Below are 51,742 nucleotides of genomic sequence, written 5' to 3' on the forward strand. Positions count from 1 at the left end.
TTGGAAAAAAATCTCGGCTGTGCTCTTGCCTCTGTGCAGTTTGGGCTGTTAACATACATTAAATGACATGGCTTGACAAAACTTGTTCCTTAGATATTTTTTATAATCCTGGTTGGTTTTCTCTCAAAAAATTAATACATGGTGTAAACCATTGTCCATTGCCATTCCAATTTACCTTTCTGGAGGGTAACACGAATATCTACAGAAGTGAGGAAGTGCGATGTTTACAATACCAATCTTAAATGTTATTATACTTTTCCAAAAATTAAATATTAATCCAAAACTTTAGATTAATTTAAAACTAATAGTATATCTTCTGATCCGAACTCTAACATTTAGGCTAGTAACTAAATTCCAAGCAAAACTTACTAAATTCTAATCAGTCAAATAAAAATATTTGTATATTTTTACTTTACTTCATCACTGCCGCACTTTACCAGTTTACTTCCTCACTTTTCAATCTGTAGATTAGTGAAGTTTAATACTTTAGTAGATTAGTGTTTGCCTTTTTTGATATTAATTTTTTTCCAAAATACATGCCCTTCATACAGATCTTCGCTTGACAGCAATCATTAATCATAATGGTGGAATTGTTTGTGTGATCAGATGCCAGTTCTAACATTCTCTTAGAACATTTATGATATTAGATGTAACGTTAAATAGTCTGTTGTTGTGAATAAAGATTCTGCCAACTGTCTTACTAAATATGTTAGTGTGAGCTTGTTATTAATATTTAAAGAATGATATATCCATTCTTATATTTCTGTGTCGGTTTAGGTCTGCTAATTTGAGCTTATATATTTAATTAACTTTTATTTTTCCACCATGTTTTTGTAATATTTGTATCTATGTATATTTTTATTAAAATATTGCTTTAAAAATGGGATTTCTAGACCTATTGCCATTGGAGTTCAAATCGGTCTGCTAAGTATTTGGTACATGTAGAATAAACGAAAATATATTCATGGCGCAAATATTTTGCATGCACTTTACAAATGTAACAGTCTGGCCTGAGTTTAAGAATGAGTTGTTAGGCAGCAGTTACTTCACCAGCAAAGATTTATTTTCAAAGAGCTTTTCTTGTGTAATTCTTAACCTCACCTGAATGTTGTTACAATTTCAGTCAACTCAAGCTTTAATCCAATCAATATTAACAATGTTTAACTTATGGCTCGCCTTCTCTCATAGCCCAACTACTCATGTACACAATCTGCTGCTGAACTGAACTGCACAAACTGAAACCATGCATAGATAATGCTTGCAGTTTTAAGCTGACTTTTTGTTAAAGTCTGCGTAGGTTGGCAGTAAGATATATTTTCTTATTCTAGTTACTGTATTGTAATCATTTCATCATTTCTACCACATTGCAGTTTAAACAGTTTCTTACAGTTAAGTAACTTATTGATTGTTTTTTAAACTCTGTAATAAAACAATTTATGAACAGTTAAATTTGTTTTTCCACAGCAAAGGAGTACTTTTCCAAAATATAGTAATATTAAATTTTCAGTAGGAAAAACTAAAATACAATTGTACCATCTGTACATGGTGAGTTAAGCGATCTTGGTCTCACTACAATGAATATATCCATTGTCATTCTCTCAATACTCTCATTGGTACGACATTGTTTTTATGTAGAAAATGTTCACAAGCCATTTTAAGTTTATAAAGTTTATATATGTAACCGTTTGATTGGCACGTAATTGAAAATGTGAGATATGTAGTGCAATGACAGTCTGTGTTTTATGTTTGATTAATGTTCTTCGCATAGCTTTTTTGTTTCTAAATAACTATTTTTATTTATTTAATTTAATTATGTTATATAATATTTGTTTCTTTAAGCATTTATTTTCATTTTTATTATTTTTTTGCTAAATCATCGTCTTGATGTTTTGTAGAACATCCTTTTTGCCCACTGTTTCGTTGATGTGAACAATAAAGGTATCACTATATTATATATATTTTTTTTGCCTAATTGTAATAATTTGTGCTTAAATGTTCCTCTACAAAGAGTTTTGCGTATTTTATATATATATTTTTCATTATATCTATTCATTGCATATTTTCATTAAACTGGTTTATTTTAGCTATAGTATAACTTCCTGAATTACTATATAACTTCCACATATACAATAGCAGCTGGTTTAATAGCACTTTCGTTATTTTTGATTGTATACTATTATAACGGACTTGTTAAATATTTATAAATGTTACTTGCCACGCGTGCATGTTATGGTTATTTGTATTTCAGGATTAATAAGCAGAATTCGTGTTAAAAGAGAATGGACCTATCCACCTATAAACATTGTGGAAACAAGCCCTCAGGCTGTTGCATACTTTAAGCAAAAGATAATTGGAACGGTGAATATTTTTTTGTTTCAATAATATTTACGCACATTTTGTGACCATAAAATATTGTTTGTCTTTTTTGCTTACACCACTATTTTTTAATTAATCTGTATTAAAAATACTATATACGTTATGAATAACTCATTTTAATCAGCAAGAACTACAAACGATTTAGGTTAAATCAAGCACAAATCCCCCCACATATGAACTAATGCCTACCGTAGCTGTCAAAGATGGAATATTTGATCTGGTAACTAACCCTGGATCAGCTTCAGCTGATATTTGGCAGCTGAAACCAGTAGATAGAGAGCAAACTCCACGTTTTACCTTGACAATTTTGGCATTGGATGCTAATGGAAATAAAGTAAGGAGAATTATTTAGGGATATAAGTTTTTCTTACATAATTACTTTTATCCCAGAAATACCTCTTTTAGGTGGAAGATCCTGTTGAAGTTACAGTCAATGTTTTAGATGTGAATGACAATGCTCCAGTATTTGTCCAATCTAGCTTACACGGAAATGTCTCAGAAGCAGCAACAATAGGTATTGCATTTTTTATTACACACTTTCATTGTGACTTGAAGCCAGAGAAATGCAATGAACAGTGTGCTGTTTTTGATGTATTTATATAGGCACAATCTTAAACATGAAAGTGGAAGCAACAGATGCAGACTTGAAGGGAGAAAATTATGGAGTTGTATCATTTTATTATGTCAGTCCAACTGATGATAAAAAATTTAATATTTCCGAAAATGGACAACAAATTCTTCTAAATGGCGAGGTTGATTTCGAAACCACACCCCAATTAACTTTTGTAGTTGTGGCTAAGGATGGTTACCCTGGAGCATCACGTAAGAAACTTTACTGATTTCTTTTTATCATATATTTTAGAAACTTTATTGATATTATTTTTGTCATGGTAAAGGTTCCGAAACAACAGCGACGGTTACAATAACTGTCCTTGACGCAAATGATCATGCACCAGTATATACAAATGATAAGTTTGATACCTCAGTGGGTGAACTTTTGCCAGTGCAGTCAACGGTTATGAAGCTCAGTGCTTCTGACATTGATCAAGGAATTAACAAAGCGGTATGACTTTACTTAACATTTTGCAACAATTTCCATGTATTTTGTTTATGTATGTCAACATTTTTGTGTCAATGTTTGAAATTAAATATGTAAACTAATAAACTGCTCTCCTTCTTATTAAGGTTTCCTTTAAAATTGATTCTGGTAATACTGATGAACAATTTAGTGTTCGTTCCAACCCCAGTGCTGATGGGGATAGTACAGGAGAAATAGTTCTCAATAAGCCACTTGATTTTGAAAGTGGACTCACAGATTTTTCATTACGTGTAACTGCTTACAACAAAGACGCTAAAAATCCTGATCTATACTCGGTAAGTAAAACCTTTAGTGAAAGAAATTCACTGGTTTTTCAATTAGCGTGCATATTGTGGCAAAATACAATGGCAGGTGTTAAATGCAGATTACTGCTTATGTTGAGTTGGCTATAATCCATAAATAAAACCACCGTTACTAACGCAGAAACAAAATCTAATGTATATAATATTTAAGAAGAGTATGAGTCAGATCTAAGGTAGATATAACATGCAATTGTTCTGCAAGGCTTGCATTACCTTTGGTCCAAGCAGCGAGCATCTCCCCTATTGTTACATATATATCATACAACTGCAATTAATTTTGATCAGTAATTAGTGTTATTACCTTACCCTGCATTTTATAGACAACTAAAACCTTTGAGATTAAAGTAACTGATGAAAATGAAGCACCGCAGTTCACACAAGAGGCCTACAGTGGCTATGTAAGGGAAAACAACCCAGATCCTGTACCAGACATTGCAACAGTTCAAGCCATAGACAATGATTTTGGTGGCAACCAAACAGTCACGTAAGCTAGATTTTGTTGAAGTAATTATTATTCAAAAATCCACTTCTAATTGAAATATATCATCGCAACATAAAATATTTACTCATTAAACTTTATTATGTTTCCAAAAATTTGTAGCCACTCTGAGCTTTGGGTACATTTATGAGTTGTATGATACTTTACTTGAATACAGTAGCTGTAACCAAGCTTTACCTGTATTAAAATTTGAGTGAATTCCTAGATACACAATTGATAACAATGAAGGCTGGTTTATCATTTCGTCTGATGGTAAAATCACCGCAAATGAACCAGTGGACCGTGAACATCCATCTGTGAATCCAGTGACCAATATATATGAGCTAGCTGTTCGGGCTACTGACAATCGTAAGCTTATAAAGTTGTCATGTAATGTTTATTGACTTTGTTTAAACTGAAACATGTAATAGAACCCTGATGCTACTTCCATTGTTCCTACAAGTATTTGGCACTGCATCGGCAAATAAAATATTTACTTTTAGATCCAGTGCATCCCAGGTCATCTGTAGTAACTGTTAACGTAGAGATTGGTGATGTCAATGATAACGCCCCTGAAAAAGGGTCAGGATGGCGAGAAATTGTATGTGAGAATGTCAATCGAAAATATAAAAACGTTACAATTGTGACTGTTGTGGATAAAGATACTCCACAAAATGGGCCCCCATTTCATGCAAAAATTTTAGAATACACAGACATCTTCATGGCTGAAGGATGTGAGTACTTAATTTGTATTTTGGTTTAATCATTTCAGGTGGTTTCTTTAAAAATCTTAAAAGCAAATTTGCCTGCAAAAAAATAAAACAATATGGTTGTTTGAACATGTTTTGATCAGGTCATTATTGACTATTGTATAAATTTATGAATCACAGATGATGATGATCGATTTGGAATTTTGTCTGATGTTTTGCAATTTGATGCCGCAGAGCAGAATCTCTATGAAATTCCCATTCAGCTTACAGACTCTACTAGCATACCTGGTGAAAGTGTCATGACTAGTACCCAGACGTTGACATTGTCGATCTGCAGGTATCTGTATTGTATAGACTTTTTATATAAAGTCTGACTTAAAGTACGTGCAACATCTTTAACAACTGCAACAGTTATTACTGCTATGTGTATTGAACATTGCTTTGATTTATCTAAAGTGCTATTTGTAAATTTATGCTCGTTTTTCTCCATGTGGCTTTATATTGTGAATTAGATGTACAGATACCAACAGTGATGGTACTCCATCGGGATGCAAAGACATTATTATAGCTCCCAGCAATAATATAGTCATCATCATTATAATTATCGCAGTCGTACTACTGTTGTTGAGTAAGTTGACCAGCATTTTGTTCTGGTGCATGTCTCTTGCTTGAATAGATTAGTTAATCAGAACACTTTAAATTTAACTTCACTCTGCTGGGTTAACCTTTTTATGTCTGAAACACTGAAAAATTGTTTTTTGTCGGATTTCCTGTTGAGGTGATTTAAATTTTAACAGTAGCTGTTACCAAAACTATTACTTTCAAAGCACTGACAATTTTTTGTTCAGCGGTTCTGCTTGGCATGAAGTTAACAACATAAAGCCTCATGAGAGAAATGTATTAACAATTGTTGCACTTTTTACCTATGTCTGACATTACATGTGTTTTATAGTTGTAACAGTGATTATGTTCCTGATTGTTCATTTACCAAGCCAGTTGCGGGCGCCGGGTTTTCAGTTGCTGCTATAGTAGCTATTATTGCTGCTATTCTTTTATTACTGAGTAAGTGCATGAATCTTGAGCTTGACTTATTTAAACCTGAATATGCCTGACCTAAAATTGATCTCTGGTGAGCCACAAAATATTTTAGTGTTGGCATGTTACTATAAAAATACCACACTTGCATGCTGTCTACTCACTGCATTAATGACACACATAACTGAATAATGAACATGTATGGTAGTTGAATAACTCTATTACAGTAAACAATTGTGTTACTTCAAAGAACTTGTAACAATAAGTTATTATAATAATAATAGTCGATAATTTTCTTTAACTTTTGATTGGATAGCAATCACATTTTCGAAAAATTTATCTAAAACCGCTAAACCCTCTGTTTAGTCATTGTACTTGCGGTGGTGGCCTACAGACGTCGTAATATGGTTGAATTGGAAAAGCAGGCTCTTTTCTTGGATGAGGATGATGTTCGTGAAAACCTTCAAGCCTATCACGATGAAGGTGGTGGCGAAGAAGACAATGTAAGTTGTTTTGTAAATATCATTTTAAGAAAAACAGACTGTTAAGGTTCAATTTGGGTGTTTCTCTGTGAAATGTTTGGTGACATGTTTGTGTGATTATCTTTAGGACGCTTACAACATCAGTGTCCTTCAAGCCCCTCCACCACCTCATCCCAAACGCACAGATGAGCCACCACAGGGACAATCTGCACCATTTCCTAGATCAAAGATACCTCCCGATACTGACATTGGTGATTATATCAATGGGGTAAGATATTTGTTCAGGGTTTAAGCAAAGTGCTCATCATCATAACGCACCAGTGTTTATATTGCGGTTCATATTTTGAAAGCATTCATGTGTTGTACTTTTGTTACAAAAATGGAAATATTTGGCTTAAAACTCTTAGGTAGACACGTTTCGGAGAGACGCCCTTAATTGACATTGTCATTTGGCCACCCTAGCATATGGAGTTGGTGTAAATAAGAGCTGAGACGATCAGCTTGCAACTTGTAAGCGGATTTGACTCCATCAGCAATATTAATTCTAAGGATTTTAAAGTCAACTCCGTACAGGGTCTTCTTGATTTTTCCACATTTCAACAAAGTCTTCCACAAAGCCACTTACTACTTAACCAAGTTATTAGCGTTTGTAATTTGAGCACTTTGTATTACATAGGATCAAATTTATCCCTGTTAGTGGCACTAGGAGAACACCTTTGTTAAGAAAATTCCACTTGAAACTCCTTGTCTTAAGCCGTGTTGTTGAATGATATCATATATGGGTAGGCTTCGGGGCTTAGGCTCTACTGGAGTGTGTGTATATGACACGGCCTTCTATGAAATGTAGAAAAATTAGTTGTCTTCGACACTAGACACTCCATCACAAAAATAAATGTCGATCTGGATTACATTTTTGTCAAAGGAAATAGCCTAACCCACGTCATCTCCTTGCCCAATGCCCATACATACTAGTTACGTAGCCTATGTGTTTGATCACCACCAAAACGACTCGATTGTAGACTTCGTCATTGTTCAAACCGACGTCGGTCGTTCACTTCTTTTGTTGGCTTTGATGAGAAAAGGAACTTAGAGCGCTCATACCTGAGCAGGGAGTCTTTCTTTTATATTTCTACCTTGTTTAGAAAGCAGCGCGTAACGGTTTCGCAATAGAGCGCCCACTCATGTAATGAGCTGTTAGAGGGTTATCTTGCCGTAATTGATGCGATTTTTTTTCTTGTCTCGACCAGTTGCGGTGCAGACTCAAATGTCGCTTTATTACGATAATAGCTTTCGTTTGTGATAGCTTAAGGCGAACTTTGACAAGTTAATTTTTAACACTTATATTGGCTTCAAAATAAATTTTCGAGTCTGTAGTTTCCATTAACATTGAACTACGTTAATTCTTATCCATACGATTTTTAGTTGCATTAATGTTGCCAATTATTGTGCTCGGGCTTGTTGTATTGAACTAACTCGTTACCAGTTTCAAGCACCTCAGTACCTCTTTTAAAGATAACATCGACATGTTAAAGCGCCCTTAAATCCATGTTCACATTACAATTAATATTTAACTAAATGTCACGCGCGGTTTCCTTCCATAGTTAAAGCATAGGAAGTGTAGACCGTGAGCCTTGTGTTAAAACGTAGTGGTTTCCAGTGTTTCCATTAAATAATATACTTGCGCCTTGATACAAAGATTTGTCCATTGCTTAGCATTGTAGATAGTTGTTGTATCGTACGGGTAACTACATTTGTTACTTTCTGCCTATTTGCGCCTTAACACCGATCGACATATTGTTATTTCCTGTTTTTTTTTCTACATATAACCAGGCAAAGGATATTGCAGACAATGACCCTACAGCACCACCATTTGATTCACTTCTGGTCTTCGACTACGAAGGGCAAGGCTCCGATGCAGGCTCCTTGAGCTCGTTGAACTCCGGAACAACCGATGGTTCGCAGGATTACGACTACCTTAACAATTGGGGACCTAGATTCAAGAAACTAGCTGACATGTACGGCGGTGGTGAGAGCGATTAAAACTTGAAGCGCTTTCATAAAACCTGGTTACGTCGGAAAGGAGAAAGTAACTCTGAACGGCAACTGGTAAACTATTTTTACATTACCTGTAATGAATTGACACTTAGTCATAGGACTGTTTGTATGCTTTTTTACCGCCGCACACCAAACCTATGCGCATCAAAAATTTGCTACGCTGGCAGGGATCAGTTGAAAGAATGTACAAAGGTCCTCTTTTTGTTCCCTGCTCTTCAATCTAAAATTTAGCAAACCTTTTCACTAACCGAAACCCGAAAGTAATGAATTTTAAGAAATTTTGCTTGGGTAGTTTTACTTTACCGATATCTTTATGAACTTTTAATTTCACGCTTAAGGTAATTCGACGACAATCCTAATGTTGTACTTGCTATACTTTTGTGTTTAAGTTAATTTGTGCTAGTTTTGTCTTAAGAAAGTTATAATAATTTTTATAATCTCATGCATTTTATGTATATAATGAAATATGAAAAATGTCATATTTTTATTATAATTTTCTATATCTACATTTTTGTAATTTTTTCGGACAAACTTGAACGGTATGAATTGTGCTATCACATAACATGAATTGTCGATTAGGAAGCACCAGATGGCGGCTGTCGGGTTTGATCAATATACGTTCATGTGACCTTATGGCAAACACCGTATTGGTATACTTTTCTTTTCATAGCTGTGCGATATTGATTTTATTGCTTTTCTTGTCGATGCTTGGCATGAAATTAGTTTTGTACAAATCCATTCTGGCTTAACTAACCCAATTAGTGCTAGTCACAGTTGCGTTTGTTTTGCAAGAGTACGTTTTGTTTTCAAACCAGCAGTCGCCTGTTAGGGTATGTTAACCTAGTTGTAAATAACGCCCGGTTGCCATATTTACTTTGCTATTGTAGTTTTATTTTTTATACGTGCTTCGCAATTATCTCATGTAAACTACAAATTTTTTTGCCTATGGCTTACAAATCTTGGCATTGTGCAGCAATGCAAGTGTTAACTGGTACGATGAATTCACTGGGTTACTCTGCATGAAGTTACATCCTATAATCATTGTGATGAATTTACATTCCTATAACCCGCTTCGCTATGACGGTTGTTGCACCTTTCTTAATATGCTCTTTGGTACATTGTGGTTTGCATATCTTGAACTACTCGCAATGTGTTTTTACTTTATGCGCCCTTATGGAAGTTATTTAGCTGCCCGAAGTTTTTCGACTTATTTACCCTAATGGCTTGTTTTTACATTACGTCGTTTGATACGTCGTCGAAGTGGCTGCGTGTAGTTAGTGCGACGTGCCTTTTGAAATAAAACAACTTCGTGTCCTATTTGAGACTTCAGCTGGAAGTCGATTCTTCATCAGATAGGCCGGAGCTAGAACCCCGCGCGGGTTGTGGCACCCACGAGAGCTTCGCTGCGGTTGCGGTATGGTTTCAAAAATGCGGGGCAGTTGCGAGAACCCGCAATGTTTCTGCACTTTTTGTGGTGTAGGTGCTGGTACCCGCATTATGATCATCACAGGTTTCATCTATTAGGTGAATTACTTCTGTTAAACACATGGATATCAGTTCCTTTTGTTTGCTTCACCATGAAATTAAATAAGGTCAAATATTGTTTCTCTCCTTTTGTTATCACCAGCAACAGTAGGAAGGAAATTCAGGCGATAGCTTAATGCTGATTTAATCAGATTAACAAACCCGACCCACAAAAGAACATGAGATGCGAAGTGACAGACTTGTTGTTTTATCACTAAGGTAAAAGAGTCCTTGTGGTTTACGTAGTCCAAAGACTAGATTAATTGTCGACCTGCAATCACAATCGTTATTTGTATTCAGTATGTAACTGTTTCAAATCTCCGTTGCGAAAACTTTAATCACGGCTCTATTTTTTACGATTTTAATCAATATTACTCCCGCCTTGTTATCGAACTCTGTCTTGCATAAGCAATAGTCGCATCGTTTTAGTCTCTAAGGTTAGTTGGAAAGAGCAGGCTGCCTTGTACTCTCGTCAAATTTGGCAAAAATAGCAGGTAATTTTTTATGCGTTATGACAAGCAAACAAAGTTTCATAGTAGCAGGCCATGTTGCCAGACCATTCTCTCCCTTCCGAGTTATTAAGCTCACGACTGGAATTTAATCTCAACACCAGACCCAATTTACGTTTTAGTGGGAGATTTGTTTATTGGATGTGGTAAAAGGGAGTTATATGGAATGTTTAGGTCAATATGATCCTATTATGATATAATGTGTTATTTTATAGAGCGACATGGTTTCCTAATATTGCCATGAATTTCAAGCTATTAAATATGCCAATCTTTAAAATTGCTTTGTAACTCCCAGATCAATTTTGACACTGAGAAAGTATCCCGTAAGTTTAACGTTTTAATAATTAATGTAGTAGAACAGATGGTTATATATGGTTTAATCAAAGTCAAATAATGGAAAATGTGTGACTTTTTTCTAGGCTTTTGAATGCAATTTACTTGTTGCCCTGACAAATTGCCTACGTCTTTGAAATCAAAAAAAGTTACACGATTATTTGTAGGATGTTGAAAAATATGGTTAGGTTATAATTACCGAGTACAAAGAATTTAACCAAGTAAGTTATAAGTGTTTATTGTAGGCTTATGGGCAATGTTTTTGCATTACGCACAAAAATGGCAAGAAAACAGACATAGTGTTTTGTGTTCTCCCACCGTAACGAGTATAAACGTAAAATTACAGCGATATTCTCATTTCGTTGTCAGTTATTTTCAAATCGTTAAGTATATTCGCTAGCGTCATTTCACTAAACTAAACATTGGTTCATAACATGCTGCATGATGACATGTGCATAATACTTTCAACGGAATTCCATGAATAGCCTGTTTTATTGGCTAATAACTAATTATTCTAGGTAAACTTTGTCACTGTTGAGGTAGTTGGCCGGCCAACAGCGCTGGAACGACCAAATTTCTTTTGGCTAAAAAATTTCTGGCGAGTTAGTTCACGATATTCGTGCGCTCCATCTAGCGGGTCAATTGCAGTTGGAGCTTCTTTTAGCATCTGCATCTGAAAAGTTAAGGCTTTATGTAAAACGTATTGTTTCATACAAATTATATAGATCTATATTTTAAATTATATTACCCGCTGTCGAAGTATTTCGATGTTCTTTTCGAGTCTTCGATTTAACTTTTCTCCTTTCCTTATTCGTGTTTGATTGCAAAAAAAATCGTTTTTCAACTCCAGAACTTCATTTATCAATTCAAGTTGGTGAGATGCCAATTCAATATTTACACGTTTTGTTTTTTGTTCTTTCGTTATTGCTTTAACTTTGTCCTTAGTAACTAAATCAGTGAAATGGTTTGCAGTTGATAGACTGAAACAAAACACAAAATGCGATGCGATTGTTATAAGAAACCTGTAGCCTATATGCACACAGTGAAAATTCGGTAACCACACAGTTACGTACATGCTAGCAGCCCGCTATACGTAGCCTATACCTTTTGCGTAGTTGTTGATTTTTCATTAAAGTGTTCCTGTTGTTTTCGTGCGCCTTTTCCATTTTTTTCTTGGTAGAATCCAATTCTTGCAGTATATCCTGCTTTTCTTTTGTCCATTGACTTCTTTCCTGATCTATCTCTTTCTGAAAGGCGGTTAGGTCTTCTCTTAAAGCGTCAACAACTTGATTCAATTGCATGCATCTAAGGAAACATTTAGATCGCCTTCACTTGTTGCCCATTTAGAGCTTATTTCCTAAAATGTTCAGATGAATTTTCAGCGGCTCAGCCTTACTTGGAACCCAGCGTAGAGTTTGTTCGTTGTAATTCTTTACAGTAACCATCCTGTTCGTTATAGTTTGCTTTCAACTTTTGTAACATCTCAGCCATATTTTCCAATTCTTTTTCTAACCGACCATTCGATTCTATTGTACAGCTAATATTTAACAAGAATTTATTTTTTATCACCAGCAAAAACTATAATTAAGAATTAAATTAGGAAAATATTGACTTATGCTTAATATAAATGGAACCTTTTAGTTTGTTATTTTGTCGCAACATCCATTCGGCTTCTTTTTTCATCTGATCGCGTTTCTGCTCGAGCAAATGACAGTTCCTTTCCAAGGTTGTATTCTTCGCGTTCAAGTCATTAAACTCCTCGCGTAAATTAAAGTTACTTGTTCGCGTCTCATTCAACTAGGAGGAAAACCAAACCGATTACTATTGCTATATAAGCTCAAAGCTGTTATTCACTTAAGGTAGGTCTTTATCATATACATTATACCATATTGTAGTTAAAAAATGAATTAAAGCTGATGAATGAATGAGACGTTGTGGTCTGCTGTTGTAAAATCAACTATATAATATCTTTCTGCGTGTAAGTAGTCGTAAAACACATGATGAACCATCCATTAAGGCCAAAACAGAAGCCAGGGTAATATGTTACAAAAAAAAACATGTCAAGTACGTCCCAGACAAAGTATATGCTGTTTAATGCAGTTTAGCCTTAGACATGTACTGTGCCAGAATTCCAGAAAGTTTTACAGTACATTTTTTGGTTGTCGATTTAAATAGTTTCTTTTTCGAAGTGACTATTTCACCGTTAGTACAGTAGGTCACGCAGTCCGTTAGTTTACGAAAATGGGTATATGCAAAGCGTTGAGTTTAGTTATATTTAAAGCTTTTTTGGAGTTAGATAATGATTAGAATGTAGCTTTAGGTTAGGCTTAGGTTACTATGTTATAACATTTAACTTGAGTTAACAAGAAACTATGAAAAATAGTTTTAAATGCACGTTTTTTTCGAGTGTAACAACCAATATTGCCAGCCTTTCCTTTTATAAAACTGTATAGAAAACATATTCTGCACTGGTTGTCTGGGAATTCATAGCAGATACAATGGTTTATTTTCTTTTGCCATATGGAAGCAAAAATTGCTTACATATATTTATAAATACTTGATTGTTTCTAAAGCTACAGTTAAAATCGTACTGCCGTGCTTTTGGTTTCGGCATCCGATTCGGGCCATAAATACTAGGTCCATTTGCATCTTTATAACAAAAAGTAGTGTACTCGTTGAGATGAAACTTTCTTATAATTAACTTCATATATCAACTGCATTTTATATTAATAGACCAGGGGTGGGCAACCTTTTTGAACCCGAGAGCCACTTTGGTTGTTAAATTTTTACTGACGAGCCAAGTCATAAGAAATTATGACGTCATAAATAGTTTATGTCGTTTAATTGTTCCATATCTGCATTCCTCAATCGAAAAATATCATTAAATTTGGATAATTAAGAACTTGTCATCAATGCTGGCCTAAATAAGGAAAAGAAAAAGAGAGAAACGTTCATAAACGGTACTCTTGGTAGCCTTCACAATTTTTTTGAAATTTTACGATTCGACTAGAAGAGCCACAAAAAACATACCGGAGAGCCGCATTCGGCTCGCGAGCCGCAGTTTGCCCACGTCTGTAATAGACTGTACCAGGTATGCCCACAATAACCAAAACATATGAAGGTCATAAACGACCTAGAATTCGTCTGGGCATACTAATACGCAGGCATATGAGGTAACTTTGCAGCATAGGCCTAAATTTTCAACAGAAATACGTTTGCCTTCTTGATCCAAACATACTGAAATAATTTTTTATTATAACGTAACTGTGCGTCGTAACTTATTGATCTTGTAAGCAGAATTGTTGCCAGTTTACAAAGTTTATAGGAGCTACCGGTGCTGATACAATGAGTTTATTGCTAGTTTATTTATTGACAATGTTGTGACATTGCTTACTTCTTTGCTCAATCTTTGCTTGTCCGATTGTAGTGTGTTGCTTTTTTCCGTGAGTTTGCTGACATCGCCAAGTAACTGACAGATGAATTCTTCTCGACGCAAAGCAAACCTTTGATTATACTCGATGTACTTTGAATTGCTCAGTGCTAACTTTTGCGTTTCGTCAATAAATATTTCTTTTATTTCAATTAAGTCTTTGTCGTTCTGTAACATAATAATCCCTTCATAATTATTTTAAAAAATGCCATCCTAATTATATTTTTGTCATATTCCTACATGAGTATATTTCAGTGCTTTTCAACCTGTGGAACTGTACGCATTTGTGGGTGTAGACAAAAAATCTAGTGCAAATAACGAACACCGCGCGGATGAAATTCGCCTCTCTGATTTTAGGTTATTTTTAAGCAACGCTGATTGGTTGTGCAAGTTTGGCGTTTTCACACTTTCCCTCGGGTCGGGCCATAGTCGAGTCAAGCTCATCCGCGATGTACGTTGCACAGTTATCGTAAAGCAAATCCAGTTTTGTCAATATAACTTCCATGCATCAGACTGCCATTAAAAAGAGCGTGACAGAATGTTGAAGTGTCAATAAAAATACAACATCAAAGTAATGGAGCATGTTGATACCACATCATAACAAGACGATGGCTTATCTCATTGCTTTATATTTAGTTAAAATATAAAGGGTGCAGTTACGGTCACACAAATGTGCGCTTTTCTTGCATCGACATTGAAGTGAAAATTATGAGTGAGTGAGTTAGCGTTAATGAGTGAAATAACATTTGTTGAATTTTTTTTTCATTGGTTTTTGCTCAATCCGATCATTAATTTTGCATCGTCTTGAAAACGATTTGCTTTAAGATGATTCTTGCATATTTTTAAATGAATATTTGTAATTTAACTTTACTGCCAACTTCCAGTTCTCGATGTTTCTTTTTATGCACACATCGCTAACGAAATCTTAGGGACCGATGTTGCTGGTGTATGGGATCGTTTGGCCTGGATTAACCTGTAGGCTATAGCCTACATTCGAGTACTCGCACTGTTGTGAGGTAGATAAGATTGGTAAAAAAACAAATTTTTTGTTAATATTTTGAACTGTATTGGCTATGTAACACTCTATTCGCTTGTATACAGAGCATTGCATAAACCCTTAAAATCGGCAAGGAAGCCTTTAATTAGGCTAAGCTTAACTACGGTAACGTGAACGGCATAAAGAAGTTGCCCGACAAACTAGTAGGCTATGGTATGGTATCACTAACTTTATTCTTGAACAGAGGAAAGTCTTTCCAGAACTTAAACTCGGCGATGATTCCTCATCGCTCGAGCGTCGGCTACCGATCTTGTCTTTGTGCAAATTCCGATAGATACACACATTTCTTATTATTTATTTAATTTGTTTGTATTACTCATGTACACAATCTGCTGCTGAACTGAACTGCACAAACTGAAATCATGCATAGACAATGCTTGCAGTTGTAAGCTGACTTTTTGTTAAAGTCTGCGTAGGTTGGCAGTAAGATATATTTTCTTATGCTAGTTACTGTATTAATTGTAATCATTTCATCATTTCTACCACATTGCAGTTTAAACAGTTTCTTACAGTTAAGTAACTTATTGATTGTTTTTTAAACTCTGTAATAAAACAATTTATGAACAGGTAAATTTGTTTTTCCACAGCAAAGAAGTACTTTTTCAAAATATAGTACTGTAATATTAAATTTTCAGTAATAAAAACTAAAATACAATTGTACCATCTGTACATGGTGACTTAAGTGATCTTGGTCTCACTACAATGAATATATCCATTGTCATTCTCTCAATACTCTCATTGGTACGACATTGTTTTTATGTAGAAAATGTTCACAAGCCATTTTAAGTTCATAAAGTTTATATATGTAACCGTTTGATTGGCATGTAATTGAAAATGTGAGATATGTAGTGCAATGACAGTCTGTGTTTCATGTTTGATTAATGTTCTTCGCATAGCTTTTTTATTTCTAAATAACTATTTTTATTTATTTAATTTAATTATGTTATATAATATTTGTTTCTTTAAACATTTATTTTCATTTTTATTATTTATTTGCTAAATCATCATCTTGATGTTTTGTAGAACATCCTTTTTGCCCACTGTTTCGTTGATGTGAACAATAAAGGTATCACTATATTATATATATATTTTTTGCCTAATTGTAATAATTTGTGCTTAAATATTCCTCTACAAAGAGTTTTGCGTATTTTATATATATATTTTTCATTATACCTATTCATTGCATATTTTTATTAAACTGGTTTATTTTAGCTATAGTATAACTTCCTGAATTACTATATAACTTCCACATATACAATAGCAGCTGGTTTAATAGCACTTTCGTTATGTTTGATTGTATACTATTTGTATTAAATGATGCCGTTATTCTTAGCTTTATTTAACGTAAATCATTCATCTGAAATAATAGATTAATAGTAACACAATAATAGTAGAAAAGCAACACAACCTCACGGCTCAAAAGATGCTCGTTTGTGACAATACGAACCGTGAAGTAATCTTAGTCTTCGACTAAGGAATGCCCGAAGCAGAAACAAACACAAGAAGTAATTAAGATAAAACGAGGCGAGTTAACAAAGGAATTTTCATTACATTTTCACCTGGCCTATAATAAATTTGGTCTAATGACTGTGGTTGTTATAATAGACTTGGTATATACATTGGCTTGGGCTTGCAATAAGCACGTACTCAAAATAACATATACTGAACGCGTATCGTATACGTGCTGATAGGTAATGCAAGTTAGTCTACATACGAAATATTTCACTGTTCGCCATAGCGAGCTGGAGGTACCCCTTTGTTGGTTCGGCTTGATCGGCGAAGATTTCTTTCTGTGGGCATGTTCTGTATTTCTGGTTCGTCCATGACAGGAGCATCGTTTTGAACTTCAATGTCTGGTGAAGGGTTGCTTATAAATTTTTCTGTGACGGGTAGCCTATTTCATCTCTGCTTGGCGCTTCTTGAGGGCATGGTGAGAGATCGTTCAAAGACACTGTAGATTCCTGTCCGTCTGGCCGTCGGACGCGTGCATACGTTGGATTTGTATCTATCAATTCAACTTCGTCTGCCAAGGGATTGTATTTACTGTTGAGTACAAAACGTCGGAGGTACACTTTATTGGGAGCGATCAGCCACGATGGTATTGAAGGTCCCGAGGTAGAGAGTCGGTCAAAGGAGAAAAATCTTTGGTGAGGTGTCACGTTTGATGCCGTGCAGAGCAGCGACCTTATGGAATGCAAGGCTTCAGGTAAAACTAGTTCCCACTGGGATAATGGAAGTTTCCTTGACTTGAGTATTAACGTAACTGTTTTCCAGATGATACCGTTGTATCTCTCCACTTGGGAATTTCCAGTGGGGTGATATGGGGTTGATGAACTTGTTGCAATTCGCAAGTTTCGAAGGTGAGTGCGAAGTTCGTGTGATATAAGAGAGGGTCCACGGTCAGAGTGAATATAACTGGGCAATCCAGTGAAGGTAAACAGTTGATTCAGGCCCTGAATCACTGTTGTCGAGTTCATATTCGGACACGGCACAGCGAACGGAAATCGTGAGTACTCGTCGATTATTATGGTTAAGATATACTTGTTATTAGACGATGAAGGTATCGGTCCTTTGAAGTCGCTGCTAATTCGTTCCGTTGGTTTTGTAGCTTTTATTAACGCCGTCTGGGGAGGTCTGTAAAATCATGGTTTATTTTCAGCGCATATCTTACAGTTCGAACATACCTTCCGTATTTCGTCGGTTGAAAAAGGTGCGAATAAACGTCTTCATGCGAATAAACTGCAACATTCTGGTGACTCCATGATGGCCCAGGTTATTATAGATGTCTTCTAGTTGACTTGGTTGATAGATAGAGGCGCTGGTTGATCTTGAGAGACAGTCTGCAACCGGGTTCATTTTGCCAGGACGGTAGCAAATTGAGTAATTAAGAGAGGCAAGTTCCAAATGCCAAGTTTGGATTTTATTGTTTTTGATTTTCGTGCGACGACGATTGTCAAACATGTAAGCTACAGATCGCTGGTCAGTTACTAGTTCGAAGCTTTGGCGTTGTAAAAGATCCTTCCATTTCCGAGTAGCTTCGATGATTGCAGTCGCTTCTTTTTCTATAGCTGGATACTTCAATTCACTTCCGTGCAACATACGTGACATGAAAGCGACCGGTCGTCCACCTTGATTTAGAGATGCTGATATCGCAACATCTGAAGCGTCACACTCTACAACAAATGGCGTAGTCTCATCAATGGATTGTAATGAGGTGGTAGCCAGTTCCGTTAAAAGCTGGTGAAACGTTTGCTCAGCTTCTTCACTGAGGGGAAAGGACTGGACTGTCGTTAGTGGTTTCACTTTGTCGGAAAACCGTGGAATCCACTTCGAATACTAAGACAAGAAGCCAAGAAGGCGTTGTAGAGCAATTTTGTTCCGTGGGAGAGGATATTCTTGAAGTGGCTGTAGTCGGTCAGGATCTGGTTTGATTGTTCTGTACTGAACTTGGTAACCAAGAACGTTGATTTGAGAAACCGATTTGACAGTCTTGCTTTCATTGAATGTTAAGTTTCGGCGTTTGAATACGGTAGGGGAAAGTGGTGTAAATTGGACCCCGGCTGATTTGAGACTAATAGCGGTACGTGACGTCACAAATATCACGTGACATGGAAGAGGTTAGCAAGACAACAAGGCAGCAGTTGTGTTTGATCTCGTTTCTTTTGTGGTCTAGTTACGAAAACGCAAATAAACTATTAGGGGTGTCTGATCTTATTTTGGTTCATGCGTTATTTCGATATAATCGGAGGCTAGAGGCAGGTAGGAAAATAATTTAAACGTTTCGAGACAACTAAAACATTCACAGATACCATGACAGTATTAGACTGTCAGTTTGAGATGTTAGTGCATGAAAAGCCTGAAAGAAATTTTAGCTTAGGGTTGTGTAAAATGGACCCCCAATAAAACGTGTAATTTGGACCCCCCCCTCTAAATTACACGTGGAGGCAGATAACATTACCTATTTTCTAGGGGTATTAAACTGTCATTTTGTGATCCTTCTGATCTTGAACTTGGTACAAACATGACCACAAGAGCTGAGCGTAAGAGCAAAGGCGTGTATGGAAAGTGGGATGAAGAAGCGATGCGACATGCAATAGAGGCTGTAAGAGATGGCACAATGGGTACAAAAAAAGCAGCGAAACAGTTTGATGTCCCCAAAACGACTCTTCTTAGAAGACTGAAAAATATGAACAAGATTGCTCTTGGCAGCCGCAAGATGTTAGGAAGATCTACTGACCTCCCGGAAGAGATTGAGAAGCAATCGACAAAGCATATTGAAGATATGGAAGCCAGGTTTTATGGCTTGACATAGATGGACCTTCAAAAGCTTGCATTCCAAATTGCAGAAGCAAATAACATTTCTGCTTGATTCAACAAAGAAAAGAAAATTGCTGGCCCTATGAATGGGTGAAAGGATTTCTGAAAAGGCATCCAGAAATATCTCTTCGATCCCCGGAGGCATCATCCCCGCAGGCATCCCCATCACTAGCGAGAGCATCCGGATTTAACAAACCACAGATAGCTAAATTTTTGAACTCATGCATGAAATTTATGAAAAGAACAACTTAACTGCTGCAAGAATTCAGCTCAGCTTTATAATCGCCAACACAAGCTCAGCTCTAATGGAAAATGCAAGCTCAGCTGCAGTTAACACCACCACTTCGACTCCAAGTGCCAACGCAATCTTATCTCCTATCACCACCACAATTTTGACTCCTGTCACCACTGCCAGCTCTATTCCAATTGCCAGCACAAGCCCCAGTTTGGTTGGAACCACCTTACGACCTATCCTAGAAATTAGCACAAATGATTCTTTGTTTCCTGTAGAAGAGCCAGCTTCAGTTATAACTGAAACTCCTGCTTGCATCAACAAAACAGCTGAAATCAGCAATCTAGTTTCTGACATGCAAGCCAGCCCTGTAGGCCTACCCTCATGCCTCATCCAGTTTTTATTCTGAGAAAAAAAAGATTGTTGTAACTGTAACAGATATCAGCCCTCCACCAAAGCGAATCCGATCTATGAATCCTGGTACTAAACGGCGAAAATCTTCAAGCGCCACAATTTTGACAAGTTCTCCTCATAAAAACACACGAGACATACAAGAGAAAGTGATGTGACTAAAAGGAAAAGAGGCGGTGCGCAAAAAAATAAACAGAAGAGAGGAAGGAAAGCAGAGAACAAACAGAATTCCATCTGCCTGGTGTGTGGAGATTCTGCAGATGAAGACTGGATTCAATGCAAAAACTGCAAGGAATAGGCCCATGTGGATTGTGCTGATATTAGTGATTCCAAGTATTATTACTGCGACAACTGTTCGTAAATGTGTGTTTCTGTTTTTGCATGGGTTGTTCTATTTTTGTGAGTTATCGTTGGTTCCAGATTGGACAATCACACATTGTGTAAATTGGCCCCTTATTTAAAGAAATTGAAATTTACTATTTACCTGCAGTGTCATTGAAATAGCATGAAAAAATTTAATTTGGCAGTGCACCTGCAGTTTAAATGATTTAAGCCCGATACTTCGTTATGTTGTACCTTTCATGTATGTAAATAAACAAGTGAAGTTTGAAAGAAATCAATCAAGGACTTTCGTTATTATCACAAATTTTGCTTAAGGGGTCCAAATTACACGAGTTTCCCCTAAGCAGTTTTTGGACATTGTCGTCATGTTCTTATTGTGTCCTGCCACAGACCGTGACGTCATCTTGGTATGCAAAAACGTCATTCAGATTTTCTTCATCAATGATGCGGTCAATTGCTCTCTGGAAGTTGATCCCTCCGTTTGTGACACCATATGGGATTCTTTTGTATTGCCATAACTTGCCATTAGCTTCAAACACTGTGGAGACACGGTCGGTTTCCAATATCGGAATCTGATGATAGGCGGATTTCAAGTCGAATTTTGAGAAGACGGAATACTTTGCAAGTTTATTTATCAGGTCATCTATTCTTGGAAATGTATATGCATCTACGTGAGTGTAAAGGTTAATCGTTTGCGAGTAGTCCACACACATTCGGGTTTTTCCTTCAGTGCGAACAACTAGGCCTACTATCTGTGCTCGCCACGGAGACCGACTGAGTTCAATTACATCATCATCTTGCATTTTTTTGATTTCTTCTCGAATAAATTGTTCATCAGGTTTGCTATACCGCCGTGATTTGACTGCAATAGGTTTGCAAGATTTTGGTAACAGTGGAAATAAGGTTTCCATTGCAATAGTGGCCGCTGGTAAGGCACAGACTATAGGTTTGGATAAGGTAAAGTCTTCCTCAATACCACCGTATTTGATTATAAGCCGATTATGCCGTTTCTGGAATGCTTGGCTTAAGATCACGTTGTTGCATAAGTTGTCCATGACACCGAGTTGTACGTTTTCGTATTTGCGGTTGTTAACGACGATGTGGGTTGTGCAGGAACCTAACATTGTACATCTTAAGCTGCTTTGTGCCATAGATACTTCTTGGCGTGTTGGGGTTATTGGAAGATTCAGTGATTTTGCAGTGACGGCATTGATGTAGTTATCGGAACTTCCAGAGTTAACCAGAGCGCATAGGTTTTGATCTAGTATTGATATCATTAGCGCCGCTTCAAATAGGTTGTGCGGATAAATGGCACACAAGGTCGGTGTAGCTTTTGCTACTGTAGCGACGGTTTTCGAAGGGTACTTACTTTTACATACCTTCAAGAAATGTCCAGTTTTTCCACATTTGTTGCACGTGAGATGTCGCGCTGGACAAGATCTCCTCTCATGAAAGTCATAACCGCAAAAATAGCACTTTTTCTTCTTGAAGGAAGCTGCGATATACGTCGTTGTTTCTTTAAGCTTCTCACCTTGATTCTCTGTTTCATTTTTGATATGATGACTTTGCGGGTTTATGGAGACCGATGAGCATGTTGTATGCAGAGGCATTCTTGATCGCCATGTCTAAAGCGTTTACTTGGTCTACTGCTGATTCGAGAGAAAGGGTCGTATTTTCTAAAACTCTTATGACGGATCGAGGGAGATGAGAGACCGTTCATAAATGCATCTCTACAGAGTTCTTTGCAATATTGTTCCGCAGTAACATCTTTGCACTGGCAGTTTTTGCTGAGTATTTGTAACGTTTGCATAAACTGCGTTGGGGACTCGCTTGGTTGCTGCTTTCTCGTTGCCAATAAGTGGCGAGCAAAGATTTCGTTCGGTTTCTTGAAAAGTAAATCCTGCAAGATTTCAACACAGAGTCGTATGTATTGCAATCTTCTATGAATTCAAATACTGTATCTCCGCGGACACAAAATTCGTCAATAGTTGAAGTTTGTTGATAGGAGGAGCTGTAGAAATTTGTTCTTGCGCAAGTTCAGCTAGGAAGTTATCAAACGTTCTTTTCCAATGTTTCCATAATTTGCTGGCGGTTTCGCAGTTGATGTCAACTTCTAGCTTGGCAGGTTTCAGCGCACTTGTTTTAGACATGTTATTGTCAGCCTACAAATTACGTTAAATAAATTGTACTAAATGATGCCGTTATTCTTAGCTTTATTTAACGTAAATCATTCATCTGAAATAATAGATTAATAGTAACACAATAATAGTAGAAAAGCAACACAACCTCACGGCTCAAAAGATGCTCGCTTGTGACAATACGAACCTTGAAGTAATCTTAGTCTTCGACTAAGGAATGCCCGAAGCAGAAACAAACACAAGAAGTAATTAAGATAAAACGAGGCGAGTTAACAAAGGAATTTTCATTACATTATTATAACGGACTTGTTAAATATTTATGAATGTTACTTGCCACGCATGCATGTTATGGTTATTTGTATTTCAGGATTAATAAGCAGAATTCGTGTTAAAAGAGAATGGACCTATCCACCTATAAACACTGTGGAAACAAGCCCTCAGGCTGTTGCATACTTTAAGCAAAAGATAATTGGAACGGTGAATATTTTTTTGTTTCAATAATATTTACGCACATTTTGTGACCATAAAATATTGTTGTCTTTTTTGCTTACACCACTATTTTTTAATTAATCTGTATTAAAAATACTATATACGTTATGAATAACTCATTTTAATCAGCAAGAACTACAAACGATTTAGGTTAAATCAAGCACAAATCCCCCCAAATATGAACTAGTGCCTACCGTAGCTGTTAAAGATGGAATATTTGATCTGGTAACTAACCCTGGATCAGCTTCAGCTGATATTTGGCAGCTGAAACCAGTAGATAGAGAGCAAACTCCACGTATTACCTTGACAATTTTGGCATTGGATGCTAATGGAAATAAAGTAAGGAGAATTATTTAGGGATATAAGTTTTTTTTACATAATTACTTTTATCCCAGAAATACCTCTTTTAGGTGGAAGATCCTGTTGAAGTTACAGTCAATGTTTTAGATGTAAATGACAATGCTCCAGTATTTGTCCAATCTAGCTTACACGGAAATGTCTCAGAAGCAGCAACAATAGGTATTGCATTTTTTATTACACACTTTCATTGTGACTTGAAGCCAGAGAAATGCAATGAACAGTGTGCTGTTTTTGATGTATTTATATAGGCACAATCTTAAACATGAAAGTGGAAGCAACAGATGCAGACTTGAAGGGAGAAAATTATGGAGTTGTATCATTTTATTATGTCAGTCCAACTGATGATAAAAAATTTAATATTTCCGAAAATGGACAACAAATTCTTCTAAATGACGAGGTTGATTTCGAAACCACACCCCAATTAACTTTTGTAGTTGTGGCTAAGGATGGTTACCATGGAGCATCACGTAAGAAACTTTACTGATTTCTTTTTATCATATATTTTAGAAACTATTGATATTATTTTTGTCATGGTAAAGGTTCCGAAACAACAGCGACGGTTACAATAACTGTCCTTGACGCAAATGATCATGCGCCAGTATATACAAATGATAAGTTTGATACCTCAGTGGGTGAACTTTTGCCAGTGCAGTCAACAGTTATGAAGCTCAGTGCTTCTGACATTGATCAAGGAATTAACAAAGCGGTATGACTTTACTTAACATTTTGCAACAATTTCCATGTATTTTGTTTATGTATGTCAACATTTTTGTGTCAATGTTTGAAATTAAATATGTAAACTAATAAACTGCTCTCCTTCTTATTAAGGTTTCCTTTAAAATTGATTCTGGTAATACTGATGAACAATTTAGTGTTCGTTCCAACCCCAGTGCTGATGGGGATAGTACAGGAGAAATAGTTCTCAATAAGCCACTTGATTTTGAAAGTGGACTCACAGATTTTTCATTACGTGTAACTGCTTACAACAAAGACGCTAAAAATCCTGATCTATACTCGGTAAGTAAAACTTTTAGTGAAAGAAATTCACTGGTTTTTCAATTAGCGTGCATATTGTGGCAAAATACAATGGCAGGTGTTAAATGCAGATTACTGCTTATGTTGAGTAGGCTATAATCCATAAATAAAACCACCGTTACTAACGCAGAAACAAAACCTAATGTATATAATTATTAAGAAGAATATGAGTCAGATCTAAGGTAGATATAACATGCAATTGTTCTGCAAGGCTTGCATTACCTTTGGTCCAAGCAGCGAGCATCTCCCCTATTGTTACATATATATCATACAACTGCAATTACTTTTGATCAGTAATTAGTGTTATTACCTTACCCTGCATTTTATAGACAACTAAAACCTTTGAGATTAAAGTAACTGATGAAAATGAAGCACCGCAGTTCACACAAGAGGCCTACAGTGGCTATGTAAGGGAAAACAACCCAGATCCTGTACCAGACATTGTAACAGTTCAAGCCATAGACAATGATTTTGGTGGCAACCAAACAGTCACGTAAGCTAGATTTTGTTGAAGTAATTATTATTCAAAAATCAACTTCTAATTGAAATATATCATCGCAACATAAAATATTTACTCATTAAATTTTATTATTTTTCCAAAAATCTGTAGCCACTCTGAGCTTTGGGTACATTTATGAGTTGTATGATACTTTACTTGAATACAGTAGCTGTAACCAAGCTTTACCTGTATTAAAATTTGAGTGAATTCCTAGATACACAATTGATAACAATGAAGGCTGGTTTATCATTTCGTCTGATGGTAAAATCACCGCAAATGAACCAGTGGACCGTGAACATCCATCTGTGAATCCAGTGACCAATATATATGAGCTAGCTGTTCGGGCTACTGACAATCGTAAGCTTATAAAGTTGTCATGTAATGTTTATTGACTTTGTTTAAACTGAAACATGTAATAGAACCCTGATGCTACTTCCATTGTTCCTACAAGTATTTGGCACTGCATCGGCATATAAAATATTTACTTTTAGATCCAGTGCATCCCAGGTCATCTGTAGTAACTGTTAACGTAGAGATTGGTGATGTCAATGATAACGCCCCTGAAAAAGGGTCAGGATGGCGAGAAATTGTATGTGAGAATGTCAATCGAAAATATAAAAACGTTACAATTGTGACTGTTGTGGATAAAGATACTCCACAAAATGGGCCCCCATTTCATGCAAAAATTTTAGAATACACAGACATCTTCATGGCTGAAGGATGTGAGTACTTAATTTGTATTTTGGTTTAATCATTTCAGGTGGTTTCTTTAAAAATCTTAAAATCAAATTTGCCTGCAAAAAAATAAAACAATATGGTTGTTTGAACATGTTTTGATCAGGTCATTATTGACTATTGTATAAATTTATGAATCACAGATGATGATGATCGATTTGGAATTTTGTCTGATGTTTTGCAATTTGATGCCGCAGAGCAGAATCTCTATGAAATTCCCATTCAGCTTACAGACTCTACTAACATACCTGGTGAAAGTGTCATGACTAGTACCCAGACGTTGACATTGTCCATCTGCAGGTATCTGTATTGTATAGACTTTTTATGTAAAGTCTGACTTAAAGTACATGCAACATCTTTAACAACTGCAACAGTTATTACTGCTATGTGTATTGAACATTGCTTTGATTTATCTAAAGTGCTATTTGTAAATTTATGCTCGTTCATCGGGATGCAAAGACATTATTATAGCTCCCAGCAATAATATAGTCATCATCATTATAATTATCGCAGTTGTACTACTGTTGTTGAGTAAGTTGGCCAGCATTTTGTTCTGGTGCATGTCTCTTGCTTGAATAGATTAGTTAATCAGAACACTTTAAATTTAACTTCACTCTGCTGGGTTAACCTTTTTATGTCTGAAACATTAAAAAATAGTTTTTTTGTCGAATTTCCTGTTGAGGTGATTTAAATTTTAACAGTAGCTGTTACCAGAACTATTACTTTCAAAGCACTGAATTTTTTGATCAGCGGTTTTGCTTGGCATGAAGTTAACAACATAAAGCCTCATGAGAGAAATGTATTAACAATCGTTGCACTTTTTAACTATGTCTGACATTACATGTGTTTTTTAGTTGTAACAGTGATTATGTTCCTGATTGTTCATTTACCAAGCGAGTTGTGGGCGCCGGGTTTTCAGTTGCTGCTATAGTAGCTATTATTGCTGCTATTCTGTTATTACTGAGTAAGTGCATGAATCTTGAGCTTGACTTATTTAAACCTGAATATGCCTGACCTAAAATTGATCTCTGGTGAGCCACAAAATATTTTAGTGTTGGCATGTTACTATAAAAATACCACACTTGCATGCTGTCTACTCACTGCATTAATGACACACATAACTGAATAATGAACATGTATGGTAGTTGAATAACTCTATTACAGTAAACAATTGTGTTACTTCAAAGACCAATACGTTATTATAATAATAATAGTCGATAATTTTCTTTAACTTTTGATTGGATAGCAATCACATTTTCGAAAAATTTATCTAAAACCACTAAACCCTCTGTTTAGTCATTGTACTTGCGGTGGTGGCCTACAGACGTCGTAATATGGTTGAATTGGAAAAGCCGGTTCCTTTCTTTAATAAGGATTTTATTTTTGAAAACTATCAAAACCTTCAAGTCTATCTCGATGAAGACATTGGACATGAAGACATACCTTCCGATACTGACATTGGTGATTATATGAATAGGGTAAGATATTTGTTCAGGGTTTAAGCAAAGTGCTCATCATCATAACGCACCAGTGTTTATATTGCGGTTCATATTTTGAAAGCATTCATGTGTTGTACTTTTGTTACAAAAATGGAAAGTACTTGGCTTAAAACTCTTAGTTAGACACGTTTCGGAGAGACGCCCTTAATTGACATTGTCATTTGGCCACCCTAGCATATGGAGTTGGTGTAAATAAGAGCTGAGACGATCAGCTTGCAACTTGTAAGCAGTTTTGACTCCATCAGCAATATTAATTCTAAGGATTTTAAAGTCAACTCCATACAGGGTCTTCTTGATTTTTCCACATTTCAACAAAGTCTTCCACAAAGCCACTTACTACTTAACCAAGTTATTAGCGTTTGTAATTTGAGCTCTTTGTAATACATAGGATCAAATTTATCCCTGTTAGTGGCACTAGGAGAACACCTTTGTTAAGAAAATTCCACTTGAAACTCCTTGTCTTAAGCCGTGTTTTGGAATGATTTGGAATGATTCATTTGCGCCTTAACACCGATCGACATATTGTTATTTCCTGTTTTTTTTTTCTACATATAACCAGGCAAAGGATATTGCAGACAATGACCCTACAGCACCACCATTTGATTCACTTCTGGTCTTCGACTACGAAGGGCAAGGCTCCGATGCAGGCTCCTTGAGCTCGTTGAACTCCGGAACAACCGATGGTTCGCAGGATTACGACTACCTTAACAATTGGGGACCAAGATTCAAGAAACTGGCTGACATGTACGGCGGTGGTGAGAGCGATTAAAACTTGAAGCGCTTTCATAAAACCTGGTTACGTCGGAAAGGAGAAAGTAACTCTGAACGGCAACTGGTAAACCATTTTTACATTACTTGTAATGAATTGACACTTAGTCATAGGACTGTTTGTATGCTTTTTTACCGCCGCACACCAAACCTATGCGCATCAAAAATTTGCTACATTGGCACGGATCAGTTGAAATAATGTACAAAGTTTCTCTTTTTGTTCCCTGCTCTTCAATTTAAAATGTAGTAAACCTTTTCAGTAACCGAAACTCGAAAGTAATGAATTTTAAGAAATTTTGCTTGGATGGTTTTACTTTACATCTATATATCTTTATGAACTTTTAATTTCACGCTTAAGGTAATTCGACGACAATCCTAATGTTGTACTTGCTATACTTTTGTGTTTAAGTTAATTTGTGCTAGTTTTGTCTTAAGAAAGTTATAATAATTTTTATAATCTCATGCATTTTATGTATATAATGAAATATGAAAAATGTCATATTTTTATTATAATTTTCTATATCTACATTTTTGTAATTTTTTCGGACAAACTTGAACGGTATGAATTGTGCTATCACATAACATGAATTGTCGATTAGGAAGCACCAGATGGCGGCTGTCGGGTTTGATCAATATACGTTCATGTGACCTTATGGCAAACACCGTATTGGTATACTTTTCTTTTCATAGCTGTGCGATATTGATTTTATTGCTTTTCTTGTCGATGCTTGGCATGAAATTAGTTTTGTACAAATCCATTCTGGCTTAACTAACCCAATTAGTGCTAGTCACAGTTGCGTTTGTTTTGCAAGAGTACGTTTTGTTTTCAAACCAGCAGTCGCCTGTTAGGGTATGTTAACCTAGTTGTAAATAACGCCCGGTTGCCATATTTACTTTGCTATTGTAGTTTTATTTTTTATACGTGCTTCGCAATTATCTCATGTAAACTACAAATTTTTTTGCCTATGGCTTACAAATCTTGGCATTGTGCAGCAATGCAAGTGTTAACTGGTACGATGAATTCACTGGGTTACTCTGCATGAAGTTACATCCTATAATCATTGTGATGAATTTACATTCCTATAACCCGCTTCGCTATGACGGTTGTTGCACCTTTCTTAATATGCTCTTTGGTACATTGTGGTTTGCATATCTTGAACTACTCGCAATGTGTTTTTACTTTATGCGCCCTTTATGAAGTCATTTAGCTGCCCGAAGTTTTTCGACTTATTTACCCTAATGGCTTGTTTTTACCCTGAGTCGTTTGATACGTCGTCGAGGTGGCTGCGTGTAGTTAGTGCGACGTGCCTTTTGAAATAAAACAACTTCGTGTCCTATTTGAGACTTCAGCTGGAAGTCGATTCTTTATCACATAGAGCGAAACTAGAGTCCCGCGCGGGTTGTGGCACCCACGAGAGCTTCGCTGCGGTTGCGGTATGGTTTCAAAAATGCCGGGCAGTTGCGGGAACCCACAATGTTTCTGCACTTTTTGTGGAATGGGTGCTGGTACCCGCATTATAATCATACAGGTTTCATCTATTTGGTGATATACTTCTGTTAAACACATGGATATCAGTTCCTTTTGTTTGCTTCACCATGAAATTAAATAAGGTCAAATATTGTTTCTCTCCTTTTGTTATCACCAGCCACAGTAGGAAGGAAATACAGGCGATAGCTTAATGCTGATTTAATCAGATTAACAAACCCGACCCACAAAAGAACATGACATGCGAAGTGACAGACTTGTTGTTTTATCACTAAGGAAAAAGAGTCCTTGTGGTTTACGTAGTCCAAAGACTAGATTAATTGTCGACCTGCAATCACAATCGTTATTTGTATTCAGTATGTAACCGTTTCAAATCTCTGTTGCGAAAACTTTAATCACGGCTGTATTTCTTACGATTTTAATCAATATTACTCCCGCCTTGTTATCGAACTCTGTCTTGCATAAGCAATAGTCGCATCGTTTTAGTCTCTAAGATTAGTTGGAAAGAGCAGGCTGCCTTGTACTCTCGTCAAATTTGGCAAAAATAGCAGGTAATTTTTTATGCGTTATGACAAGCAAACAAAGTTTCATAGTAGCAGGCCATGTTGCCAGACCATTCTCTCCCTTCCGAGTTATTAAGCTCACGACTGGAATTTAATCTCAACACCAGACCCAATTTACGTTTTAGTGGGAGATTTGTTTATTGGATGTGGTAAAAGGGAGTTTATGGAATGTTTAGGTCCATATGATCCTATTATGCCATAACGTGTTATTTTATAGAGCGACATGGTATCCTAATATTGCCATGAATTTCAAAGTATTAAATATGCCAATCTTCAAAATTGCTTTGAAACTCCCAGATCAATTTTGACACTGAGAAAGTATCCCGTAAGTTTAAAGTTTTAATAATTAATGTAGTAGAACAGATGGTTACATATGGTTTAATTAAGTCAAATAATGGAAAATGTGTGATTTTATCTAGGCTTTTGAATGCAATTTACTTGTTGCCCTGAAAAATTTCCTACGTCTTTGAAATCAAAAAAAGTAACACAATTATTTGTAGGATGTTGAAAAATATGGTTAGGTTATAATTATTAATTACCGAGTACAAAAAATCTAACCAAGTATAAGTGTTTATTTTTAGGCTTATGGGCAATGTTTTTGCATTACGCACAAAAATGGCAAGAAAACGGACATAGTGTTTTGTGTTCTCCCACCGTAACGAGTATAAACGTAAAAATACAGCGATATTCTCATTTTGTTGTCAGTTATTTTCAAATCGTCAAGTATATTCGAAAGCGTCATTTCACTAAACTAAACATTGGTTCATAAAATACTGCATGATGACATGTGCGTAATATTTTCAACGGAATTCCATGAATAGCCTGTTTTATTGGCTAATAACTAATTATTCTATGTAAACTTCGTCACTGTTGAGGTAGTTGGCCGGCCAACAGCGCTGGAACGAACAAATTTCTTTTGGCTAAAAAATTTTTGGCGAGTTAGTTCACGATACTCGTGCGCTCCATCTAGCGGGTCAATTGCAGTTGGAGCTTCTTTTAGCATCTGCATCTGAAAAGTTAAGGCTTTATGTAAAACGTATTGTTCCATACAAGTTACATGGATCTATATTTTAAATTATATTACCCGCTGTCGAAGTATTTCGATGTTCTTTTCGAGTCTTCGATTTAACTTTTCTCCTTTCCTTATTCGTGTTTGATTGCAAAAAAAATCGTTTTTCAACTCCAGAACTTCATTTATCAATTCAAGTTGGTGAGATGCCAATTCAATATTTACACGTTTTGTTTTTTGTTCTTTCGTTATTGCTCTAACTTTATCCTTAGTAACTAAATCAGTGAAGTGATTTGCAGTTGATAGACTGAAACAAAACACAAAATGCGATGCGATTGTTATAAGAAACCTGTAGCCTATATGCACATAGTGAAAATTCGGTAACCACACAGTTACGTACATGCTAGCAGCCCGCTATACGTAGCCTATACCTTTTGCGTAGTTGTTGATTTTTCATTAAAGTGTTCCTGTTGTTTTCGCGCGCCTTTTCCATTTTTTTTTTGGTAGAATCCATTTCTTGCAGTATATCCTGCTTTTCTTTTGTCCATTGACTTCTTTCCTGATCCATTTCTTTCTGAAAGGCGGTTAGGTCTTCTCTTAAAACGTCAACAATTTGATTCAATTGCATGCATCTAAGGAAACATTTAGATCGCCTTCACTTGTTGCCCATTTGGAGCTTATTTCCTAAAATATTCAGATGAATTTTCAGCGGCTCAGCCTTACTTGGAATCCAGCGTAGAGTTTGTTCGTTGTAATTCTTTACAGTAACCATCCTGTTCGTTATAGTTTGCTTTCAACTTTTGTAACATCTCAGCCATATTTTCCAATTCTTTTTCTAACCGACCATTCGATTCTATTGTACAGCTAATATTTAACAAGAATTTATTTTTTATCACCAGCAAAAACTATAATTAAGAATTAAATTAGGAAAATATTGACTTATTCTCAATATAAATGGAACCTTTTAGTTTGTTATTTTGTCGCAACATCCATTCGGCTTCTTTTTTCATCTGATCGCGTTTCTGCTCGAGCAAATGACAGTTCCTTTCCAAGGTTGTATTCTTCGCGTTCAAGTCACTTAACTCCTCGCGTAAATTAAAGTTACTTGTTCGCGTCTCATTCAACTAGGAGGAAAACCAAACCGATTACTATTGCTATATAAGCTCAAAGCTGTTATTCACTTAAGGTAGGTCTTTATCATATACATTATACCATATTGTAGTTAAAACATGAATTAAAGCTAATGAATGAATGAGACGTTGTGGTCTGCTGTTGTAAAATCAACTATACACTATCTTTCTGCGTGTAAGCAGTCGTATAACACATGGTGAACCATCCATTAAGGTCAAGGCAGAAGCCAGGGTAATATTTTACAAAAACAAAACATGTCAAGTATGTCCCAGATAAAGTATATGCTGTTTAATGCAGTTTAGCCTTAGAAATGTACTGTGCCAGAATTCCAGAAAGTTTTACAGTACATTTTTTGGTTGTCGATTTAAATAGTTTCTTTTTCGAAGTGACTGTTTCACCGTAAGTAGGTCACGAAGCCTGTTGTTAAAGGAAGGCCGTTATAGTTTACGAAAATGGGTATATGCAAGGCGTTGAGTTTAGCTATAAACTTATGTAAGGTTTTTTTTTGGAGTTGGATATTGATTAAAATGTAGATTTAGGTTAGGCTTAGGTTACTATGTTATAACATTTAACTTGAGTTAACAAGAAACTATGAAAAATAGTTTTAAATGCACGTTTTTTTCCAGTGTAACAACCAATATTGCCAGCCTTTCCTTTTATAAAACAGTATAGAAAACATATTCTACACTGGTTGTCTGGGAATTCATAGCAGATACAATGGTTTATTTTCTTTTGCCATATGGAAGCAAAATTTGCTTATAAGTTATATATTTATAAATACTTGATTGTTTCTAAAGCTACGGTTAAAATCGTACTGCCGTGCTTTTGGTTTCGGCATCGGATTCGGGCCATAAATATTAGGTCCATTTGCATCTTTATAACAAAAAGTAGTGTACTCGTTGAGATGAAACTTTCTTATAATTAACTTCATATATCAACTGCATTTTATATTAATAGACTGTACCAGGTATACCCACAATAACCAAAACATATGAAGGTCATAAACGACCTATAATTTAATTTGTCTGGGCGTACAATGTACGCAGGCATATGAGGTAATATACGCAGTATAGGCCTAAATTTTCAACAGAAATTCGTTTCCCTTAATCTTGATCCAAACATACTGAAATAATTTTTTATTATAACGTAACTGTGCGTCGTAATTTATTGATCTTGTAAGCAGGAGTGTTGCCAGTTTACAAAGTTTATAGGAGCTACCGGTGCTGATACAATGAGTTTGCTAGTTTATTTATTGACAATGTTGTGACATTGCTTACTTCTTTGCTCAATCTTTGCTTGTCCGATTGCAGTGTGTTGCTTTTTTCCTTGAGTTTGCTGACATCGCCAAGTAACTGACAGATGAATTCTTCTCGACGCAAAGCAAACCTTTGATTATACTCGATGTACTTTGAATTGCTAAGTGCTAACTTTTGCGTTTCGTCAATAAATATTTCTTTCATTTCAATTAAGTCTTTGTCGTTCTGTAACATAATAATCCCTTCATAATTATTTAAAAAAATGCCATCCTAATTATATTTTTGTCATATTCCTACATGAGTATATTTCAGTGCTTTTCAACCTGTGGAACTGTACGCATTTGTGGGTGTAGACAAAAAATCTAGTGCAAATAACGAACACCGCGCGGATGAAATTCGCCTCTCTGATTTTAGGTTATTTTTAAGCAACGCTGATTGGTTGTGCAAGTTTGGCGTTTTCACACTTTCCCTCGGGTCGGGCCATAGTCGAGTCAAGCTCATCCGCGATGTACGTTGCACAGTTATCGTAAAGCAAATCCAGTTTTGTCAATATAACTTCCATGCATCAGACTGCCATTAAAAAGAGCGTGACAGAATGTTGAAGTGTCAATGAAAATATAACATCAAAGTAACGGAGCATGTTGATACCACATCATAACAAGACGATGGCTTATCTCTTTGCTTTATATTTAGTTAAAATATAAAGGGTGCAGTTACGGTCACACAAATGTGCGCTTTTCTTGCATCGACATTGAAATGAAAATTATGAGTGAGTGAATTAGCGTTAATGAGTGAAATAACATTTGTTAAATTTTTTTTATTGCTTTTTGCTCAATCCGATCATTAATTTTGCATCGTCTTGAAAACGATTTGCTTTAAGATGATTCTTGCTTATTTTTAAATGAATATTTGTAATTTAACTTTACTGCCAACTTCCAGTTCTTGATGTTTCTTTTTATGCACACATCGCTAACGAAATCTTAGGGACCGATGTTCCTGGTGTATGGGATCGTTTGGCCTGGATTAACCTGTAGGCTATACATTCGAGTACTCGCACTGTTGTGAGGTAGATAAGATTGGTAAAAAAACAAATTTTTTGTTAATATTTTGAACTGTATTGGCTATGTAACACTCCATTCGCTTGTATACAGAGCATTGCATAAACCCTTAAAATCGGCAAGGAAGCCTTTAATTAGGCTAAGCTTAACTACGGTAACGTGAACGGCATAAAGAAGTTGCCCGACAGACTAGTAGACTATGGTATGGTATCACTAACTTTATTCTTGAACAGAGGAAAGTCTTTCCAGAACTTAAACTCGGCGATGATTCCTCATCGCTCGAGCGTCGGCTACCGATCTTGTCTTCGTACAATTTCCGATAGATACACACATTTCTTATTATTTATTTAATTTGTTTGTATTACCCGAATTTACAATTGTTCTTCAAGACCGCTGAACAAAAGTAAGCGTCGCTTACACCTTCCTTACTCAAGGAAATTACAATTATAGCGCAACTAGAAATCGAATCCGTTTCGCATTTGGCCTCTTGTAATTTGTTTCCCTAAGGGGCGAATTGAGGTTACAAATGCTGACGCTTATACGGATATGGATTCTTTTATAAAATGTTTAATTTCAATAAGTAGTACCAAGAAAATGTGAACGAATGACAAAATCACTAGCCTGCCAAACATTTTACAGCTTGGACTGTATCACGTGCGGGTGAGACTTTCGTGACACTAAAAAGTGCGAACCGTCATGAAAAAGGTTTAAAGACACTGGTATATTTCATAAAGCAATTTTCTATAGATTACATGACAAAATCGCTTTACTTATATTGTCATCAGTGTAGTAACATACCGTTAGTCATGGTCTTACTTTGAAGTAGGTATCACGATCTTGTTCGTGTTTCTTTTTGTCTGTGAGTGCAGAGTAATAAAGCTGCCGTAGAGCGTTGTTAAGAGTTTCCTTCTTCTTTATTTCGTCATACTTTTCTTTGAATTGATACGTTCCAGCACGACAGTCTTCATAAAGGTAATCGAGATCCTGCCCGGTGTGACGAAGTTCCTGCAATAATTGCGTTAATTGCAAAATGGAAACAAATTTTAATTACCATGAATGAAGTCACAAATTGTGAAACAAAGTATCAAACGGTTGAACGCTATTTGACTTAAATAAATAAGCGCCTGTTTTAACATGCACTGTAATATGAAAACATCAAACGTTGTACAGTAGGTCTATACAAGTGTACACATTGCTTTTTGTTGTTGCAGTATGCTGTTATATACCGATTACAGTATCAAAACTGTTGTATATCATTTAAACCAGTGGTTCTCAAACTGTGGTACGCGTACCACTAGTGGTACGCGAGAGCTTTTTAAGTGGTACCGCGTACCGCTGAACATGATTTTCGATGTGCTGTGAGTAATGTGTTGCCCCGGATAGACAAGCTTGTGCAGAAGAAACAGTTGCTTCTATCAAATTAAATTGTGTTTTCTTGTTATTCATTGGTGTTATGGTATAGTAATAACGGTAATAACTAATAAATACCGGTACATTTGAGTAAAATAAGTCATTCAGGAGCCAGGTGGTACGCAGTGTAGCAAAAAAAACGAACGAGTGGTACGCGATCGCAAAAAGTTTGAGAAACACTGATTTAAACTATAATGAGTAAGCATGCAGGCTACCATATGTAACAGTAACCAAGCTTTCATTGACAAATATTAGATTATTTTGCAATGATGATCGCCCGCGTAATTATCACACGCTAATTTTTTCTCATTTTTTTGAGAAAATAATCATCATACTGTTGGTTAGAAAATTATTAAGTTATTACTTTACAGTTTAGACTCTTTTGGGCTGGCGAAAAGCGAGTGACGACTAAACCAGATGAGTAGAAAAGTTGCTGATATAATCAGAAAATCGGTAAAAATTTTCCGGTTTGTGACAATATAAGGTAATTTTATGGCTACATATTGGTAAATGTTGGAATGTCTCATTAAGGTTCAGCTTTTAAACTAAAGTAAATATATTCTTTCTCATATTGATTGTTCAGTTAAATAATTTTGATGTACCCTTAAACTTATCAAGGGTTGCAAACAAGAGGAGCATGTCAACACCATAGAAACCATGAAATCAAAAGAGCTGTTTGTTTGCAAACCTGACTTAAAGCAAACTTTACCAAGTCTCGAAACTGGATATGTCTAGGAACAAAGCAAAAGATTTCCTATTCAATAATTGTGATACCTGCCATAGCTTGCTGTATTCTTCACTCGAAATATTGTGCTCCAATGGTGTTTGTGCTATTGTCAGTTGAAGCTAACAAAAATAAATATTTACCATAATCCTAATTGTTGGACCGAAACTGAGCACTGTACACTCAACTATTCGCCAATTATTACAAGTAAAAGATATACTATAGCATAGGGCCTATGCTATAGTAGGCCCTAGGCATGAGCTTATGCCATAGGCTAATGCCTACGGCGTGCTTAAATGTAGGCTACAGTGTATTGCTGTTTGCAAAAGCCAGAAAACACTTTAACAAAATTTGACCAAATCAGTGTAAAATCTTTCAGTAAAGTAACTAACATTGGGATTTTTGGAAGATCCCTTTTCTCTCCACGACAAAGAATCTCCATCGGCGGACGGTAGCGTCATGTATAAAACGGACATATTTGCAACAGGGTAAAAAAGTAAAAATTACTTAAAATCTTAATTGCCTAATTGGAAAAGCAGTTGGTGTACGTCGATTTCGTTTAATAACACAAACTTCTGATCTTAAATGCATACAATGGAATGTTTTCAACGACAATATAGCATGTTAGCGATGTCTTCATCTACACACCTTTATCTATTTATTCTATCTATATGATTATTGATTAAACTTGTTTTAAGATAAGCTTGTTGTTGTTTTGTAATAATCGCAATAAGAATGTGCTGCTAGATTTACGAGCGTGAAGGAAACAGTCGTAATGGTAAATTACAATACAAAGTCTTGTAACAGCAGGCTAGGGTACTTGCATCGAGCTATTTTGCGCTGACACAACTGTTGCAACTGCGTTGTTTTCAGTTTGTGTGCAAAATTCTGTGAGCCTTAGCAGCAATACCAGCAAACTTTAGCTAACCTCTACAATTTCTTCTTTACAACTTAGCCTATGTGTAGGGCAATACTTGTGAAAACGTAGGCTACATTGCTTGCTACGTATATACCTGAAATCAGTCGCAGAATCTGTCGTCTATACTCTATGTCTTTCATACAGTATTTTTATATTGCTGTTTTTTAATGTATTACAACGTTCTTGAAACTTACCCCAGTTTACTTTTTTCTCAAAGTTATCCAATGCGCAGGCTAATTCGTACAACATAATGCGTAGGCTACGTTAACTAACGACCACAGTTATAAGCTCATATCAGGCGTTTCAAGTTGCGAAAGCCATAATGGCAAACACAACTTAGTATCAACTGTATTCAAGCATATAGTGGAATATGAATCACTTGAATGTGATAATAGTGTTTACACAATAGCAACTTATATGTACAGGTTTCAACACGAATGGCTTTTGTGTTCCGTTTCATGGAGCCCAACCCTTTTCATGTTTCTACAAAAGTGATTTTAAGGCTTTGAACAAATTCCTTGAGAACTTTCCATAACAATAGGGTCTATTTAAACCATGTTTTACATGGTCACTAGAATGTTTGCCTTGGTAATTTGAACTGAATGCTAAATTTACGCCAAGCAATACGGTTCGGATTCAATTAAGTATTAAAATTTAGTAAAAATGCTCAGAGTAACTTATAGTAAGCTGATGTTCTCAAAATCATTTACCTTTAATTAGTAATTAACACAGTTACTATTATTTGGCTATAATCCCCTATACTAATCATATGTTCTTTGCTCAAATACTTGTATATAAGTAAAGTTTGAATTGTATACGCAAAACAGTTCAAGGGAATGTTTAGCCATGTTGGTGGTGATCGATTCACATAATTGTGAAATCAATTAATGCTGGCACCAATTAATGCTTGACTTCAGGACGCGTAACTTCTAAGGGAAACGGAAGCCGTTCCGAAAACCTAAGAAAAATTCTAGTCAAAAAGTTCGTATTAGGAAGGTTTATATTAAAATGCGAAACAATACTATTACAAAAATTGGTGTACGATAATGTTCTGGTCTGCAGCCAACTCTATGTTCCGCACCGTGTTGTCACTTGTCAGCTTCGGTTTATCTCTTTATATTCTACTGATTTGATCCACTTCATGCATTGCATTTGAAGCAGCTGATAATTCGCAGCAGAAATAGAATAGCTAGTAACTTTCAGGTCTATTCGTATGCTACGTAAATGTCAACATTTCGATTTGGTCTCAGAGAGTGTTTTCTTTGAAAAACAAAATGTTTGCTGCTACCATCTGCGCAAACATATTATCTAGTCAAGTCTTTGCAGATTTGTCCCGATTTCTACTTCAACATTTAACATGGAATCAGAACGATGAAGAAGAGTCAAATATTTATTTTACGTGGATGCAATCGTTCCTTATAATAACGAATTTTTTTTCCGGTCACACAGATCAATTTACGCGCACTAATAATTTTAAACACAAGAAACCAATTTGACAAGGTATGATATGGCAAGCTTTATTCTTGTACTAAGCGTGCACACTATTCCACCGGAGTCAGCGGGCTAGTATGGTTTTGGTAGTAGTGTTTCACAGGTGTTGGAATGTTCGTTTGTCTGTTTCGATAAAATTCTCGGAATGGGACTGCAGCTATGCAAAGAACAACCAACAGTTTTCGGTGGAATATTTTAAAGACGTTTAGAAAGATACAAGAATCTTTAGCGTTGGACTGAGATAAGTTTTCGCACCTGCACCAGAATCGCAGGAGGACGCGTTGTTATTGTCTTCCGCAAGGGACTTTGCCAGAGCAATGTTGCTTGACATCGAACGCGGGCTCGCGTCATTGTGAGCTCAACGCTTGAACGCTTTCCTTCCCACAGCTGGCTTCATCGATAACATATAATTATTAAAAGTTTCAATTCCGGCTTGTTTTCCCAGCCTCACATAGATAAAAGATAAAACATAATAATAACATTAGCACGATCGTCATTTAATCAGGAACGTACAAGTTAAATCATTAAAAATAAACACTGCAACACAAGAAGTAAAAACTCAAACGGTAACAAACAAAACAGAGACATAAGGAAAAACTGTTGATGTCAGAACCGTTCAAAGTTACCAGCTTACTAAGCTGAAAAAACTAATTCGTAAAGCATAATAAAATGATGATTACAAGTTATTGTGTTTCAAGCAGACCACATGCAGACGAACATGGAGGCACAGTGGCGGCATTATTCCGCACCACTACTATTCTGCAGAGAAACTCAGTCAGAGTCGGAATCCATAACTCGCCTTCTTTCAAACTGTAAAGTTTAATACACAAGTTTTAGAATATGATTTCTTACGAAAAAAAGCAAATTTATTAAAACATTGATGGATTGTAGTTGGATGGATTACCTTTACAGTTGTCTTCTGAGATTTTCCACTGACCTGCTCCAGTAAACCAACCAACTGCGATTCCGTCATCTGAATTGAGCAAAAAATGTGAAGAAGAATAAAAAAGAACCACACATTGTACATAAAAAGCAAGGTATAGAATGACAGTCTGGGGTTAACTTTATTTTTAGTTTGTCGACACAAGCATTCGCAAGCATAAGCTTGCTTCATTAGGTGTACTAAGAGATTGCAGCTCTCATTTCTAAGAGCTATCTCTTAGTACACCTAATGAAGCAAGCTTATACTATATAATACTGCAAAACAAACAAGACGTTTGTCCTTTTTCTCTGTCAGTATGACAACTCCTTAAAACAGTAGTGTCCAACACAGTGCATTTCACCCATTTCACAATGGGAGGTAAGTCCACATAACTTACTGTAAGTACAAAGGGACTAATAATGAATGAAAATTTGCCTACATTATTTTTATTGAAAATCATTGACAATTACAAAACTATGAGAAATGAGAAGTTATGAAAGCTTTGACATGAATGTGTAAAATAAATACCAATGTAAGTGTGCCCCAAAATGTAAATGACCTGTTTCGATTTATTTAAATTTTTTAAGACTCACTACGTTTGACAGTGATAAACATTTTATGTAATTTCTGGTACACATTTAACAACGTAAAAATGTCGCTCTACCGAAGTGTTGACATGTCTCAAATATATATGATACTTTACATTAGTTTTAGTAATAGCAGTATCTAATTTGTGTGAAGATGGTGTACTCATGGTAAAGCTCTTTTCGCACCCTAAAAATCATAGCATTATGTTGTGGGACGTTCTGCTGTGTAGTGCATAGAACAAATGTTAAAGAAGAGTAACGTCACTTACATCCTTTCAGAAGTAAAAAAGATGAGAAAAGGGATTAAACATCTAGCGTGTTTTGCTGCGAAAACAAGGAAGCAAAAATGGAGGTATTGAAATTAGGAGCACTGGAAAAAGAATATGGTTTCTGTTTAAAACCGAAAATATCTAAATTCATTTGTTGCTACATTATTTATAGTTAATGAATGTTGTTATAGTTAAGTTTATATTGAAATTGTTAAATTTTTATATTTCTTGGCTCATATGTTTTTATATTTCAAAAGACATTTACTATCTTAAACTGTCAGTAATGTACCACCATTTTTGTATCATAATTTTCCAGAACTATCAATTCCTGTACTGCATTTAGATTCTGCGCAGTACATTTAAAAGTCAACCAGTTCAAAAAATGTAACCTTTTAAATGTTTAAACAAACAAAATAAGTCTAAAATTTCTTTTGATAGAAGATTATCCAAAAATCTCAGATGAATATTGTTAATAAATTAATTTGTATGATGACGGCACATGAAAAAATTTTAGTTGACAACAAAACATTATGAAATAAATTTCTGATCTAATAATCTAATATCCTATAATTTACATAAAATATTTTATAAATCACATAGTAACTAACCTTATCTGCAATCTGTCCCCTCTGTGCCATTGTTATCAACATTGCCTCTACTTGCTTTGCCTTTTCTGGCTTGACCAATGCAATGCTATTCACTGTTAATGAGAGATTTTTTAATGTAAAATATCAATTCAAAAGCAGAATAATGTAGCAAGAGCAAAATATACAAGAAACAGTGGACTTAACAGGTAAATACAAAGCAAGCAAAAGTCCCAGGCAAGCAAAGAAGTGAGCTGGCTAAGTTCAAATCAACCTAATTGCAAAAATGTTTTGTGTGAATCCATCTTCAATCTTTTGTTTATAATTCACTCTAGCCCAGTGCTTTTCAATCTTTTTGATGATGGTTCGCACTTTTTCATGTCGGATTGCAAATGCGAAACGGATTCGATTTCTAGTTGTGCTATAATTGTAATTTCCTTGAGTAAGTAAGGTGTAAGCAACGCTTAATTTTGTTCAGTGATCTTGATGAACAATTGTAAATTCGGGTAATACAAACAAATTAAATAAATAATAAGAAATGTTGTATCTATCGGAACTTGTACGAAGACAAGATCGGTAGCCGAGGCTCGAGTGATGAGGAATCATTGCTGAGTTTAAGTTCTGGGAAGACTTTCCTTTGTCCAGTAATAAAGTTAGTGATACCATACCATAACCTACTAGTTTGTCGGGCAACTTCTTTATGCTGTTCACGTTACCATAGTTAGGCTTAGCCTAGTTAAAGGTTTCATTAGGGATGACTGATACAAACCTGAATAGATTCGCCGAATATCAACTGTGCAGATTATTCGGGTGAACACGCCAACGAATACAAGATTACTTATAAATATATTGACTTTGGTAAGAAATGATGATCTATTTTGCTGGCTAAGCTAAATTAGAGTGAATATTTCTTGCTGAAGGTCAATTACTTAAGACTTTGCTTTTCAAACTGCCATTTGTTCAATAATTCACTGTGCGTTAATTTTTAGGTTACTAAAGTATTGACGGTTCTGAGTGTACTTTTTGATCCTGAATCCAAAACTGCTATCCGTTTTCTTCCATCAGGTCTAGTTTTTTGGCAAATTGCATTTGAAATTTTCGACAACTTCAGCGTCTTGCAATTTGTGATGTCATAAAAATGATTTAGCAATTGAATTAAGTTTTGATGAAACTTCAGTGACATCACAATGAGAAGAACATAACGAATGCACCTGATGTTTGAAAAGTTAAACATCTGAACTGGTTTTTACAGGCTAGGTTCGTGTGTTCAGTTTAGTGTGCAGTATCACATGGCCCTGGTATTCCTGTTCCAAAACCACCTGGAGAAATGGAGTGTTCTTCATCTGCAGAGAGCGAAGCAAGTGAACAAGACACATGGGATGCAGAGCAAAGTACAAGCCAACCGAAGTCTCTTACACAACTTGAGCTGAATGGGGATCACGACATATGACCGTGAACAAACTCACCGGCGACAACTGGTAGTGGACAACTGATCGGCAACAAATTGGCCGGCGATCAAATTAACCGTGACGTAAATTGGCCGGCGATGAAATTAACCGTCGATAAATTGGCCGGCAATCAAATTAACCGGCGACAAATTGGCCGTCAAAAGGTCAAAATTCTAATTCACTATCTAGTCGCGCATCAGCTTTAATCTCAGCCAATTAAGTATGTGTATTGCAGTCAAGGTTGACTGATTTGTCAAATAACAGTTTGTGTAAATTTTAGTGCCCTTATTATGTAGTGTCATATGTGTTTTGCAGTGAACTTCTTTTAATGTTGTTACTCGTATTTCTCGTATTTCCGGAAATATTTCTGTTTATTTAAATAAATGTTTCAATGTGTATTAAAATAAAAAAAAATTTGTTAAAAACAAAGGAAATAGTTACAAACAAATATTTACTTTACATATCATATACTGCCATCAACTTAAACACAATAATTCAGCACTTGCACGGTCAATTTTCATTCCGGTAAGTCTGTTCCCGGTTAGTTTGTTCGCGGTCAATTTACATCACGGTCAGTTTGTTTGCGGTCAATTTACGTCACGTTCAGTTGTCCCCGGTGAGTTTGTTCGCGGTCATTTTCCCGCGGTCATATGTCGTGGAACCAGCTGAATGACCTAACACGGGATTTAAATCTCACCAAAGAATCCGCTCAGCTCCTAAGATCATGACTACGTGAGAACAACTTACTAGCTTCACGCACCACGTATTTCTGGTATCGGTATAGAGATAAAGAGTTTAGAAAATATTTCAATTGTGACGAAGACCATTCCCTAGTATACTGTCAAGATGTTTCAGGATTAATATCAGCTTTGGGCATAGTCTACAGTTCGGCAGAATGGTGATTGTTTTTGGACTCATCTGTAAAGAGTTTGAAGGCAGTATTACTACACAATCGCAATGAGATTGGTTCTGTTGCTGTTGGACATTCAGTGAAGCTCACTGTATGCTATGAAGACATGAAATTCCTTTTGAAATCTCTTCAATATAGTCAACACAAATGGAAAATATATAGTGACTTAAAAATTATTTCGATACTTCTTGGGTTACAGGCCGGTTACACTAAACATCCATGTTTTTTGTGTCTGTAGGACTCGAGGGCTAATGATCGCCACTACACACAAATTAACTGGCCACCCAGAAAAAGTTTTACACCTGGTTTTAAAAATGTCAAATCTGCTTACTTAGTTGATCCACAAAATATTCTTTTGCCACCTCTCCACATTAAACTTGGTCTCATGAAAAACTATACCAAGGCACTTGAAAAAAAAGGTGGCCCAACCTTCAAGTTCTTACAAATGAAATTTCGCCGTATCTCTGAAGTGAAGCTACGAGCAGGAGTCTTTGATGGGCCACAGATCCGTGAGCTGATCAAAGACGAAGGTTTTACTCCACTAATGTGTGCAGTACAAAAAAGAGCATGGACAGCTTTTCGAGTAGTAATTCCAAACTTCCTTGGAAAGCATAGAAGCCCTGATTACGAAGCAGAGGTTAAAGAGCTGCTTAAAAGCTTTCAATCGCTTGGAGCCCGGATGTCTGTGAAAATGCACTTTCTGAGTTCGCATTTGGATTACTGTCCTGACAACTGTGGTGACTACAGCGAAGAACAGGGAGAGAGATTCCACCAAGACCTTCGCTAGATGGAAGAAAGGTACCAAGGATACTTGGACGTAAACATGCTTGCAGATTACTGTTGGCGCTTAAAAAGAGATCTTCCCAATTCCACACATAGAAGAAAATCTTTGAAGCGACCTTTTTGTCAGCATAAACCATTTGTATTTATCGTCGGAATATCATCATGTGCCGCACAACGCTTTCTGTGTTAAGCTATTTTGAACACTTCGTTTTTATTTCACACATTGATGTTGGCAAGTATTTCGCATTTAAAACACATTTGTGATGTTAAGTGTTTACGTGTCTATAGTGTAACATATTAACTTCTACTGTTAGGTTGAGCGCCGTTGAACAAAATTATGTGTTAGGAAGCTTTCTTGGTTAGTTGTAAGTGCCTTTATTTCAACTGTGTCATTATATTTTTGTAGTATTTAAAATGGCTGTCATTGCGAAAACGTTGCATTCAAATAAAAATACCATCTTGCGAAAATTGACAACATGCATGACCAATTAAGCTACCACAGAAATTAGTTTCTTTGTGCACAATAATGACCAAAGCTAGCATAATTAAATAGGTGATGAAAAAAAAACTTGACCTGATTGAAAAAAACTGGTTGCTTTTTTGAGTTCAGCGCAAAAAATTGATTCAGAAACAGTTAAAACATCTTTGACCTTTACTTTACGAAATAATTTTCAAACGCAGCACAGTGTAATTTTTAGCAATTATGTCCCGTTACAGGCAACTTTTTGATAAAATTTTATCATTTGGTACTGATACAAACAGATTCAGGATTCATTCGTGTCAACCTTTACGATAATCGGATTTGCACGAACCCGAATAATCGTTTTCATGGGACATCCTTAGGTTTCAATGCCAATTTTATAGATTGATGCAATTCTCCATATACATGTGAACGAAGTTTCACATAGCCAATACAGTTCAAAATATCAACAAAAAATGTTTTCTTTTCAATCTTATCCAATTCACAACAGTGCAAGTATACGAATGTATGCTATAGCCTAAAGGTTACTCCAGGTGAAACAATCCCATGCACCAGAAACATCAATTCGTAAGAATTTATTAGCAATGTGTGAATAATTAATCAATAATTTTTTGAGTAAAGAAAGTTGGCAGCAAAGTTAAATTAAAAATACACATTTAAAAATATGCAAGAATCGTCTTAAAGCAAATCATTTTCAAGACGATACAAAGTCGGTTGGATCTCGCAAAACCAATGAAAAATATTTCAACAAATTTTATTTCACTCATTAATGCTAATTCACTCACTCATAATTTCCACTTCTATATCGATACAAGAAAAGCGCAGATTTTTGTGACCGACTGCACCCGACTACTTTTCAACTAAATATAAAGCAATGAGATAAGCCATCGTCTTGTTATGATGTGGTATCAACACGCTCCGTTACTTTGATGTTGTATTTTTCTTTGCCACTTCAACATTCTGTCACGCTCTTTTTAATGGCAGTCTGATGCATGAAAGTTATATTGACAAAACTGGATTTGCTTTACGATAACTGTGCAACGTACATCGCGGATGAGCTTGACTCGACTATGGCCCGACCAGAGGGAAAGTGTGAAAACGCCAAACTTGCACAACCAATCAGTGTTGCTTAAGAATAACCAAAAATCAGACAGACGAATTTCATCTGCACCGTGTTCGTTATCTGCACTAAGTTTTTTTACTATACCCACAAATGTGTACAGTTCCACAGGTTGAAAAACACTGCTTTAATCGTTGCATATATTTTACTAAAAATGGCCAAATTAAACATGTTCAATCAAGAAAATGAAATAGTAGGGAAAATCTCTTGAAAAAACCAGTCATAAATTCTCATACCAGATATTTTGTAAAAAATGAATGTAGCTGTTATTTGTGTTAAACTATTCCAAAATAGGAGTTGAATATTGAATTTTAGAATATGCACAACTTCTATTCAGTCAAAATTACGTTTCATGCATCTGCACTGTAAGTTTACTGATAGTAGTACCAACCACTAATCTTCGGCATAAACTTTCTTAAAACCATTTTGCACATTTTAAAGCTGCTATGACTTTTTCCTGTTTGTATGTTGTACTTTTTGAGGGGTTAATGGCAGTAAATAGCAAAAAATAAGAACGGTACTTACATCTTGCTCGTGCATTTTGATCAAGGATTTGTGACAACATACTATGCAACATTTCTTGCTGTCTAAAAACAAGAAAGCGCAAGATAGAGGAACAGAAATCCAATGCTTTAATTGTTGTTAAATAAGGATGTAAATTGTAAACCATGCAGGTATGGCGCACACAAATATGAATACACACGTTTAAAAAGTAACTAACAAGAAAGTGATAATGCGTTAATCAATAATTATTGGTACAAAATGGTAAAATCATACTGTTCTTGTTGTTGTTTTCTTTTCTTTTGTTCGTCAGGATCACCTGCCTAAAGAAATTAATGGAACTTGCTGAAGCATTTAAAACAAAACTTTCACATCTAATGCTCATGATATGTGTGACATTTAAAGCTTACCCCAAACTGCCCTTGCAATTCTTGCATTCGTTTTGCACGAAGAGCAGCAAGTCCATCTTCTTCCATATTTAAAATAGGTGTATATGCAATTCAAATACCTTAATAAAACAGTAAGTATAAACTTTAAAGGCACTTTCACAGTCGTGAAAGTAGACTAATTTTATTATCGTAACGATCCTGAAGTTTGTTAATCCTGTCCAGAAATCCCAACCCTAACTGCAACAAAGCAATCAACCTACTTCTTCCCATTCTGCATTGTACATTTTGAAAACTTAAAAAAATATTATTCGAAAGATTTCCAGCATAAACATTTATAGTAATTAGTTATCCTCTTTAAACTTTTGATGAGCCATGCAACTAGTTGAGTGAGTTGCTCTTCCTTTAGCAAGCCATGTTTTTGATGTATGGCTCTGGATCCTTTTTTCATTCGAAAGCTCTCTAAAACAGTGCTTGTCAACCTTTTTCATACCGTGACTCTTTGAACAACCGAATTTTACTGATGACCACTTCCAAAAATATCAATTTATGTAACGTATTGTTACGCCAAATATAACATACAAAGTCTTGGACAAAGAATTATTTGCTACTCTTTACCTGTTTGCTACTTGTTCGTGAGCATGTATTTTATTGTGCTATAACTAAAAAGTTTAGCAACGTAACTTTCACACCGCATAGTTAATGGTAAACAATAAAAAATACAATGCAACTTATTGACGTTCATTTATATCAGAACATTGTGAAGCACTACTTTTATGCTAATACAACCATCTAATTTGTTTTAACCATCAATGACTATTAGACCCGTAAAAAAACTCCTGAAGTTGAAACATTTTCACCATGAAAAACTGTCCTTTACTAATGCTCACCAATTAGCTGTATTTATATACCAGCAAATGCATCAAAATTTAGGAAGATTAGGAAAAAACAACTACAATTATCTTTGTTATCAAATAATTGGATCTAGCCTAGTATAGAAGAGCACAACCATTCTGTGCAGAGAATGCCTTTGGATACTAGACCCTAGCTGCTCAAATTGTGACGTCATCTGGTTGTGCACTTGTACCGGTATATTATACCCAAATATTTTCCTATAAAACGTCGCATTTCCTATAATGAAATTGAAGGCAGGTTTAATAAACGAAAACCATCTCATTAAAATGAAAGAAAATTAAAACACTTTTTAAGAAAAACCAACAACTTTACAAAAGTCTTGCGACCCCCAGAAGAAAACACCATGGACCCCCACGTTGAAACCCCATGCATTAAAACATGTTAAACTAGTAATAGGCTAGTTCCAGTCTTAGTTCTTGTGTTACTGTAGGACTGTAGGTTATAGTCAGTATTTTAACTTCAACTGATAACTGTAGACTAATTTGGCTAAGCAGTTTTTGCAAAACTTGTGAAACCTTGACGTAAGATTGTTACAGGTACGCTGTACCGGCAATAATTCATTTAGCGAAACCGTTCCCGCTAACTTTCATAAAGGCTTGCTCGTTAACCCGGGCTCAAGCGATGAGAAATCATTGGCAGGCTTACGTCGAACTAAAACTTTCCTCAGGCGGAGGATAAAGATTATCACACCATAACCATCTTTCATCTACATGTACGCCATCATGTATGCAGATGATTCTACCATCCACTGATCTACAGAAAATGCATACACAAACATGGCAAACGCGTTGGCAAATCAACTACGCCCTAGCCTAGGCCTAGGCTAAACTTGCAAACTCAGAAATACCATAAGTAAACGATTGGCTTACTGCCAAAATACTCGGAATTCTAAAAAATAAAAATTTATGATTTCTGTTATCAAAACGGCTTCATTTGAATCCATAGATATCTTATATATAGTATATACCGTATTACAGTAGAATTCGCCTACTATAGTGACTTTGGCTATAGTATAGTGACACTTCGCCTATAGTGACACCTGTTGCAAAGTCCCGTTGGCAAACCATATGTTTTGCATAGAAATGACTTCGTCTATAGTGACTTCGTGTATAAGAACACTATGCTTACAGTGACACCACATTTCTGTCCCTTGGGCTCAAAAATTTCCGTGTAAGGACTCGTTAGTTTGTGATGCAATAATAAGTCCCTTTGAGGAAAACAGTGTAAAATACCTCGTATATAACGGATATCGCATATAACGGACGAATTTCGCTGGTCCCGACTGGTCCGTCACATGCGAGTTCTACTGTAGTCATCTGCGGCTATTTTACCTTGACCTCGTCTATACTCTATAGCAGGGGTGGGCAACATACGGCCCGCGGGCCGGATCCGGCCCGCGACGGGATTTTGAGCGGCCCGCAGACAGTTTCCGGTCTTACATGATAATGTAGTCTGCGGCCACACTCTGCCGCAATCCCTGTATTGCGTCACTGAATAAGTCCAAGTTTGCCAACCTGAGAAAGATGGCCATAAATCTACTTGTTCTGTTCGGGTCTACATACATTTATGAGCAAACATTTTCGACCATGAACATTAATAAGACAAAGCTGCGTTCCAATCTATTCAGGAATCCGGCCCGCCATTGTCGCTTAATATTTGGAAACTTTCTCTAAATAACTTCATGTGAAAACGCCGTTTAGTAGGTTACCAGGTGATTTCATAACATCTTAGTTTTAACTGAATATAATCCCCATTGCCAACGCTTTATTTTTATCGTTCGCACATTCTGAAATGTTCGTGTATTTTGTGTCGCATATTTCCGCTCACACCGCTCCACGCTGTTATAATCGTTAATTTATGATATAATATGATGATAAAATTTAACATTTAACAAATTTAACATTTAATGTTAATGATGTTAAAATTTGTTCTTTATATCGTTGGTGTCACTATAGGGCAGGGATGGCGAACCACTGACCCGCGGGTCACGAAGTGACCCATCACAGATTTTCAGTGACCCACTTGTCTTTTTTAAAATAATGAAATTTAAACAAATATTTAAGCAAAGAATAAATGCTTCACTAAATATTTGTAATAAGGCCCCAACCTATTTTAATCTAGTACCGTACCGAATTGCCATATAGCAGTTTGACACAACTAAAGCCGTAGTAGTGCGTTATCAGTATCACGGCAAGTTACTGGGTGCTTATAACGTAATAAAGCTATTGTGCTCTTGATTGTTAGCAAATCATGTTACATTTTTGTACCCTTTAGTGACTGCATGCCTCTTTGCTGTTCAGAATTAATGTGGTCGGGTAAGCTGCAAACATTTAATGCCTGCAAGTAGGCCCAAGTTTTTAATGAATGACCCGCTTTTGCTTTTTCAAGAATTAAGGTCTCTTTTGTGACCCATGCACTAAAAAAGGTTCGCCATCCCTGCTATAGGGCATAGGCGAATTCTACTGTATATATGTTATATAAGATATCTATGTTTAAATCACAGTGCTTATATTTTTTTTTTGATTTTCTGCTGCACGGTAGTCTGTATGGAAAGTTTGTATGACAAACCGGAGATCTCCAGTATATCTCCAAAACACATGTATATTTTACCGCTTTTAGTGTATGTTTGAGTATTCCACAGTCGTCGGTTCATGATAAATCTTTTTTCATAACAACTCCATTTTAAACACAACCGTATATCAGAAAATCGCACAAAAAACCTGACAAATTGATAGGCCATTAACCAATTTTGTCTGTATCTAAAAATTACCAAAACCGAAAGTATTATAATATCGTCTTAAAGGGGAATTATTTTGGTCGTCGCCTTTATATTGCGCATAGTATGCGTGATAACGTTTGAATCAAATTGTTATTATATTCATGAAATTGTTGACCAATGAAACTGTTAGTTCATTCATGTTATTTTGTGTGATTTCCTTCTTGTCTAACTGGTACATCACCTGTTGGGGAAACAGCATGCTTAACTTTAATTTCCATTAATTACTATCATTTAATTTAATTACTATTCCCTTAAAGTTTGTGTCGTACCGGTGTCATTCGCATTACGAGACGAGGTCATTCGATTGTACTAGCCGTCGTGTGTGCACGCTCTGTGTGAGCAGATATAGAATCGCATCAATCTATTACAGTATGAAAACACACTATATATTAATTGCGTTAAAAATCTGCGTTCGATTTTAAAAGCGAAACGCGATAAAATTCTTCACTCCAAGCGTAATAAATTACACAATGCATCACCGGATACGAAATCGTGTGACAGCGTAATAAATGACAATTATGTTAAAACAAATTAAAAAAATAAAATGTAGGCAAAAACCAAAACTGGAAAGAAGAAACCGAAAACACTAAAACATGTAGGCCTATGCTTTTTCAATTTAATTATATAAAAGCAAAAACAACACATTTTCATGTTGAATAGCATTAGCATAAAGATATTTAAACAACCCACAGCAACTCCAAAAACCTGCTTAACTCTACTTAAAGTAGTCAAAAATAATGCAACAAATGCAAAAATAAAAAACGTTTAACAAAAAATCCAAAACCCCATTGGCCA

At 35.8% G+C, this 51,742-nt stretch overlaps 5 protein-coding genes across 6 annotated transcripts; 2 read left to right on the top strand and 3 right to left on the bottom strand.

Moving 5' to 3' along the window:
• The first annotated feature begins 1,440 nt into the window (after nt 1–1,440).
• Nucleotides 1,441–9,854, top strand: LOC143468758 (cadherin-2-like). 2 transcript variants are annotated; one of them, XM_076966132.1, is made up of 16 exons: nt 1,441–1,613; nt 1,896–1,938; nt 2,249–2,358; nt 2,522–2,710; nt 2,782–2,890; nt 2,980–3,198; nt 3,273–3,439; nt 3,562–3,750; nt 4,098–4,261; nt 4,482–4,624; nt 4,759–4,989; nt 5,146–5,302; nt 5,478–5,593; nt 6,367–6,503; nt 6,610–6,750; nt 8,313–9,854. In XM_076966132.1, exons 1-16 carry the CDS (start codon nt 1,575–1,577, stop codon nt 8,520–8,522), a joined length of 2,364 nt encoding a protein of 787 aa, XP_076822247.1. In that variant the 5' UTR covers nt 1,441–1,574; the 3' UTR covers nt 8,523–9,854. The 2 variants fall into 2 exon arrangements, with proteins under 2 accessions (XP_076822247.1, XP_076822248.1); XM_076966133.1 differs by lacking the exon at nt 5,478–5,593 and adding an exon at nt 5,918–6,027.
• A 1,563-nt stretch (nt 9,855–11,417) lies between these two features.
• Nucleotides 11,418–14,510, bottom strand: LOC143468674 (uncharacterized). Its single transcript, XM_076966009.1, has 6 exons — nt 14,298–14,510; nt 12,538–12,700; nt 12,300–12,429; nt 12,008–12,208; nt 11,652–11,883; nt 11,418–11,576 (listed from the first exon to the last, which is right to left on the bottom strand). The coding sequence occupies exons 1-6, from the start codon at nt 14,508–14,510 to the stop codon at nt 11,418–11,420; spliced, it is 1,098 nt and encodes a 365-aa protein (XP_076822124.1).
• A 1,471-nt stretch (nt 14,511–15,981) lies between these two features.
• On the top strand, nt 15,982–29,552 carry LOC143468675 (cadherin-2-like). Its single transcript, XM_076966010.1, has 15 exons — nt 15,982–16,131; nt 16,414–16,456; nt 23,198–23,307; nt 23,470–23,658; nt 23,730–23,838; nt 23,928–24,146; nt 24,219–24,385; nt 24,508–24,696; nt 25,044–25,207; nt 25,428–25,570; nt 25,705–25,935; nt 26,092–26,248; nt 26,803–26,912; nt 27,245–27,426; nt 27,977–29,552. Exons 1-15 carry the CDS (start codon nt 16,093–16,095, stop codon nt 28,214–28,216), a joined length of 2,292 nt encoding a protein of 763 aa, XP_076822125.1. The 5' UTR covers nt 15,982–16,092; the 3' UTR covers nt 28,217–29,552.
• Nucleotides 29,553–30,824: 1,272 nt separating this feature from the next.
• On the bottom strand, nt 30,825–37,377 carry LOC143468933 (uncharacterized). The gene is made up of 9 exons (XM_076966418.1): nt 37,245–37,377; nt 36,903–36,974; nt 35,535–35,723; nt 33,682–33,885; nt 32,235–32,397; nt 31,997–32,126; nt 31,705–31,905; nt 31,349–31,580; nt 30,825–31,273 (listed from the first exon to the last, which is right to left on the bottom strand). The coding sequence occupies exons 1-9, from the start codon at nt 37,326–37,328 to the stop codon at nt 31,115–31,117; spliced, it is 1,434 nt and encodes a 477-aa protein (XP_076822533.1). The 5' UTR covers nt 37,329–37,377; the 3' UTR covers nt 30,825–31,114.
• A 2,361-nt stretch (nt 37,378–39,738) lies between these two features.
• Nucleotides 39,739–48,136, bottom strand: LOC143469207 (programmed cell death protein 5-like). The gene is made up of 6 exons (XM_076966819.1): nt 47,278–48,136; nt 47,144–47,190; nt 46,892–46,953; nt 41,649–41,740; nt 40,167–40,235; nt 39,739–40,072 (listed from the first exon to the last, which is right to left on the bottom strand). The coding sequence occupies exons 1-6, from the start codon at nt 47,341–47,343 to the stop codon at nt 40,034–40,036; spliced, it is 375 nt and encodes a 124-aa protein (XP_076822934.1). The 5' UTR covers nt 47,344–48,136; the 3' UTR covers nt 39,739–40,033.
• Nucleotides 48,137–51,742: the final 3,606 nt, after the last annotated feature.

The sequence above is a fragment of the Clavelina lepadiformis genome, chromosome 8 (genome assembly GCF_947623445.1).
Source record: "Clavelina lepadiformis chromosome 8, kaClaLepa1.1, whole genome shotgun sequence".
In the NCBI taxonomy this organism is placed as follows: domain Eukaryota; kingdom Metazoa; phylum Chordata; class Ascidiacea; order Aplousobranchia; family Clavelinidae; genus Clavelina; species Clavelina lepadiformis.

Excerpts from the sequence above, each read along its gene's own strand:
- LOC143468933 (XM_076966418.1), bottom strand. The coding sequence starts at position 37,328 with ATGTCCGTTTTATACATGACGCTACCGTCCGCCGATGGAGATTCTTTG. Across the intron at positions 32,127-32,234 it reads ACAAAATAACAAACTAAAAG|AATCGAATGGTCGGTTAGAA; the intron begins GTTCCATTTATA and ends GCTGTACAATAG. Across the intron at positions 31,581-31,704 it reads AATCAACAACTACGCAAAAG|TCTATCAACTGCAAATCACT; the intron begins GTATAGGCTACG and ends GTTTTGTTTCAG.
- LOC143469207 (XM_076966819.1), bottom strand. The coding sequence starts at position 47,343 with ATGGAAGAAGATGGACTTGCTGCTCTTCGTGCAAAACGAATGCAAGAA. Across the intron at positions 47,191-47,277 it reads AATTGCAAGGGCAGTTTGGG|GCAGGTGATCCTGACGAACA; the intron begins GTAAGCTTTAAA and ends TAATTTCTTTAG. Across the intron at positions 41,741-46,891 it reads TCAAAATGCACGAGCAAGAT|TGAATAGCATTGCATTGGTC; the intron begins GTAAGTACCGTT and ends TCTCATTAACAG.
- LOC143468675 (XM_076966010.1), top strand. The coding sequence starts at position 16,093 with ATGAATATATCCATTGTCATTCTCTCAATACTCTCATTG. Across the intron at positions 23,839-23,927 it reads CTCAGAAGCAGCAACAATAG|GCACAATCTTAAACATGAAA; the intron begins GTATTGCATTTT and ends GTATTTATATAG. Across the intron at positions 26,249-26,802 it reads TTGACATTGTCCATCTGCAG|TTGTAACAGTGATTATGTTC; the intron begins GTATCTGTATTG and ends TGTGTTTTTTAG.
- LOC143468758 (XM_076966132.1), top strand. The coding sequence starts at position 1,575 with ATGAATATATCCATTGTCATTCTCTCAATACTCTCATTG. Across the intron at positions 2,891-2,979 it reads CTCAGAAGCAGCAACAATAG|GCACAATCTTAAACATGAAA; the intron begins GTATTGCATTTT and ends GTATTTATATAG. Across the intron at positions 6,504-6,609 it reads GTGGTGGCGAAGAAGACAAT|GACGCTTACAACATCAGTGT; the intron begins GTAAGTTGTTTT and ends GATTATCTTTAG.
- LOC143468674 (XM_076966009.1), bottom strand. The coding sequence starts at position 14,510 with ATGTTACAGAACGACAAAGACTTAATTGAAATAAAAGAAATATTTATT. Across the intron at positions 12,701-14,297 it reads AGCAAAGATTGAGCAAAGAA|TTGAATGAGACGCGAACAAG; the intron begins GTAAGCAATGTC and ends TTTTCCTCCTAG. Across the intron at positions 12,209-12,299 it reads AACTCTACGCTGGGTTCCAA|ATGCATGCAATTGAATCAAG; the intron begins GTAAGGCTGAGC and ends ATGTTTCCTTAG.